This window comes from Nycticebus coucang, chromosome 8 (assembly GCF_027406575.1).
Source record: "Nycticebus coucang isolate mNycCou1 chromosome 8, mNycCou1.pri, whole genome shotgun sequence".
In the NCBI taxonomy this organism is placed as follows: Eukaryota; Metazoa; Chordata; class Mammalia; order Primates; family Lorisidae; genus Nycticebus; species Nycticebus coucang.
In genome coordinates this window covers 11,417,124-11,489,212 of record NC_069787.1, presented here as the reverse complement: position 1 = coordinate 11,489,212, position 72,089 = coordinate 11,417,124, and the positions used below count along the sequence as shown (strand labels likewise).

General features: G+C 44.2%; 1 pseudogene; it reads right to left on the bottom strand.

Annotated features, from left to right (window-relative positions):
• Positions 1-12,794: 12,794 nt before the first annotated feature.
• LOC128591282 (putative neutral ceramidase C) lies at positions 12,795-28,133 on the bottom strand (annotated as a pseudogene).
• Positions 28,134-72,089: the final 43,956 nt, after the last annotated feature.

The window sequence follows — 72,089 nt, the reverse complement described above, 5'->3', positions numbered from 1 at the left end:
CCTGACCACTGCCTCAGGTGTGTGACCTAGTTTGTGGCCTATTTGATGGTAGCGTATATCCCATGAGTTCAATATTGGCAAGATATGTGATGTGATTGTTTCCTTCATCTGAGTTGTAATGGGAATCTTACCTGGGCTTCATTCCTTCTAAGGGTACCCCAGCCTTTACATTCACTTATGAGAACTCCTGAAGGTGACTTTTCAAAGTGAAAGCACAGATTCCTCTTTGACACATCTTACTCCTATATTTGTTTTTCCCTAATCTTCCCACTTAGCCTTTCCTCCATCTTTTACAATGTGGCCTGTCTGTGACCTGTTGTGGAAGTTTCCCCCATGTTATTTTACCAGAGTTTATGTTATCATATTTATAATGCCAAGTCTCTATGAGGGCAGCTTGTTTATTTCCAGTTTTTACTGTGTGTAAAATGTGACTTTTGTGCTCAGTACATCAAGGCACTCTGGGTGCTACTTTAGCATCAGCCACCCCTAAGAGGAGAGTCTTTTAGCTCATCCTGCTGATGGCAGAGAGTTTCGGTTCTGTCACTGTTTTCCTACACTGTGCTGTGCTAGTCAGGTGTGAGCCTAATGCAGCACAGTGGGAGAGGACACGATAGGGGGATTTCCTTTAGCTTGTTCTCATGAAATGTTCATATTCTCCAGAATATACTTCCTAAGAAAATATTAATACAGAAATAGCTGCACACTTACATATTGTATAATGTTTGCATACATTTCAGCCATATGGATTTTATGTGTCTGTTTCAGTTTTGTGTCTCTTTTGGAGACACCTGGGTGACTGAAAAAAATATTTTCTGTGGTCCCACCTAGAATTACATGCAGGAAAGATAAGTTGGTACTTGTGATTTCATTCAACTATGTCATTTTCCTTGATTTATACTTTGGAAAATGAAGATTAATTTTTCCTGCTCCTACTGTGGAATTTCACCTTTAGAAAAATATGACTTTCCAGTGGTTTTAGAACAGTGATCCACTGATGCTATTATTTCTTGACTATTATTGCAAATTCATGTTATCTATATACTCCTGCCTTTCCTAAAAAATTGCAGCCCCCTAAATAATAATAAATAATGCAGAAAGTAATGTAGTCTTATGCCTTCAATTCACAGATGATAAAGAGATGCAACTTGACCACTGTTACAATGCTATACATTTGTATTTTTTTTGTTATTTTATTTTTATTTATTTATCTATTTTTTTATTAAATCATAGGTGTGTACATTAGTGCAATCAAGGGGTACAATGTGCTGGTTTCATACACAATCTGAAATATTTTCATCAAACTGTTTAATATAGTTTTCATGGCATTTTCTTAGTTATTGTATGTAGACATTTGTATTCTGCATTTAGTAAGTTTCACCTAGACCCATTCTAAGATGCACCGTAGGTATGACCCCACCAATTACCCTCCCTCCACTCCAACCTCCCCCCTCCCCTACCCTCCCTTGGCCCTTTCCCCATATTCTTGTGCTATAGTTGGGTTATAGCCTTCATATGAAAGCTATAAATTAGCTTCATAGTAGGGCTGAGTACATTGGATACTTTTTCTTCCATTCTTGAGATATTTCGCTCAGAAGAATATGTTCCAGCTCCATCCATGTAAACATGAAAGAGGTAAAGTCTCTATCTTTCTTTAAGACTGCATAATATTCCATGGTATACATGTACCACAATTTGCTAGTCCATTCGTGGGTCGATGGGCACTTGGGCTTCTTCCATGACTTAGCAATTATGAATTGGGCTGCAATAAACATTCTGGTACAGATGTCTTTGTTATATTGTGATTTTTGGTCTTCTGGCTATATACCTAGTAAAGGAATTATAGGATCGAATGGCAGGTCTATTTTTAGGTCTCTAAGTATTCTCCAAACATCCTTCCACAAGGAACGTATTAGTGTGCATTCCCACCAGCAGTGTAGAAGTGTGCCCTTTTCTCTGCATCCATGCCAACATCTCTGGTTTTGGGATTTTGTTATGTGGGCTACTCTTACTGGAGTTAGGTGATATCTCAAAATAGTTTTGATTTGCATTTCTCTGATGATTAAGGATGATGAAGTTTTTTTCATGTGTCTGTAGATCGTGCACCTGTCTTCTTTAGAGAAGTTTCTCTTCAAGTCTTTTGCCCACCCTTAAATGGGATCACTTGTTCTTTTCTTCCTAATACGTTTGAGTTCTCTGTGGATTCTGGTTATTAAACCTTTGTCAGAGGTATAACCTGCAAATATTTTCTCCCATTCTGAGGGCTGTCTGCTTGCTTTACTTACTATGTTCTTGGCTGTGCAGAAGCTTTATTTTGATTAGGTCCCAGTAGTGTATTTTTGATACTGCTTCAATTGCCTAGGGAGTCCTGCTTATAAAATATTCACCCAGGCCGATTCCTTCAAGATTTTTCCCTGCACTTTCTTCCAGTATTTTTATAGCTTCATGTCTTAAGTTTAAATCTTTTATCCAGTGAGAGTCTATATTAGTTAATGGTAAAAGGCACCATTTGTTAAACAGGGAATATTTTCCCCACTGAATGTTTTTAATTGATTTGTCAAAGATCAGATAACAGTAGGTAGCTGGATTCATCTCTTGGTTCTCTATTCTATTCCATACATCTACCTCTCTGTTTTTGTGCCAGTACCATGCTGTTTTGATAACTATCGATTTATAGTACAGTCTCAGGTCTGGTAGCGTGATTCCTCCTGCTTTGTTTTTATTTCTGAGTAATGTCTTGGCTATTCAAGGTTTTTTCTGATTCCATATAAAATGAAGTATTGTTTTTATGGTATCTTTAAAATATGACAATGGAGCTTTAATAGGAATTGCATTAAAATTATATATTGCTTTGGGTAGTATAGACATTTTAACAATGTTGATTTTTCTCAGCCGTGAGCATGGTATGTTTTTCCATTTGTTAACATCTTCAGCTATTTCTTTTCTTAAAGTTTCATAGTTCTCTTTATAGAGATCTTTCATGTCCTTTGTTAGGTAAACTCCCAAATATTTCATCTTCTTTGGCACTACTGTGAAAGGAATAGAGTCCTTGACTGCTTTTTCAGCTTGGTTATTGTTGGTATATATAAAGGCTACAGATTTATGGGTGTTGATTTTGTAGCCTGAGACATTGCTATATTCCTTGATCACTTCTAAAAGTTTCGTAGTAGAATCCCTGGTGTTTTCCAGATATATGATCATATCATCTGCGAAGAGTGAAAGTTTGATCTCTTCTGACCCTATGTGGATACCCTTGATTGCCTTTTCTTCCCTAAATGCAATGGATACAATGGACAACCTTTCCTGGTTCCTTATCTAAGTGGAAATGATTTCAATTTAACTCCGTTCAATATGATATTGGCTGTGGATTTGCTATAGATGGCCTCTACTAGTTTAAGAAATGTCCCTTCTATACTAATTTTCTTAAGTGTTCTGATCATGAAGGGATGCTGGATATCATCAAAAGCTTTTTCTGCATAAATTGAGAGAATCATATGGTCTTTTTTTTAGTTTTTTTATGCAGTGAATTACATTTATAGATTTACGTATATTGAACCAGCCTTGAGACCCTGGAATAATCATGGTGTATAATTTTTTTTGATGTATTGTTGGATTCTGTCTGTTAGGATCTTATTTAATATTTTTGCATCAATATTCGTTAGTGATATTGGTCCATAATTTTCTTTTCTTGTTGGGTCTTTCCCTGGTTTAGGGATCAAGGTGATGTTTGCTTCATAGAATGTGGTTGGTAGTATTTCTTTTTTTCTATATTTTGGAAGATGTTTAGTAATATAAGCACTAGTTCTTCTTTAATTTGGTAGAATTCTGACGTGAAGCTTTTCTTTTTAGGGAAATTTTGTATCGTTGATGCTATTTTGGAACTTTATTTAGGCCTGTTCAACATTTCCACTTTGTTCTGGTGAAGTCTTGGTAGGTGGTGTGCTTCCAAATATTGGTAAATTTCCTTCAGATTTTTATATTTCTGAGAGTGAAGTTTCTTGTAATATTCATTAAGGATTTTTTGAATTTCTGAGGGGTCTGTTGTTATTTCATCTTTACCATTTCTGATCAATGAAATTAGAGATTTTACTCTTTTTCCTGGTTAGGTTAGCCAAAGGTTTATCTATTTTATTGATCTTTTCAAAAAACCAACTTTTTGATTTATTGATCTGTTGTATAATTATTTTGTTTTCAATTTCATTTAATTATGCTCAAATTTTGGTTATTTCTATTCTTCTGCTGGGTTTAGGGTTGGAATGTTCTTCCCTCTGCAGTTGCTTGAGATGTCCCATTAAGTTGTTAACTTCCTCTCTTTCTGTTTTCTTGAGGAAGGCTTTCAGTGCTGTAAATTTTTTTCTTAGGACTGCCTTTGCATTATCCCAGAGGTTCTGATAATTTCTGTCTTCATTGTCATTTTGTTCCAAAAATTTGGTAATTTCCTTCTTAATCTCATCTATGACCCATCTATCCTTCAGCATAAGGTTATTTAGCTTCCATGGTTTGTATGAGTATGCAGATTCTTGTTGTTATTGACTTCAACTTTTACTCCATGATGGTCTGAGAAGATGCAAGGAATAATTTCTATTTTTTTTTTTAATTTGCTGAGGTTAGATTTGTGGCCTAGGATGTGGTCAGTCTCGGAGTATGTTCCGTGGGCTGATGAGAAGAATGTGTATTCAGTTTTGTTGGGATGAAATGTTCTGTAGATGTCTGTTAAGTCCAGATGTTAAATAGTTAAGTTTAAATCTAAAATTTTCTTTGCTTGGCTTCTTTTTGGAGGATCTATCCAGCTCTGCTAAAGGGGTGTTAAAATCTCCAACTACTATGGAACTGGAGGAGTCAAGTTGCTCATGTCAGTTAGAGTTTCTCTTATAAATTGAGGCACATTCTGGTTGGGTGCATAAATATTAATAATTGAAATCTCAACATATTGAGTATTACCTTTAACAAATATGAAGTGTCCATCCTTATCCTTCCTTATTTTGGTTGGTTTAAAGCCTATTGTATCTGCGAATAGGATTGCAATGCCTGCTTTTTTTTTTTCTGTTTTCCATTTGCCTGGAATATAGATGACCATCCCTTCACCTTGAGTCTATATTTATCTTTTAAGGTAAAATGAGATTCTTGTATGTAGCATATACCTGTCCTGAGTTTTTGTATCCGGTCCAACTAGTGCCTCTTTAGAGGACAATTTAAACCATTCACATTAATTGAGAATATTGATAAGCCTTTTGAAAGTCCGGTGGACATTTTTAATCCTTTTGTGACTGTGAAAGTTGGAATTTGATCAAAAACTTCTGGGTGAGTTTACTTTTGTGGTGGAGGATTATGCTGGTTTTTACAGAGGATAGGTCTGAGAATATCCTGGAAAGCTGGTTTAGTTATGGCAAATTTCTTCAACATGTGAATGTCATTGAAGTATTGAATTTCTCCATCATAAATGAAACTCAGTTTAGCTGGATACAGGATCCTGGGTTGAAAGTTATTTTGTTTTAGGAGATTAAAAGTTGATGACCATCCTCTTCTAGCTTGAGAGGTTTCAGCAGAGAGATCTGCTAATATTCTTCCCCTTATAGGTTATGGTTTTCTTACGTCTGGCTGCTTTCACAATTTTCTCCTTCATATTAACTTTAGTGAAATTGATTATGATGTGTCTGGGGCATGTCTTATTCAGGTTCAGTCATGCTGGAGTTCTGAAACTGTCTGATAACTGAATTTCAGAATCTCTTGTCATGTCTGGAAAGTTCTCTTTCATCATCTCATGAAGAAAAGACTCTGTGCCTTGTGAAGCCACTTCATCGCTTTCGTGAATCCCTATAAGGCGAGTATTGGTTTTTTTCGAATTATCCCAGAGCTCACCAAGAGAGTGATCTGTTTTTGACCTCCATTTCTCTTCCTCTTTGAAAGTTTGGGAGCATTTGAAAGCTTTGTCTTCAATGTCAGAAATCCTTTCTTCTGCTTGCTCCATTCTGTTACTGAGGGATTCTACTATATTTCTCAGATCTTTGAGGGGTGCAACTTCTTGTCTCAATGTGTCAAAATCTTTGGTTATTTGGTCTTTGAATTCGTTTAATTCTTGAGACATCTTTTGGATTGCTGCTTGTAATTCTAATTCGATCTTATTTGCTATCCAGATTCTGAATTCAATTTCTGACATCTCAGCCATTTGTTTATGCATGGGATCTTGTGCTGTGTCTGCCTTGTTGTTCCTTGGGGGAGTGGATCTACTCTGATTATTCATATTGCCGTAGTTTTTTATTAATTCTGCTTCATTATTGTTTTTCACCATTGCCTCTTCTTCCAAATTGGGAGGTGTCTCTCCAACATTAGACCCTGGCAGGATCACTCTATTGTTGCTGGATCTTTGTAGGGAGTGACCCTGTGTAGCCCCTCTGGGAGCCCTAGCCAGGTATTTCTGGCTGTGGGAGCAGCTCTGAAGTGTGGCACACCTGGATCCAGCAACAGGGCAAGGGGTGGTGCACATGGTTCTGGGAGTGCCTGGCGCCCTGTGACTTTGGCACAGAGACTCCAAGGCTCCAGCCATCTCTGGTCAGGAGGAGGGCTCCGTGCAGAGGCAGGAAGGGCTCTGGAGGTCAGGCCGAGTTGCGCAGCTACCTGAGTTCCTGGCCAGATGGGCGACCTGGTGCAGTGGCAGTAAGGGTACAGAAGGGAGGACGGGGGTTATGTGACTCCTGGACTTCCTGGCCAGGGAGGGTGGAGGCCCGGTGGGCACAGGGCATTGGTGCGGGGCCGCGCAGTTGCCAGCGGTTGCCCTGGCCAGGGCAGTCGTGCAGAGGTCCGGTGGGTGCGGGCGTGGGCCCTTGCAGTTGCCGTTGGAGTCCCTGGCCAGGGTGGGCATGCAGAGGCCCTGCAGGCCCGGAGCACAGGGCCATGCAGTTGCTGGTGGAGTCCCTGGTGGGGTGGGCTCGGTGCGGGCCCCCGGAGTCTCTTGCTGTGGGGGCGCTAGGTCTGGCAGACAGGGAGGGGTCACTGCTCAAGAACTTCCTCCCTCAGTCTCAGCAGGGGTTAGGCTTCTGGTTCATCCGGTAAGGGGGGAAGGGTGTGCTGGAAGTTCTGAATGGCAGGGAAGACTTTAGTTCAATTTTTCTGATTAGCAAGAAAGTATTCAGAGTCACAGCTGGGTCCCTCTGAAGAAGTAGTCCTCACTTCCCACAGCACTCACCAGTGGGGTGAGACAAGAGTTCCACATTTCACCATTAGTCTGTAGAAAACCTGCAGGAGCAAACGAAGAGAAAAAAGAAAGGAAACAGAAAAGCAAAAAACCCCCACAGCTTTCTTGTGGGAGGGGATGGACACTTTTCCTTTCAGATGAATTTTGTACCTGAAGCTTGGTTTCTTGGAGTTGCAGCTTGCCTCAGCAGAGGTGACCTGCAGTTATCATTTCTCTCTCGTCTGGGCTCCCAGTCTTCAGCTTAATTGGGCTGTTTCTGGACATTATCATTCCTTTTGGACAGGAGCCTCTTTCGGAAGCTGCGTTCAGTCGGCCATCTTGCCCCTCCCCCCATTTGTATTTTTTAAACTGAATTAAAGTAAAGTGCATACGGATGCTCCTTGACTTATAATGGAGTTTATGTCCTGACAAACCCATCATAAGTCAAAAAGATCATAAGTTTAATATGATTTTAATACCCTGACAAGCCTGCCATAAAGTCAAAAAATTATAAATTATAAGTCCAAATGGTCCTTGATTTACGATGGGGCTGTGTCCCAATAAAACCCACAGTAAAGTTGAAAAATCACAAGTCAAACCATTGTTAAGTTGGGGACAGTATGTTGCTGAAGTAAAATAATGGAAGGCAAATTTAAAATTTTTAATTCATTTTATTCTTTTGATATGTGACCTTTTAAATGTTATTACATATCTATATGAAATATCTTTTGATGTTATTGCTCAAACATTACTGGTATATATTGTGTGAGTCACATGAAATAGGGCAGCACCTGTGGCTCAAAAGAGTAGGGTGCTGGCCCCATATGCCAGAGGTGGCAGATTCAAACCCAGCAAAAAAAAAAAAAAGAGAAAGAAATGTTCAGAACTAGGTATGTGCCATTTACAAGTAAATAGAAGGCACAGAAAAACACTTAGGGCTTGTGTGCTTTGTAAGAATGTGACCCTTGAAGTGTGGGAACAGCTAGACCATTAGATTAGTATTTTCCTGTTGTATCTCCTGAGCTCATCATGAGAGTAAACACAGCTTAGCTGAACATAGAAAAGGAGAACAGGGCGGCGCCTCTGGCTCAGTCGGTAGGGTGCCGGCCCCATTTACCGAGGGTGGCGGGTTCAAACCCAGCCCCGGCCAAAACTGCAACCAAAAAAAATAGCCAGGTGTTGTGGCAGGCGCCTGTAGTCCCCGCTACTTGGGAGGCTGAGGCAAGAGAATCCCTTAAGCCTAGGAGTTGGAGGTTGATGTGAGCTGTGTGAGGCCACGGCACTCTACCAAGGGCCATAGGGTGAAACTCTGTCTTTACAAAAAAAAAAAAAGAAAAAAGAAAAGGAGAACATTGTGTTAACAACTTGATCAATAACTTGGAAAAAGATTAAGTTTCAAATGGAATTTCTATTTTAGACAAAAATTTTCAAAGGTTTTAGACCAATTATCCAGAGAGGTTTGGAATGCTTAAACATTAATGGTGCCTTAACATATCTGTTTCTTCTTAGTACTTAGCTTGTAGAACTACAGTGCTCTAACTAGCTATGAAAACAATTTAGCCTGAAATCCTTGATTTTCAGAGGATAAAACTGAGAATATGTAACTGGAACTATTTGATGATCTTATATACTCCAAGTTTATGAAGCTGAATTAACTGAAGTAAATATTCGTCACAGGAAAATATCCCATGGTTAGGCCCTCAGTGAATTCTTTCTTTCACTTTTCCTTTATTCACACATGGCCCTCATTCTGGAGAAATATATGTTTACTGGAAGGAGACAGAAATCTTGGACTGCTAGAGAGAACTGTGTTTCAGGATTGAATTGGGATACCTGTCTTCAAATTAAACCTTTAAACAGGAATGACTACAAATTAATTAGTCAGCTAGTTAATTAATTATGTAGGCAAGCAACATTTATTTCTCACTATGCTAGAGGCCGAGAGGTCCAAGATCAGGGTGCTGGAAGATCCACTGTCTGGTGAGGGTCAGTCTCTTTGCATGTAGACAGCTACCTTCCAGCTGTGTCCCACATGACAAAGAGAAAGCTCTAGTCCAGTTATTTTTCTTTTTCTTCAAATTCATTTCAATTGTTGTATTTACCATCCTAATTTCTTATTACCAATAATGAAAAGAAAAGAAAAACCTAGAATGTGGTCATACTAATGACTGATTTTTCATTTCTACTAGGTTTTTAAACATGAGAATTAAAAAATATTTAAAATTTTTGGGGATTCAGGGGAAAACTGAACGTTCCATTACAGCCCTATGAAGAGAGGTTGTTAAAAAGAGCCTACTATTTTGGTTGTTATTTATACTGTCTTCTAGATTGTGATACTCTAGCAGATTATTAAGAGACTTGCACTGATTCTCCCAAATCCCATGATGAATATCTATGTAATAATAAAAATAATAAGCAAGATCATTATATGTCATAAACACGCCCATATTTGGTATATATATATATATATGTAATATTTTTACATTCATAGTATCTCTATGATGTAAGCTATATGAATGTATTTTACAGGTGGGATAACTGGTGCCCACATGTGTTAAGTGACTTGTCCTTGTAAATAGCAGAACTTTGATTTAAATTCAAACAGTCTGACTATAGAGCTTATGCTTAACACCATTTTGTGTGTTACTGTATTAAGAATATTTGATCTATGTCTCAGTGGGTAGGGCGCTGGCTCCACACACCAAGGGTGGCGGGTTCAAACCCATCCTTGGCCAAACTGCAAAAAATAAAAAAAATAAAAAGAATATTTGATCTGGAGTTAAATGAATCATAATAAAGATGGAACTGAGATAAGGTGAGCTATCCTGTTGACCCTATCTGTTTGGCAGTATCTGATTTCTACTTTTCTGCAATTCTTACTTTAATTCACCAAAAGTTTTAGAGCTCTCGTTAATCTGCCTGTCGTTTTGTCAGTTTTCTGTAATACAAAGGTTAATAAATCACTGCCCTGCCCTTGAAAAACTAAAAAATGAGACGAAAATAGGATGCTATTTGGTAGTGAAGGGTGAAAAAGAATTAGGATAAAAGCATTCTTTTTTTTTACTTCCGCAAATGTATTTATTGTTAAATATTCTGTTGAATATTAACAATTTTATATTATACTCATCAAAAAATATAGTAGCCCTGGAAGGGGTACCATTCAGTACTTTTCGAAGAAGTTACAGAATACTTAAAACCAGAGTGGGCAGTGTCTAACAAATAAAACACAGACACTTCAACATAAGAAACAAAATCGTCCCCCAAATTGTTCTCCCATCTACCCAACCCACTATTTTCTATGTTTTTCACCTCTTTCAGGAGTTTCCTCCATGTGGTTTGGCTCCAGTGAGCCACACCCAGCAGCAGACACAAATTGAAATATGTGTTTTTACAAACAACTCAGACCAGTCACCTCATAGTGTCCTTTTATGCACAAGTAAATAACTATGAAATCTATAATGCAAAAATTTGGTTTTCGCTGGGTGCCCATAGTTGACTGGTTAGGGCACCTGCCACATGCTCCAGGGCTGGTGGAGCATGCTACAGCAAAACAAAACAAAAATTGGTTTTATTTTTACACGTGAACTATAAACAAGGAACTGCATAGACTGGAAGAGATGATGGCTAGTGGGAAATATGTTTCTGTGGGTTATTTGGGGCTGAGAGTACAGGTTATGTTTCTGTGGGTTATTTGGGGCCGAGAGTACTGGTGGACAGAGGCTGGGTGCAGATGGACTAGTAGGTGGTACAAGGGCCACCTTGGCATGGCTGCCAGTGAGCGACAGGTAATGACAAGCAGATTGAGGACAGCTTCACTGGGGGAATGGAGGTGGTGGAAAATAATTCATAAACTCTTCTGAGTAATGAGAAATACTCTTTAAAAAAAACATACGATAGGTTTGAATATAATTTTTTGTCTGGAATCAACTACTTTCAGAATCACTTTCTTTTTCAGATTCCGAAACTTTTACACTAAAGACTGTGATGTCATTAGGAAAAATGATCACAAACCTTTGGAGATCCTGATTAGCTAATTCTCCAGCAATTATCTTCCATAGAAACAACCTCTACAATACCAATTCTTCAAAAAGTGTTCCAGGTTCATTCTAATGCAATACATTATGTTTAAGATATTAAGCCATATATAAATGGTTGTTAAGATTATCATAATTAGTATTATTCATATTTTCAAACATTAAAGTTTATTTTTGAAATGAAGATTTATTTTTCCCCTAAAATGTCAAAGCTTTTACATATATACAAAGGTATGACTTGGGGTTTGGAAATTTACTTTGCAATCTGGGAGCTCCTACCTAGTGCACGTCAATAATTTTTTGATGCAATTAGTACTTTCAAGCAATTGATGTCAGATTGTCATACCTCATTCTTTGGGACATTAAGCTGGGTATTTCACAGTGCTCAAAAATAACTTTCAAAACAGTATTTACCAAACTATCTGTAGCCTCTTTCCCCCCAAATTAGAGTATCTAACACAAGTGATACCCAAAATGTGACCAAAAGATAGTAATAGAAATAGTTATAACTGATTTTTAAATGCCTCCCCATAATTTCAATATCAAATTGAATATTTTCTCCTTCAGTAACCTTTCAAAACTTACATATCCATCCCAAATTTGATCTCACTACTTGTCAAGGCCCAGGTCCTAATAAAGTACAGGGCATATGAATAAGTATTAATAAACATTCTGTGATTGAAAGGGTTTGTGAATGAATGAGTGATAGAAGAACAAGAAATTAATATACAACCTCCCTTTTAAGGACTGCCTTCCCACCCAGAAACGCTTTTATTTTAATATTTATGCTAATGGCAAAACTTTATGGTTTGGGGTGAACTGGATTAATGAAAACAGTCAAAAATTATTTAGAATAAGTGTTGGGAATAAGAGACACAATCATTGGGATAAGGACACTTAGGAAAACACAAGGCATGATCAAAGCATTATAATTCTGACTTTCTCATAATTGGGCTCTGAAGGCAGTTCTAGAAATGATTTGCGCATCAACTCTGGATGAGGCATGTCAATTCCAGGGTGAATGACTCAACAGGCTATGCTCATTTGAATGTACAGAAATTGACATGCTAATTTTCTGTTTCTCTAATTAGGTTTATACATTCATGCTGGAAGTTTATATGATATTTTGTAAATATGATTGAGGGGGAAGGCTCTGTAACTTATTATAATCTTAAATCCAGGAAATCTCATATTTTCCATCTGTAAGATGAAGAATCAAAGTAGAGTCCTATAAACTCTTCCAGTGCTGACGTTCAGTAATTTTATAAATAAATATGTTGAACATTATTCAGATATCTTCAACCACTTTTACTAATATTTCATAGGTTTTATTTTGAAGAAACTGTCCCTTAAACAACCCCAAGGCCTCATCGGAAATCATGCTTTAAGCTGAAGACCACAAGGTACATGGCTGCTGGAGCAAGATAAATGAGGCAAACCTCTCTCTCTCTCTCCCTCTCCCATTAGCAGTAAACTGTCAGGGACAATTATAGAGGTCAACAAGGATGGCTCACAAGTTCACATTCATGTGAAATCACTTATATAATGCATACAGAGTAAAGCTGCTCTTTGAATGATTTGTCAACTTTTCACTAAGTGGTTACAACTTCAAAAGCAGTAGAAGTGCCTTCAAATGAAAGCATGATAGTGGACTTCAGAATGTCCTGCTTCCGATAGTGTCAAAATATTTTATTCTGTAGATTACAGGTTGGGCAGTGTCTGGAATATGCCATTCTATCATTGCATTTCTCTGACCCAGTAAGCCCTTGTGCCAATAAAAGCATGTCTCCCAGGAGGCATCATTACACACTATCTGCCATGAGGCTGAAGTGGCCTCCCATTTCTCCACAGTGAGGAAGGTCTGCTGAGTCTGGTTTTCTGCTGAATTTTTCGGGTTAGCACCTACAAATGTAACTTCAGCAACTTCTCCCACTTCGTATGTGGGTTTTGCTGGCTGCAGGACATCCCCAAATGTTCTGCCTATTGGTGCTCTATCCACGATATTAGGAATTAATGGAATTATTAGTTGTTTGAAAAATGGAGCTCTTGACCTCTGCTCAGGTTGGCTACTGTGTCTGTAGCAATGGCCTTAGCACAGCCTCTGAAGAGCTGGATGTAAGCTGACAGACGGTTATGGTCCATAAATTATAGATGTGGCCTCGTATCATTGAGCCTGGTATTCTTCATAGATTGTAATATAATGAGTATAGACATTGTATAGACCTGAAATAACTACAGTCATATTCTGCATCCCATAAGATGCAAATTCCTCTTGAACTGCGTGCGTCTCAAAGTCTTCATCCAGACATGGTCATAAGCTCTCCATACATTACAGTTATGGTCAAGGACCCCAGAGTAATGATCTGAACATCAATGATATCTGGATACCATGGGTGAGGTTTCGATAGCTCTCCAGTATGAAGAAGAACTGGCTTTGGCTTATGACATTCTTTGCTTTCTCAAGATACCTTTCCCAGGATCTGGTCCCAAATGGTGTCCCAAAATGGATCCCTTTCTGTTTTCCTATATGTGTGGAATTGAGCCAGATGGTCACATCCATCATATTTACCAGTGTGCTGAAGCCAGGGGTCCAGTCACCTTCTGGGAGGTGGAGGCACACAGAATGTGAGCATATCCTCTGGTGTTTCATGGAGTCTTCTTCTCAGAATCCTTCAGTTCCCCAACCAGGATAAAAGCATGTGTAATGAAAATAGAGTTGGTTGAGATTGGTGAAGTTGGTGATATTTGTTATAAAGGTAATTTTTCTTATTTTTTCTTTAGACACTACGTGTTTCTTTTTCTCACAAGATTAATATAAGCAAACTTTCTAGGTTTATTGTCATGAGATGTCTTTTTCTCAGAAGTTGGCCTGGGGATCTCAGCCAGTGTCCTCCTTCTCTTCCACATCCTCATGTTCCTTCCTCTCAAGCACAGGCCCAAACCTACCGACCTGACCATCAGTCACTTGGCCCTAATCAACACAGTCATGCTGCTGACTTGGGCTTCATAGTTACCGATGTTTTAGGGTCTCAAGAAATTTGGGATGACATCAAACTTAAATCAGTTATCTACTTATACAGCTTCGTGAGGGGCCTGTCCATTAGCACCGCTTGCCTGCTGAGTGTCCTTCAGGCCATCACCCTCAGCCCCAGGAGCTCCTTTTAGGCAAAGTTCAAACGGAAACCCTCACATAACTTGTATGGCTTTATTTTCCTCTTGATCTTCAATGTGACTATTAGTACTCGCTACATAGTCTCAACTATTGCCATCACAGTGTGACGTCAGGCTGTTTTATGTTTTGTCACTGAATCCTGATACCTTTGCCCCACTAGTTACTTGATAAGGTACATATTTTTCTCACTGTTAACCTTCCAGGATGTCTTCCTTTTAGGGCTCATGGTTCTCTCCAGTGGCTACATGGTGATTCTCTTGTACAGGCCTAAGAGGCAGTCTCAGTATCTTCACAACACCAACCTTTCTCCAAAAACATCCCCGAGCAAAGGGCCACCCTTACCCTTCTGCTGCTCATGACTTTCTTTGTGGTCATGTACTTTTGGGACTGCATTTTCTCCTTCTTTTCAGAAATATTATGGAACAATGACCCAGTTCACCTGTGTGTCCAAATGTTAGTGACCAATGGCCATGCTGCCCTCAGACCTCTGGTTCTAATCAGCATTGAACAGTGAATAATCAAGGTCTTGTAGAGGAAGAACAGTAAATGTTTATTCATTGATAGAAAACATTGTTTTTTCTTACATGTTTCATACCCATATTTGTAAACATTTTGTTTTTTGTAAAAATGGTAATTATGAAGCCTGGAACTTTTACATTAGCTTTTTGGGAAAATGTTAAATTACAGTGTTACCATTCTGTTATCGTGGTGATCTGTAAGGATGCTTCTCTTGATTCCTGAAATGTGTTCTCAAACCAAACTAGAGAAAGAATGTTAGGTGTTAACTGGTTTTTGTTTCTTCTTCATTATAAGCTCTCAATAATCCTATGCATCAGAAGATATTGAAATACTCCTTATATAAAGAAAGCAATTCAAATTAGTGCTGAGGGTAAAATATTACCTATCATTTGAGGAATACACTGTAACCAAAACATAACAGGCTATCACTTAATAGGCTGTGGGAGAAACTATGTCAGTTTCTGTATCTTCTGAGAGATACAAAAGCCCAAACATCTGCAGCTAAATCTGTCCTAAGGTGTAACTTGATTTCTCACATTTCTAGAGACTGGAAAGTCCAAGATCAAGGAGCTGGTTGATTCAGTGTCTGGCAAAGGCACTCTTCCTGGTTTGCAGACAGCCACCTTCTTGCTGTATCTTTCATGTGGTAAAGAGAAAGAGAGTTCTAGACTGCTCCTTTTTTTTTTACAAGGACACTAATGCCATCATGGGAGCTCTATCCTCATGACCTCATCTAAACCTAATTACCTCCCAAAGGCCCCACCTCCTAATACTATAACATTGAGGATCAGGGTTCAACATATGGATTTTGGTGGGAGGGACACAACCATTCAGTCTATAACAAAGTATCTTCCAGATAGTCATTTGGAATAGAACCAAATCTGCTCATTCCTTCAATAGTTTACAGAATGGTTCCAAGTTCATCTCAGGCCATATCGGTCCACAGCTGTTTGTCACATGTCTAAGGGAAAAGGGAGGAAGACTGAAATGCCCTGTGACATTTCCTGATGTTCATTGATGAGAAGGTCCTGAGTGGTGTCAAATATCATCAGCCTGTGGTTGGTGCTTTGAGTAAAATACCAGCATGTGATTCTTAAAGCCATGGATTTCAGTGTCCAATAGGCTTTTTTCAGTGTTTGAGAAAATGACCTCTGGATTCTATAAGTTGCTCATAATTAAAGGAACCAAATAGTCCATCCTTCTTCTCTTTGCCTCTTGGTAGCAGTCCACAGGTAGTGCTTTGTGTTTAAGGAGGTCCTGGGTGATTCCCTCAGCTGCCTTGCAGGGCCACCACCACCACTTGTATGGCGATGATTTACGTGAGGTAGTACTATCTTAATCCTACGTAGCTCATGAAAAGTTAGATATGTACATTGTAATACATAGGGGAACCACAAAGAATAATGGAACAAAATATTACCATGTTCCAGTTGAACTTGAACACTAAAATTCTGCAAATAATTCAGAAGAAAGCAAGAGAAGCACACAAAAATAGAAAACCACTGAATATGCTTTCTCTGGTGGTGTAGATATATACTGGGATATTGATTTTCAGGCTGAAGACGTTCTCATCTCAGTCTGATCTGTTGGCCGTCATTTTTAAAAATCATAAATTGGTATTGAGTTGTTTCAACTGCATCAATGCCTCTTCATAAGATCATATACTTTTCCTTACTTATTATGTTTTTGGTAAATTATATTGCTTTTCTAGTGCTAACCCAAAGTTGCATTTCTGAAGTAAATCTCACTTGTTATCCTTTTTATATAATTCTGAAGTAAATCTCCTTTGTTATCCTTTTTATATAATTCTCAATTCTGTTTTTAATGTTTTGTTAATAATTTTTGCTTCTTAGTTAATGAGGATAGAGATCTCTGCTTAACTTGTAATGTCATTGTCAGATTTTCTGTCAAGATTTTATAGGCCTTGTAACAAGAAGTGGAAAGTATCCCTTCCTCCTCTGTTTTCTGAAGGAGTTTGTGTATATTGATAGTATCTAAGAAACATTTGGTTTGTTTCATCTAAATTTGTCAAATTTATTTATAGATTTGTTCCTTACCTTTTTTATATGTCTATACTGTTTTCTCTCTTATTCCTCATATTGGTCATTTGTGATTTCTCTTTATTTTTTGGCCTATTTTTCTAGAGGACTGTCAATTTCATTAATCTTACCACCTTACAAGTTTCCTTTATTGTCTTTATTCCTTTTCTATTTTATTGGTTTCCAATTTTAATCTTCTACATATTTTTATTCATTTTTCTTTTATTTTTATCTCTTTATGTGAAGCATGGATCACTTGCATTATCCTTTTCTCTTTTTTCTGATACAAGCGCTTGAAAGTATTTTAATTTCCACAGGTTTACTGAATAGCTGCATATGTTGCATATTTTCATATTTCTCAGTTTAGAATATTTTCTAATTGTCTTTGTGATTTTTTCTTTGAAAAGCAGTTATTTTGAAGTGTGTTCTTTAGTATTTTAGCATTTGAATGTTTTCCAGACATCTGATGTCACATATTTCTTCTGTAATTCAGTATAGTCATGCACATAATATGGATAATTTGAGTTTTTTGATATTGTGGGCAATGTTTAATAGCCCAGCTTATGGCTGTCTTACCGAATGTTTAATGTGCATTTGAAAAGAATGTTGTTGGCTGGAGTGTCTTATAAATATGAAATAAGTAATGTTGCCTAATGTATTATTCAGAATTTTGTTATCCTTACTGAATTTCGGCCAATTGTTCTATAAATGATCAAGATCAAGAAAGAACTTATAAAATCTGTGATTGTGGATTTGTCATTTCATTCATTTTGTTTATCCTATTCTTCATGTGATTTAGAGTTCTGTCACTAATGATAGATACATTCAGTGCAGTAGTTCCCCGTATCTCTAGGGGATAAATTCTAAGACCCCCCAGGGAAAGACTGAGATTATGGATAATCTCGAACCTGATTGCCACCAACCAGAATTCTTCTGCCCAAAAATGTAATGCCTTTTCCTTCTTAACGAAGAACTTATCATGCACTGTGGCCATAAATTTTACAGTTTGTGGTGCTGTAGCAAAACTAGCATAAATTAACTTTTCCTTCTTTACAAGTTTATGGATAGAAGATTTGTTCTTAGTATTAGTCCTCACCAGATGATTTTCTTTTTTCTTTTTTTTCTTATTAAGACTACAACTTTCACCATTTCACTTAAAGGAAGCACTATATGGCTTCTCTTTGGCATATGGGAATTGCCAGCATCACTATTCTTGAGCTTTGCGGTCATTATTAAGTAAAATAAGAGTTAGTGACCACAAGCAGTGAGATACCATGACAGTTGATCTGTTAACTGAGATGGCTACTAAGTGACTAACAGGTAGTGTAGACAGTGTAGAGATAGTGGACAAAGGGACAGTTCATGTCCTAGGTGGGACAGTACTAGATTTCCTTATACTGCTCAGAATGGCACAATTTAAAATGTATGGACTATTTCTGGATTTATTTTATCCATTTGTTCATAACTGAAACTCAGGAAACCATGGAAAAGGAGAAAACTACTATAATCAAATCCACAACCTCATACTTTTAACTGTTAAAAGACAAAACAGTTAAAAATAAGTATAGCCATAATAATTTTTTAAGGTATACACAAGTTAAAATGTACAAACTGTAACATTAAGAACATAAAATCAGGACGGGAGTAACAATGTAGAGTTTTTACATATAGTCAAAGTTAAGTTGCTGTCAGCTTAAAATAACCTATTATAAATATCAGATGTTGTATATAAGGCCATGGTAAGCACAAAGAAAAGTTTTTAGTAGTGGAAAAAAGAAAAAGAAATCAATGTGTGTCACTATAAAAAGAAACCACAGAGAAAAACAGCAAGAGAAGAAGAAAGGATCTACAAAACAGCCAGAAAACATAGTCAGTCCTTACCTATCAGTCATTACCTTGGATGTAAATGGATTAAATTTTCAAAAGATCTAAAGTGGCTAAATGTAAAGAAAAAAAAAAAAGACCCAACTATTTTATGCCTTCATGAGGTTCACTCCAGGTTTATGGAAACACATAGACTAAAAGTGAAGGGATGGAAAATGATATTCTATGAAAGTAGAACCCAAAAGAAAACAGATAACTAAATTTGAATCAGGCAAATAGACCTTTCCCCAAAAACTGTAAGAAGAAACCAAGAATATCCCTGTAACGGCAGTGGGTCCAATTCATTAAGAGTATATAACAATTGTAAATATACATACTGCTAAATTGAGGGGTATCTGAATATATGTAGCAAATACTGATATCTATGAAGGGAGAAAAACAATGTAATACAATGATAGTGAGGGACTTCAGCACCCATCTTCCATAGTGGAGAAATCATCCAGAAAAATCAGTGAGGAAACATTAGACTGGAGTTGCACTTTACAACAACCAGACCTCACAGGCATACACAGAACATTTTTCTCAGCACACCAGGATGCACATTCTTCTCAAGCACAGATGGAACATTATGCAGGCGATAGCATGCTAAGACACAAAAAAAGCCTTAACAAATTAAAGAAGATGGAAATCATACCAAATGTGTTCTCCAAACATAATGTTATGAAACTAGAAATCAGTGATAGGAGGAGCTCTGGAAGATTTACAAATGTGGGAAAATTAAACAACATACTCCTGAACAACCAGTGGGTCAAAAAGAAATCAAAAGATAAATAAAATTCATTTTAAAACAAATTAAAATATAAACATAATATACCAAAACTTATGGGATACAGCAAAAGCAGTCCTAAGAGGAAAGTTTATAGTAATAAGCACCAACATTAAAAAAGAGCAAGATTTTAAGTCAACAACCAAATGTTACATCTCAAAGGAGGAGAAAAAGAAGAGCAAAGTAAACCCAAAGTAAATGGAAGGAAACAACAAAAACCAGAGCAAAACAGAAGATAAAGGGACAAGAAAGACAACAGAGAAGATGAAATGAAGAGTTGGATTTCTTTAAGGGAACAAACCATTAAGTAGGCAAAAAAGACAGCAAATAAGTGAAAGAGGAGACATTACATTTAATGCCACAGGAATGCAATGGATCCTAAGAGACTACAGGAAATTTTATGCCAATGAACTGGATAGCATAGAAGAAATGGACAAATTTGTAGAAATATGCATTCTACTGAGGCTGAATTATGAGGAAGTAAAAAATCCTTTGAGCACCTGTGGCTCAAAGGAGTAGGGCGCCAGCCTCATGCCGAAGGTGGCGGGTTCAAGCCCATCGCCAGCCAAAAAAAGTTCAAATAGAACAATAATGACTAAGGAGATTGAATCAGAAATAAGAAGTCTCTCATGAAAGAAAGGACCGTGATCTGACGGCTTCAAGACTGAAATCCACCAGCTATTTAAATAACTAATACCTGTCCTTCACAGACTCTTCCCACAATTGGAGCAGAGAAGCGCAACTCTTTTTGTGAAACTAGTACTACCCCATCACCAAACCCAGACAAAGATGGTATAAGAAAATTTATAAGCCAGTATCCCTGATGATCAAGATACAGGGACATTCAACAAAATACTAGAAAATCCAAGCCAGCAGCACCTGAAAAGGATCATTCACCATCGGCAAGTGGGATTTATGCCTGGGATGCAAAGATAGTTCAATATCTGCAGATCAGTCAGTGAGAAACACCACATTTAACAAAATGAAGGACAAAATCCATATGATTATATCAATAGTTGCACGACAATCTGAAAAAATGCAACATCCTTTCATAATAAAACTAAATAAATTAGGTATAGAAGCTTTTGATCTTAATACATCAAAGGTCATATATGAGAAGCCCACAGCTATAGCATACTCAGTAATGAAAAGTTGAAAGCATTTTCTCTAAGAGAGAAGAGAAAGATGCCCTTGCTTTCCACTTCTACTCAACACAGTACTAAAGTCCTAGGCAGAGCAGCTAAGCAAAAAAACAAAAACAAAAAACAAGGCCTCTATACAGAAAAGGAAGAAGTGAAATTGTCTGTTTGCAGATGACTTTATCTTATATATAGAAAACCCGAAACTACACTCAAAACCTGTTAGAATAACAGATGAATCTGGTAAAGTAGCAGGACACAGAATCAACATGCAAAATTCAGTAGTATGTCTGTACCCAAAAATGAACTATTGGAAAAAGAAATCAAGGAAACAATCCATCTTTTCAACATCACCTATAGGGTTTCAGTGGTGACCTCGGTGGTGACTGGGGCAACAACGCTTTATCAAGCGCCAATCCTACGAGGAACAGGGTAAGCACTGCCTGCCTGACTGCAGTTCAACCTACAGCTACCACAGAAGGAGCTGTGGTTGGGCCATGAGTCAGAGGGAGAAACCATGGCTGTGAAGCTGTTCAAGTCACCACAGCCTGGGGCCTGGGGTAGGGACAGGATGCAGATCTCTGTGTGTGTGTGTGTGAGAGAGAGAGAGAGAGAGAAAGAGAGATGGACCAGGGGTATTAGTCACCCTTGAGATGGGCCTTCTAGAAGCCTTGGCCCAGGCAGGGCAGGGATTCCTCTCTGATTTGCAGATAAAGGAAGCCGTAGGGCTGCGCAGGGCATTGGGAATAACAGGGGCAGAATTTGGTGAGCAGGGGCACCTGTGTTAGGGCCCAGATGTGGCGGACCTGGAACACAGCTATTGAAACATGGAAGGCTTTGGAGGGTAGGGCCTGGACCTAGTTTTCAGACTATGGCGGCCAGTGAAGGATTCCGAGCAGAGGAATGAGGTTATCCTGGCAGAATTTAAGAAGGTGATTGGTAGAGGTGTTTGCAGGATTGCCTGCAGTACCCAGTGGCTTCCTGCACTACTGTAACTGAGATCACATATAGGACTGTTGCAATTTGAAGCTGTGTAGGAGACTAGCATTTCTGAGCAAATATATTTAGGAGAAACCAAGCTCAGCAGATCTACAGCGTCCTCTGCAAGGTAACTGTTGAGGATGGAGGAAAAAGCATTGCATGGGGAGAGGGCTCCTGGCAGCAGGAGACCAGCTCCCTACCTCCCATGGTGCCCCCATTCCTGCTGGACGGGGTCTTTAGGCAAACTGGGCTCTGGGGACAGATTTGGTCCCTACATTAAACTAACACACACTCTCTCTGTCTCTTCCTCCCTTTTTCCTCTCTCCCTCCTCCTCTCTCCCCCTCCAACTTTTCTCTCTCTCTGTATCTCCCCCTGTCCCCTTCCCCCTGTCCTTGGGCACTCTCTCAGCACACATGTTAGGACTGTCCTCAGGGCTCTGAGGAAGGGGCTCTACCAGGCTCCCTCTGAGGCCCTGGCCCAGGCCTGCCCCTCCCCTGCAGCACCTTCTGGGGCAGTTGGGGGTCCGCCCTCTTCCTACTGGACTTGGACTCAGGCGTCCCATTTCTGCCTTGTCCTCATGCCTGCCGCCTTCTCAAAAGCTCCTTGGCTGTGGGCACTATAACAACCCCTCCCCACAGAGTCCCCAGCCCCCGTGGCACGTGGCAGAGCCCCCTCCCAGGGGGTGAGGACATCTCTGCGCTCGCTCAGTTCTGGCTGTTAGTCTGCTCAGCAGCTGTGTGGATTGAAGTTCGCTCTCTGCTCTCTGAGCACCTGCTAAGTGCCATGCTCTGGGGGTTTCCAGGTAGATCAGAGTGACAGAGCGAGAGATAGAGAGACGGACATGGTCTCTCCCTTGGTGGCACTTCTGAGCCAGCAAGACCAGGTGTAACAGGCCATGCGGGGCCTGTGATAAAGCACGTGGAGGGCGAGCAGGCGCCGGGCCAGCAGCACTGGCCCACTCCCAGGCACTCACAACAGAAAGGCCTTCGTGTGGTCCCGAGGAGAACCGTACAGAGGATGGTGCTATGACAGTTTGGAGGTGTCTGGAAGGCTGCTTAGGGGAAGCATTACCTCCTCTAAGACCCCAGGGAGCAGGAGGGAGCTCTGGGGTGAAGGCAGCGTTCTGGGTCTCCTCCAGGGTGTGAGTCTCACAGGGGTTTGTGTTCATCAGAGCTGGGGAGTGTTTCTCTTAAGATGTGTGCGTGTCCTGAGTGTAAATTTAAGCTTAGGGAAAAAAACAGTAAATAAATATTGCCCTGTAGATAATTGTCCCATGCCCAAGCATTTAGAATGAAGTGTGCTGATGTCTGAGACTTACCATCAGGCAGAAGAAATAAGATCAGCTGATGGATGAGCAGAGGGATGGAAAGGCAGGAAGAGAAACAGCGAAGGGTCGTTTGTAGCATCTAGGCGACGGGTCAGGGATATTCACAGCATAATTGTCGTAGTTTTTTTGTGTGTTTGAACACTGTCCTAAAAATGCTCTGGGAAAAACAAATCACGCCACTACACAGCAACAGAATGGCATTCCTGTTGATGGACACAGAGCAGCTGCTCAGAGCAGGGTCAATCGATGAAACCTGTTTGGGAAAGATGTGGCAGTAACAACCAGAGCTCGACATGTGCTTGCCCAGTGGCCCAGCCGTCCCACTCCTAGGGACACACCCAATGGAAATGCCCAAGTGTGTTCCCCAGAAGGAAGGTGCACACATCTCCTGAGCAGCCCAGTGGACCAGAGTCCCAGGCAGGAAGGGACCGAGTGCTCTACCTCAGCAGTGGGGGCTCCCACCCAGCTGCAGGAACAGCAAACGCTAAGTTGTGCCTGTTCAGGGCAGTGAAGTTTGGGGTGCTCTGTTGCTCAGCCGCAGACAACTGAGGCTGTAAATATATTTCCCATTCATCCACTTACATTAAAAGGACTGAAAAGTAATACATATGTCTGAGCACACACGCACAGTGTCCTATTGTGTGTGGGTGCCCACCGCAGAAAATGACAAAGCAGTGTGAATTGTGAGCAGCAATTATGTAATGAGAGCTGGGCTTTTCTTTTCTCTCCTAGGGAGCAGGGGACCACTGAGGTCAAGGACATGTGCTCCTAAACCAGAGCTGATCCAAGTCCCAGCTCTGCTGCCTGCCAGCTGTGCTTCCTTAGGTACATGACTGAACCTCTGTAAGTGGGAATAACAACGGTGCCTTTCTGGTAGGATTGTCATGAGAACTGATACATGTAAGGCAGCTCCTGGTAAGTATTCACTCTCAGTACTGTCTGTCCTCAAGCTGTGCATGGTAAATGTGCATTGCTTTTATATTAGAAAGGTTTTATGAGAAGATAATTGAAAAGGTCACCAGGAAAGATCTGGGAAGAGGCAGTAACTGCTCAGGTCTTTGCCTAGGTGGAAGGCAGATGAGTGACAACTAGTGTTGACGGAGAAAATACTCCATGCCAGGCACTGCTGTGACTGACAGGCAGAGCGGGGCTCCCAGGACAACAGGCGAGCCAAGCAGGTTCTGGAGGGGTGATGTTCCTCTTACAGTCTCTTCAGCCCTCTCTATTTGTAGACCAGACAGTCACTACTCAGGTGAGTGGAACAGTCTTTATTTGGGTGTCTTTGGGAACACTTGAGGAGCTGAGAGGAAATTTGCAGTCAGACTGGAGATCTGATGCTTCTGACAGACTTGGGGAAGCCAACATTCCACATTTCCTTTCTTCTGACATCTGTCCCTCGAGTCTACTCCAGTGGTGACCCTCCATCTCCCTCCCAAAATGCCACAGAAGGAGATTTTCTGTAGGGATTCTGCATGCACGAGTTCCCCAGAAGCCAAATTATCTGATAAATTAACAAAGCTGAATGCAGCCTTTACTCTCCTTGAATCTTGGACTAATGAGGGCCATCCCAGACCCTAAAGCACTAACAGAGAGTGAGAAGGTCTCATCAGCAGAAAGTTCAGTCATCAGAGCCCTCCTGGGCGATGGGGAAATGTGCAGGCACAGAGCATAATGCACCCTTGGGAGGTTGTCCCAAGAATGAGGGGGTGGGTCTAAATCCCTAGTCCCCAGGCTTGTTGCCACCTCTGCCCTGGGTGCCGCTGTCATTCTGCTTTCCTTCTGCCCAGAATGCCTACTGGACATCTCCTGTGGTCACACTCAGGCAGTGGAACCCCCAGAGCCACCTCCTTCAAAAGCTGCCCTGATCCCTCAGTAGCAGGTGCCCATGGGCAGGACTGTGCATGCCTATCCTTTGAACCTGTGAACAGGTGGCTGTACTGGAGATTGTCACGTCCCTATCTCACTTTCACAGCTGGGCAGCAGGTGTTCACAGTGTGGACCTCTGTGTCTGATCCATCTCTGGGAGCCCAGATGGCCAGCATGTGGGCTGCCCAGAGAGGAAACCACAGGTGGAGAGGCAGGAGGTTTGATGGCATCTGTGAAAAAATGGACAACTCAGTGTGTAGTAGGATGGCAGGCTAGGGCGGGTAAAAGTCAGCAGGGAATCAGGACATGGAGGGCCTGAAAGCCGACTGAACAACTGTGACTTGTCCTGAAGGAGTGAGAACCACAGTGGATTTAAGGACAGCAGCACTGGCTGACCCACTAATTGGGCTGTGAACCATAAAGAAATTCCACACTGGGGAACAAAGGGGACCCACAAGACTCCCATTTTCACCCCAACCCTTTTTTGCATCCCCAGGTCCTTGTCTCAAGGGGTGCATAAGAGTCTGCTCCAATGGTCAAACTTCAGGACCATTCTGACCACCATTACTAGTGGTCAGGGCCACTGCATGTTAAAGTATATGCACCAGGGCCAAGCCTCCCTGGACTTTCCTTAGGCTCCTAGGAACACACAGGGAAACTCCCTGATGAGCATCTGAAACACAGATCCATGCCTACCGTGGAAATACTGGGGCCCTAGAAAGCTGGAATTGTCATTTGAAAGCTGCCCTTCTCCACACTCTGTCCATTCCTCTGGGCTATGGTCTTTTGGAATACATCTTCCTCTCACCCCCAGGACGTCTGGCTCACCCAGAAGTGCCTCTTCACCCTCTGACTGGCTGAAAGCCCACCCCTCACTCAGGCCTCTTAGAGGGAATCCTTTGTGCTACTCTCCTGAGAAGAAAACATGCTGCACTATACAGCAGGGCAAGCGGCCCCCTAGGGAGCTTTGCAGACCACTCACAGGCCACTGTGGAGACACCTGACATGGTCTGCTACACAGGTCTTGTCCTACTCAGCATAATCCACCCAGGCCAACTAGACCTGAAGTCCGCACTGGTCCCTTTAAACATGTTAGCCAGGTAATGTCAGTGTCGGGAGGCCACCCACAGGTGTGCATCTCTGCCTTGCACACGGCCCAGAACCTCCTATGCTGCTGTTGACGTGACCTTAATAGTTCCCTCCAGGCCCATTTCCATAGAGTGTTTGATTTACTCCAAGTACTACGCTGCTACTGCTGCCTAAACAAGGGTGTGCACGGCCCCAGCTGTGCACAAAGCAGCAAAATACCCAGGACCCAGCTTTCTGGAGTGAGCTTTATTTGTACTGATTTGGAAGAAACAGGAGTTAACTGAGAACCAACTCCCCTCCCCAAAACCATGGAAGAAAAGGCAGAGAAGGGCAGGGAGGGGTCCAGTGGGCAGGGATCACCCCAGGCTCAATGGCTGCCCTGGTGGAGTCTCCAGGGCATGCTTCAACTCAGTCCACTGTGGCTACGAGGCCTCTGCATGCTACAGGCCATTTCATATCCACCTAACAGGTGGAAGCGCATGCCTGGCCCACCCTCCACACTGTGTTTCCTGATACCAGGAGAGCAGGGCGTTCTTGTGCTCCAATCTGAAGGCAAGCAGATGTTGCAAGTGGACTCTCTCAGGTATTTTGAAATGTGTCCTACATTCTCCTTAACTCTGGTCATCCCTGCTGTAGATGTCAGTGCTTCTACCTCTTGTCTGTCTGAAACTTTGTTCTCTAAAAGCAACCCCCATATCCTTCCTCTGCCATCATCTGCCTCCATCACCATCAAACTACTTCTCTAAGGTTAGCTTTTCAGATGCAACAATACATAAGTGACATCACGGTGCATCTGCCTGGGCTCATGGATGTGTTAATGAGCTTTATGTCCCCATTCCACATAGTGTACATATAGCTGAACTTCACATTGTTACCAATACACGGACAAGCTATAGCTTGTCTATTGAGAATAAAATCAGTCGAACCATACGATATAAAATGCAGCACCCATGGCTTGACCACCCCACATGCTTGCCTGCTGTCCCTGCCTCAGGTCTGCTCTGATGGTCACAGGCATGACTTGCTTGATGCCTAGTGTATGACGTATCTCTTGGGCAGGCAAGAGGCACCACATTTTCCAAATGAAGTTCACAAACCTCCCAGGGAGCCCTGCAGACCCTGGCCCTCCTCAGTGGAAGAGGTTAGGTCTCCTTATTTGCCTGCCCAGCCCGGAGTGGTTTAGCTGGGAACTTCTCTGGACATCAGTGTGTCCACGTTGGTCTCCCCTATGTTTCCTGGTGCTGAGGGAGGAAAAGGATACAGGGCCAGGCTCAGGAGCTGCACTGGGACTGGGAATCTTATGCAGGCTGGCTATGGCACAGATAAGCTCAGTAGCAGTCTCTTCCAGGGTGTGGGCCCTCACTTTACTTGCCTGGAAATAATCAAAGGATCTTCCATGTCTTGGGCAGGGTGGGACTCTCCGTGGTGTCCAGGGCCATCAAGTTTTGTAGAAATGTTTTCAGTTCATTTCTGAAGGACACAGGTGCCGCCTATCTCCCATCATTTGTGACTGTGCTTTTGAGGTCCTGCCAAATCTGTGCACGATGGTCCTGGCCATCATGGTGTACAGAATGACCCTGAGGCTCCAGACCCCCTCTCTGGTCCGTCATATTCCTGGCTCAGGAGGTTCCACAAAGGTACTTAGCTTACCTTACCAAAAGGTCATGGCAAGGCCCAAGTTGGCCAGTTTTATGTTGTCATCTGTATCACAGAGGGTGTTGAGGTGCTCCAGGTCCTGGTGTAAGGTGCCTTTTGGATGCAGATACTTGATTGCACTTAAAATCTGAAGGAATTTGACTCAGGTCTCTGCCTCCTGCATCTGGCTGTGTCCTGCTATGCACTGAGCAAGGTCTGTGCCGCCTGGGTGCCCCATTACGAGATACACGTCATCTGCACTCTCTGACTTTCAACAGTTTCAGGATGTTTGGATGGTCCAGATTCTTCTTGGCATTGCCCTGTGAATAGACAAGACAGCCTCGAGGCCAGAAAGATAGTTGTTGGAGATTATTTTGACTACCCTTCAGTCCCAATTAGAAGGTGCTAGGTCAGCATCACCCTGGCAAACCTTCCCTGGCCAATGGTGCTGAACAGCTGGTGGTCCTTGAAAACCTCCTCATTCAGAGACTTGGAGGCCAAGCCTGGCTGCATGGTCAGCCTCAATAATTCTACAAACCACTCCCTCTATAAACCATACTGAGTAACTAATCAACAACTCCAACTGTACTATCTAACCTAAGAACACTAACAAAACCATACTAAGGAGGCTCAGAATACGAAGAACACTTACTAGGCTAAGACACTAACTATACAAACAATGCTAACAATACTAGTGAAGAATTCTAACTAGGCTAAAAATACTATAGGCTAAGAATACTATGTACACTGTGCTAACACTACAGACCAACAGTGCTAACTACACTAACAAGGGAGACACACACTATCTAAGGTCAAAGACACAGGTCACCAAAAGCAGCTTCCTGCGCTAAAACGACCACTGACCTCAGCCCAGAGAGAGGCTGATACAGGTTTTAGCCTCAATGACTCTTTAATGGGTCAGAACAAGAAATGGGCCAGGCATGGCTCAGAGTAACGTAAACAGTGGGTATTTACCCCCCTGTTTTTGGTCACAAGAACATTTTCCTCCTTAAGGGAAAATAAGTGGGTTTTGTTTACACTGGTTATAGAGATTAATGTTTAGTTTATTAGAACTTCAAACCTGTGCTATGCTTCAGTGGCCTTTCATTTAAGGTTTGAATATCTGTAATAACTTTAGGCTTATAAACTACTCATCATGTCTATTAATTTTTTTCCTTAAGTTCTGATTAGTGTCAGAATGATGCTGTAACGTAGCTGCCATTGAGATACTATACAGAACTATTCTCTGGTGTGGGGCAGATAGTCCCCTCCACTGTCTGCACAGCCTGCTCCTCCCCGCACTGTCTTCACAGCTTACTCCCCAAACTGTGTGCACAGCCTGCTCCCCACACTGAACAACTTACTCCCTCCACTGTATGCACAGCTTACGTCCTTCACTGTGTGCATAGCCTGCTCCCTCCACTGTCTGCACACCTTACTTCCCCCACTGTGTGCACAGCTTACTCTCCCTACTATGTGTACAGCATACTCCCGCTACCGTGTGCATAGCCTGCTCCCCACACTGAACAACTTACTCCCTCCATTGTGTGCACAGCTTGCTGCCTTCACTGGGTGCACAGCCTGCTCCCTCCACTGTCTGCACGTTACTCCTCCCACTGTTCACAGCTTACTCTCCCCACTGTGTGCACATATTACTTCCCCTGCTGTGTGCACAGCTTGCTACCCACACCGAACAACTTACTCCCTCCACTGTGTGCACAGCTTACTCTCTCCACTGTGTACACAGCCTGCTCCCTCCACTGTCTGCACTTTGTGCACAAAGCACCAAAATACCCAGGACCCAGCTTTCTGGAGTGAGCTTTATTTGTACTGATTTGGAAGAAACAGGAGTTAACTGAGAACCAACTCCCCTCCCCACAACCATGGAAGAAAAGGCAGAGAAGGGCAGGGAGGGGTCCAGTGGGCAGGGATCACCCCAGGCTCAATGGCTGCCCTGGTGGAGTCTCCAGGGCATGCTTCAACTCAGTCCACTGTGGCTACGAGGCCTCTGCATGCTACAGGCCATTTCATATCCACCTAACAGGTGGAAGCGCATGCCTGGCCCACCCTCCACACTGTGTTTCTGGATACCAGCAGATCCGGCGTACTTGCGTTCCAATCTAAGGGCAAGCAGATGTTGCTAGTGGACTCTCTCAGGTATTTTGAAATGTGTCCTACATTCTCCTTAACTCTGGTCATCCCTGCTGTAGATGTCAGTGCTTCTACCTCTTGTCTGTCTGAAACTTTGTTCTCTAAAAGCAACCCCCATATCCTTCCTCTGCCATCATCTGCCTCCATCACCATCAAACTACTTCTCTAAGGTTAGCTTTTCAGATGCAACAATACATAAGTGACATCACGGTGCATCTGTCTGGGCTCATGGATGTGTTAATGAGCTTTATGTCCCCATTCCACATAGCGTACATATAGCCGAACTTCACATTGTAACCCATACACGTACACAGCTATAGCTTGTCTATTGAGAATAAAATCAGTCGAACCATACGATATAAAATGCAGGACCCATGGCTTGACCACCCCACATGCTTGCCTGCTGTCCCTGCCTCAGGTCTGCTCTGATGTTCACAGGCATGACTTGCTTGATGCCTAGTGTATGACGTTATCTCTTGGGCAGGCAAGAGGCACCACATTTTCCAAATGAAGTTCACAAACCTCCCAGGGAGCCCTGCAGACCCTGGCCCTCCTCAGTGGAAGAGGTTAGGTCTCCTTATTTGCCTGCCCAGCCCGGAGTGGTTTAGCTGGGAACTTCTCTGGACATCAGTGTGTCCACGTTGGTCTCCCCTATGTTTCCTGGTGCTGAGGGAGGAAAAGGATACAGGGCCAGGCTCAGGAGCTGCACTGGGACTGGGAATCTTATGCAGGCTGGCTATGGCACAGATAAGCTCAGTAGCAGTCTCTTCCAGGGTGTGGGCCCTCACTTTACTTGCCTGGAAATAATCAAAGGATCTTCCATGTCTTGGGCAAGGTGGGACTCTCCGTGGTGTCCAGGGTCATCAAGTTTTGTAGAAATGTTTTCAGTTCATTTCTGAAGGACACAGGTGCCGCCTATCTCCCATCATTTGTGACTGTGCTTTTGAGGTCCTGCCAAATCTGTGCACGATGGTCCTGGCCATCATGGTGTACAGAATGACCCTGAGGCTCCAGACCCCCTCCTCTGGTCCCTCATATTCCTGGTTCAGGAGGTTCCACAAAGGTACTTAGCTTACCTTACCAAAAGGTCATGGCAAGGCCCAAGCTGGCCAGTTTTATGTTGTCATCTGTATCACAGAGGGTGTTGAGGTGCTCCAGGTCCTGGTGTAAGGTGCCTTTTAGATGCAGATACTTGATTGCATTTAAAATCTGAAGGAATTTGACTCAGGTCTCTGCCTCCTGCATCTGGCTGTGTCCTGCTATGCACTGAGCAAGGTCTGTAACGCCTGGGTGCCCCATTATGAGATACACGTCATCTGCACTCTCTGACTTTCAACAGTTTCAGGATGTTTGGGTGGTCCAGATTCTTCTTGGTGTTGCCCTGTGAATAGACAAGACAGCCTCGAGGCCAGAAAGACAGTTGTTGGAGATTATTTTGACTACCCTTCAGTCCCAATTAGAAGGTGCTAGGTCAGCATCACCCTGGCAAACCTTCCCTGGCCAATGGTGCTGAACAGCTGGTGGTCCTTGAAAACCTCCTCATTCAGAGACTTGGAGGCCAAGCCTGGCTACATGGTCAGCCTCAATAATTCTACAAACCACTCCCTCTATAAACCATACTGAGTAACTAATCCACAATGCCAACTGTACTATCTAACCTAAGAACACTAACAAAACCATACTAAGGAGGCTCAGAATACGAAGAACACTTACTAGGCTAAGACACTAACTATACAAACAATGCTAACAATACTAGTGAAGAATTCTAACTAGGCTAAAAATACTATAGGCTAAGAATACTATGTACACTGTGCTAACACTACAGACCAACAGTGCTAACTACACTAACAAGGGAGACACACACTATCTAAGGTCAAAGACACAGGTCACCAAAAGCAGCTTCCTGCGCTAAAACGACCACTGACCTCAGCCCAGAGAGAGGCTGATACAGGTTTTAGCCTCAATGACTCTTTAATGGGTCAGAACAAGAAATGGGCCAGGCATGGCTCAGAGTAACGTAAACAGTGGGTATTTACCCCCCTGTTTTTGGTCACAAGAACATTTTCCTCCTTAAGGGAAAATAAGTGGGTTTTGTTTACACTGGTTATAGAGATTAATGTTTAGTTTATTAGAACTTCAAACCTGTGCTATGCTTCAGTGGCCTTTCATTTAAGGTTTGAATATCTGTAATAACTTTAGGCTTATAAACTACTCATCATGTCTATTAATTTTTTTCCTTAAGTTCTGATTAGTGTCAGAATGATGCTGTAACGTAGCTGCCATTGAGATACTATACAGAACTATTCTCTGGTGTGGGGCAGATAGTCCCCTCCACTGTCTGCACAGCCTGCTCCTCCCCGCACTGTCTTCACAGCTTACTCCCCAAACTGTGTGCACAGCCTGCTCCCCACACTGAACAACTTACTCCCTCCACTGTATGCACAGCTTACGTCCTTCACTGTGTGCATAGCCTGCTCCCTCCACTGTCTGCACACCTTACTTCCCCCACTGTGTGCACAGCTTACTCTCCCTACTATGTGTACAGCATACTCCCGCTACCGTGTGCATAGCCTGCTCCCCACACTGAACAACTTACTCCCTCCATTGTGTGCACAGCTTGCTGCCTTCACTGGGTGCACAGCCTGCTCCCTCCACTGTCTGCACGTTACTCCTCCCACTGTGTTCACAGCTTACTCTCCCCACTGTGTGCACATATTACTTCCCCTGCTGTGTGCACAGCTTGCTACCCACACCGAACAACTTACTCCCTCCACTGTGTGCACAGCTTACTCTCTCCACTGTGTACACAGCCTGCTCCCTCCACTGTCTGCACTTTGTGCACAAAGCACCAAAATACCCAGGACCCAGCTTTCTGGAGTGAGCTTTATTTGTACTGATTTGGAAGAAACAGGAGTTAACTGAGAACCAACTCCCCTCCCCAAAACCATGGAAGAAAAGGCAGAGAAGGGCAGGGAGGGGTCCAGTGGGCAGGGATCACCCCAGGCTCAATGGCTGCCCTGGTGGAGTCTCCAGGGCATGCTTCAACTCAGTCCACTGTGGCTACGAGGCCTCTGCATGCTACAGGCCATTTCATATCCACCTAACAGGTGGAAGCGCATGCCTGGCCCACCCTCCACACTGTGTTTCTGGATACCAGCAGATCCGGCGTACTTGCGTTCCAATCTAAGGGCAAGCAGATGTTGCTAGTGGACTCTCTCAGGTATTTTGAAATGTGTCCTACATTCTCCTTAACTCTGGTCATCCCTGCTGTAGATGTCAGTGCTTCTACCTCTTGTCTGTCTGAAACTTTGTTCTCTAAAAGCAACCCCCATATCCTTCCTCTGCCATCATCTGCCTCCATCACCATCAAACTACTTCTCTAAGGTTAGCTTTTCAGATGCAACAATACATAAGTGACATCACGGTGCATCTGTCTGGGCTCATGGATGTGTTAATGAGCTTTATGTCCCCATTCCACATAGCGTACATATAGCCGAACTTCACATTGTAACCCATACACGTACACAGCTATAGCTTGTCTATTGAGAATAAAATCAGTCGAACCATACGATATAAAATGCAGGACCCATGGCTTGACCACCCCACATGCTTGCCTGCTGTCCCTGCCTCAGGTCTGCTCTGATGTTCACAGGCATGACTTGCTTGATGCCTAGTGTATGACGTTATCTCTTGGGCAGGCAAGAGGCACCACATTTTCCAAATGAAGTTCACAAACCTCCCAGGGAGCCCTGCAGACCCTGGCCCTCCTCAGTGGAAGAGGTTAGGTCTCCTTATTTGCCTGCCCAGCCCGGAGTGGTTTAGCTGGGAACTTCTCTGGACATCAGTATGTCCACGTTGGTCTCCCCTGTGTTTCCTGGTGCTGAGGGAGGAAAAGGATACAGGGCCAGGCTCAGGAGCTGCACTGGGACTGGGAATCTTATGCAGGCTGGCTATGGCACAGATAAGCTCAGTAGCAGTCTCTTCCAGGGTGTGGGCCCTCACTTTACTTGCCTGGAAATAATTAAAGGATCTTCCATGTCTTGGGCAAGGTGGGACTCTCCGTGGTGTCCAGGGCCATCAAGTTTTGTAGAAATGTTTTCAGTTCATTTCTGAAGGACACAGGTGCCACCTATCTCCCATCATTTGTGACTGTGCTTTTGAGGTCCTGTCAAATCTGTGCACGATGGTCCTGGCCATCATGGTGTACAGAATGACCCTGAGGCTCCAGACCCCCTCCTCTGGTCTCTCATATTCCTGGTGCAGGAGGTTCCACAAAGGTACTTAGCTTACCTTACCAAAAGGTTATGACAGGACCCAAGTTGGCCAGTTTCATGTTGTCATCTGTATCACAGAGGGTGTTGAGGTGCTCCAGGTCCTGGTGTAAGGTGCCTTTTAGATGCAGATACTTGATTGCATTTAAAATCTGAAGGAATTTGACTCGGGTCTCTGCCTCCTGCATCTGGCTGTGTCCTGCTATGCACTGAGCAAGGTCTGTAACGCCTGTGTGCCCCATTATGAGATACACGTCATCTGCACTCTCTGACTTTCAACAGTTTCAGGATGTTTGGATGGTCCAGATTCTTCTTGGTGTTGCCCTGTGAATAGACAAGACAGCCTCGAGGCCAGAAAGACAGTTGTTGGAGATTATTTTGACTACCCTTCAGTCCCAATTAGAAGGTGCTAGGTCAGCATCACCCTGGCAAACCTTCCCTGGCCAATGGTGCTGAACAGCTGGTGGTCCTTGAAAACCTCCTCATTCAAAGACTTGGAGGCCAAGCCTGGCTGCATGTCAGCCTCCCTAATTCTACAAACCGCTCTCTCTATTAACCATGCTGAGTAACTAATCAACAATGCCAACTGTACTACCTAACCTAAGAACACTAACGAAACCATACTAACGAGGCTCAGAATACGAAGAGCACTTACTAGGCTAAGACACTACCTATACAAACAGTGCTAACAATACTAGTGAAGAATTCTAATTAGGCTAAGAATACTATAGGCTAAGAATACTATGTACACTGTGCTAACACTACAGACCAACCGTGCTAACTACACTAACAAGGGAGACACACACTATCTAAGGTCAAAGACACAGGTCACCAAAAGCAACTTTCTGTGCTACAACGACCACTGACCTCAGCCCAGAGAGGGGCTGATACCGGTTTTAGCCTCAATGACTCTTTAATGGGTCAGAGCAAGAAATGGGCCAGTCATGATTCAGAGTAACATAAATAGTTGGTATTTTCTCCCCTGTTTTTGGTCACAAGAACATTTTCCTCCTTAAGGGAAAATAAGTTGGTTTTGTTTATACTTGTTATAGAGATTAATATTTAGTTTATCAGAAATTCAAACCTGTGCTATGCTTCAGTGGCCTTTTCATTTAAGGTTTGAATATCTGTAATAACTTTAGGCTTATAAACCTCTCATCACATCTATTAATTTTTTTCCTTTAGTTCTGATTAGTGACAGAATGATGCTGTAACGTAGCTGTCATTGAGATACTATACAGAACTATTCTCTGGTGTGGGGCAGATAGTCCCCTCCACTGTCTGCACAGCCTGCTCCCACCCCCCACTGTCTGTACAGCTTATTCCCCCCACTATGTGCACAGCTTACTCCCCTACTAGGTGCACAACCTGCTCACCACACTGAACAACTTACTCCCTCCATTGTATGCACAGCTTATGCCCTTCACTGTGTGCATAGCCTGCTCCCTCCACTGTTTGCACAGCTTATTCTCCCCACTATGTGCATAGCATACTCCCCCTACTGGGTGCATAGCCTGCTCCCCACACTGAACAACATAACTCCCTCCATTGTGTGCACAGCTTACTCCCTCCACTGTGTGCACAGCCTGCTCCCTCCACTGTCTGCACAGCTTACTCCCCTCATTCTGTTCCCAGCCTGCTCCTCCCACTGAACAGCTTACTCCCTCCACTGTGTGCACATCCTCCTCCCTCCACTGTCTGCACAGTGTGCATAAAGCAGCAAAATACCCAGGACCCAGCTTTCAGTGAGCTTTATTTGTACTGATTTGGAAGAAACAGGAGTTAACTGAGAACCAATTCCCCTCCCCCACAACCATGGAAGAAAAGGCAGAGAAGGGCAGGGAGGGGTCCAGTGGGCAGGGATCACCCCAGGCTCAATGGCTGCCCTGGCTGGAGTCTCCAGGGCATGCTTCAACTCAGTCCACTGTGGCTACGAGGCCTCTGCATGCTACAGGCCATTTCTTATCCAGCTAACAGGTGGGAACACACGCCTGGCCCACCTTCCACACTGTGTTTCTGGATACCAGCAGATCCAGCGTTCTTGTGCTCCAATCTGAAGGCAAGCAGATGTTGCAAGTGGACTCTCTCAGGTATTTTGAAATGTGTCCTACATTCTCCTTAACTCTGGTCATCCCTGCTGTAGATGTCAGTGCTTCTACCTCTTGTCTGTCTGAAACTTTGTTCTCTAAAAGCAACCCCCATATCCTTCCTCTGCCATCATCTGCCTCCATCACCATCAAACTACTTCTCTAAGGTTAGCTTTTCAGATGCAACAATACATAAGTGACATCACGGTGCATCTGTCTGGGCTCATGGATGTGTTAATGAGCTTTATGTCCCCATTCCACATAGTGTACATATAGCTGAACTTCACATTGTAACCCATACACGTACACAGCTATAGCTTGTCTATTGAGAACAAAATCAGTAGAACCATACGATATAAAATGCAGGACCCATGGCTTGACCGCCCCACATGCTTGCCTGCTGTCCCTGCCTCAGGTCTGCTCTGATGGTCACAGGCATGACTTGCTTGATGCCTAGTGTATGACGTTATCTCTTGGGCAGGCAAGAGGCACCACATTTTCCAAATGAAGTTCACAAACCTCCCAGGGAGCCCTGCAGACCCTGGCCCTCCTCAGTGGAAGAGGTTAGATCTCCTTATTTGCCTGCCCAGCCCGGAGTGGTTTAGCTGGGAACTTCTCTGGACATCAGTGTGTCCACGTTGGTCTCCCCTATGTTTCCTGGTGCTGAGGGAGGAAAAGGATACAGGGCCAGGCTCAGGAGCTGCACTGGGACTGGGAATTTTATGCAGGCTGGCTATGGCACAGATAAGCTCAGTAGCACTGTCTTCCAGGGTGTGGGCCCTCACTTTACCTTGCCTGGAAATAATCAAAGGATCTTCCATGTCTTGGGCAGGGTGGGTCTCTCCATGGTTTCCAGGGTCATCAAGTTTTGTAGAAATGTTTTCAGTTCATTTGTGAAGAAAACTGGTTCCTCCTATCTCCCATCATTTGTGACTGTGCTTTTGAGGTCCTGCCAAGTCTGTGCACTATGGTCCTGGCCATCATGGTGTACAGAATGACCCTGAGGCTCCAGACCCCCTCCTCTGGTCCCTCATATTCCTGGTGCAGGAGATGCCACGAAAGGTACTTAGCTTACCTTACCCAAAGGTCATGACAAGACCCAAGTTGGCCAGTTTTATGTTGTCATTCGTATCAGATAGGATGTTGTGGAGCTTCAGGTCCTGGTGTACTATGCCTTTTGGATGCAGATACTTAATTGCATTTAAAATCTGAAGGAATTTGATGCAGGCCTTTGCCTCCTGCATCTGGCTGTGTCCTGCTATGCACTGAGCAAGGTCTGTGCCACCTGGGTGCCCCATTATGAGATACACGTCATCTGCACTCTCTGACTTTCAACAGTTTCAGGATGTTTGGATTGTCCAGATTCTTCTTGGTGTTGCCCTGTGAATAGACAAGACAGCCTCGAGGCCAGAAAGACTGTTGTTGGAGATTATTTTGACTACCCTTCAGTCCCAATTAGAAGGTGCTAGGTCAGCATCACCCTGGCAAACCTTCCCTGGCCAATGGTGCTGAACAGCTGGTGGTCCTTGAAAACCTCATTTAAAGACTTGGAGGCCAAGCCTGGCTGCATGTCAGCCTCCCTAATTCTACAAACCGCTCCCTCTATAAACCATACTGAGTAACTAATCAACCATGCCAACTGTACTACCTAACCTAAGAACACTAACGAAACCATACTAATGAGGCTCAGAATACGAAGAACACTTACTAGGTTAAGATACTAACTATACAAACAATGCTAACAATACTAGTGAAGAATTCTAACTAGGCTAAAAATACTGTCTACACTGTGCTAACTCTACGGACCAACAGTGCTAACTACACTAACAAAGGAGACACACACTATCTAAGGTTAAAGACACAGGTCATCAAAAGCAGCTTCCTGTGCTACAAGGACCACAGACCTCAGCCCAGAGAGGGGCTGATACAGGTTTTAGCCTCAATGACTCTTTAATGAGTCAGAGCAAGAAAGGGGCCAGTCATGGCTCAGAATAACAGAATAGTGGGTTTTTTCCCCCATTTGTGGTCACAAGAACATTTTCCAAGAACTCCAAAACGGAAAATAAGTGGGTTTTGTTTACATTGGTTATAGAGATTAATATTTAGTTTATTAGAAATTTAAACCTGTGCTATGCTTCAGTGGCCTTTTCATTTAATGTTTGAACATCTGTAATAACTTTAGGCTTATAAACCACTCATTCATGTCTATACATGAAATACTAAATTTCTTTAAGTTGTTATTAGTGTCAGAATGATGCTGTAACGTAGCTTCCATTGAGATACTATACAGAAGTGTTCTGTCTTGTGTGATACACAGTAAGGTACATTATTAACATGTATAGAGCTTCCCGGAAGATAACCGTCATAATTTTCCCACACAATCGTCATCTGTTAATTTTTGGAGATCAGAAGTCAAAAGGTTGAAATATTGAGTCATACAAGAAAAAAAGAGGAGGTGTCTGTCAACAATGAATTCTTTATCCAACAATCTGTGCTTCATAAATTATTGAGAAATTAAGATATTACAGCTCATCGCTTGTAGCACAGTGGTTACAGCACCGGCCACATACATTAAAGCTGGAGGGTTCAAATACAGCCAGGCCAGCTAAACCAACAATGACAACTGCAACAAAAACATAGCTGGGCATTGTGGAGGGTGCCAGTAGTACCAGCTACTTGGGAGGCTGAGGCAAGAGGATTGCTTAAGCCCAAGAGTTTGAAGTTGCTGTGAGCTGTGATGGCAGAGTACTCTACCGAGAGCAACATAGTGAGACTCTGTCTCAAAAAAAAAAAAATTAAGATATTGCCAGATAAGCAGAAGCTGACTACCACCAGACCTTCCTTGCAATGAAAGTAGTCTCCTCTGGTTGAAAAGAAAAGACAGTAGACAGGAACTCAAAGCTTTATAAACAAATGAAGATGTCTGGTAAAGGTAAATGCATGGACAAGTATAAAAATTATTATTTTTGCTTTGTACATAATTTAAGTGACTAATGTATCAAAAAGCCTATTTGATGTTTTGGGACACACAGTGCATAGAGAAAGAAATACAAGGCACTCAATTGAAAAGGAAGTGGAAATTTATTGGTTTTCAATGACATGATCTCATATGTAGAAAACACTTAAGATTCCACAAAAGAACTACAAGAACTGTAGCCACTTTAGGGAAGAATCAAGCATATGGAATCTCAGGGGATTCCAAATAAACAAAACAGCCTTGAAAAGGGACAAACTTGGAGGTTATACACTTTTTGTTTTCAAAACTCATCGTGAGCTTCAGTAATGAAAACGGTTATATGGGCGTAGACTTCCAGAGCAATGGAAGAGAAGTCTGAGCCCAAACTTAAACCTGCTAATGGATGGTTAAATGATTTTACAAGAGTACCATTACCCCATTACAGTGGGGAAAGGACAGTTTCTTCAGCACATGGTACTGGGTCAACCAGACATCCCTATGAAGAGAAAGAAAGTGGACCCTGACATAACATCATATGCCAAAATTAACTCATAGTGAATTAAAGACTTGAATGTTAAGGGTAAACTATAAAACTCCTGGAAGAAACCATTGGAAGAAAGTTTCAAGACAGTGGATTTGTCATTGATTGGGGGGATGATATAACTCCAAAAGCACAGGCTACAAATTAAAAGTAGGCAAACTGGACCACATCAAAATCTAAAAGTTTTGTGTTATCAGAGGACACACAGTCAAAGGCAGCCTATCGAGTGGGAGAAAATACCTGCACATCAAATTCCTGATGAGGGATTCACATCTAGAATATATAGAGAACTCTTATATGTTGACAACAATAAAAAAAACAATGGATAAAAGACTTCAATATATATTTCTCTAAAGGTGTTATACAAATGTGTTCATGGAAACATACTCAAACACTAATCATCAGAGTAATGCAAAGCAAATCTGCAGTGAAAAATCACGTTACAGTCCTTAGGATGGCTATTATCCAAACAAGAACGGACAACCATAGTGTTGGTGAAGATGTGGACAAACTGGAGCTCTTGTGCACTGGTGGAGGGAATTTATAAAGGTGTCACCAGTATTGAAAATAGTATGGTGGTTCCACAAAGAGTTAAACGGGATTACCAAGTGATCCAGCAATCTCGTATGTGGGTATATACCCAAAGGTATTGAAAGCCCTATCTCAAAGAGGTTATTAGTCCACTTGCATTCATAGCAGCATTATTCACAAAAGCCCAAAGGCGGAAGTAACCCAAGTTTTCATCAATGATGAGTGAGTAGACCAAACATGTGGTCTATACATACGATGGAATGTTATTCAACCTTAAAAAGGAAGGAGATTCTGATGCATGCTACCACATAGATGAACAATTCCGAGTTCCGAATTCTCGGGGACATTGTGCTGAGCCAGTCTCAAAAGGTAAATATTATCTAATTGCACATATATGAGCTGCCCAGAGTAGTCAAATACATGGAGACAAAAAGTAAAAGGGTGGTTGCCAGGAGGAGGGGTGGTAATTAAAGAGTTATTTATTTGGTACAGAGTTTCAGATTTAGGAGTTACATACATAAATGATGGTAACAGTTGCACCACAGTGTGAATAATTTATCAGAATCAATAAATGAGGTTTTAAAATTTAATTAAAATATTCATGGGGGAAAAAAGGATGTAGGGCAACTGTTAGTAGATGGAACCACTTTGAGAAATGTTTTTAGCAATAACAACCAAAAATCTTGAAATATCTATTCAAGTCTTTTATCCATTGTTTGTTTTATTGTTGTCATCATACGCCCCATGGCCTAGGAGTCTCACTTTTCAGGACACACCCAATAGAAACTCCTAAGGGTCCCCCCAGAAACGAAGGTGCCCTGATGTTCTTAGCAGCCCTGTGGATCAGAGCCCCAGACTGGAAGAAACAGAAATGTGCAGTAGCAGGGTCAGTCTACTGCCCTGTATCCACATAATGATGTAATATATGGAAATGTGCATGGGGACGTGCAATTTTTGACAGACAAGGAAGCTCGTGAATGATATGGAGCTGAGGAACCAGATACGGAAGAATTTAACTACAGCATCAAGCAAAATTAGGCTTGTGCTGGTAGAAGTCAGGGTAGGGGTTTCCTTTGGGGGAGAGGCTAGACATCAGATGTGTCTCCAGGAGAATTTGGGGTGCTGAGAATCTGTTTCCTGATCTGGGTGCTGGATACAGTATGTGTTTACTATGTGGCCAAAAGAATGTAAGTTGTATATTCATGTGAAGTGTACTTAAATTAAAAACTTTTAAGTTAAAATCATCAGACTGCCTATGGAGCCTAGGATGAAAGAGGGACCGTCACCCTGTCATGCCTTGTTCAGCAAGGGCAAGTTTGGGGTGACCATGTGGTTCTCTTCTTGGTGCAGGGAGGCTGCCATCAGGCTCTAATCACTGCAGCGGCAATCAGAGTGAGAGCCAAGGCCCAGGGCTCCAGCATGCTCCTGGTGAGCTACAACACAGCCACCGTCACCTGAGTGCCAGGATCACCATCACTGCCTACCTGCCCCTCAAGGTGAGCCAGTGCCCTGCCTCTCCCCCACCTACCCTGCCCACTCCTTCCCTCACGTGAACTATTCATTTGTTCTGATGAATTTCTAAGAAAACCCCAATTGTTCATAATAGTTTTTGGCATGCCCCCCTCTGCCCGTGACTTTCTGGCTGAAAGCACGAACTGATGTTGAGGAGCAGAGCCTCCGCCGCAGAGACAGTGGGTGCTGACATCCATGTGTTCACATCGAACAGTGTTTGGCAGGCTTGGCAGGTGGTAACCTGCCCAGCTGTCCTGACCAAAACAAGAGTGTGGGCTCTGAACACTTTGAAATGTTTTTGACAGGTGTCAGGACAGAGCGGTGCTTCTGGCTCACTCCAGTCCCTTCAGAATCCCCACTGAGTCCCAGAACTGGGACAGCGTGGCCTTTGATGTGCTAGATTCCAGGCCCCCGAGACCTAGGTCCAGACTGGATTCTGCCCCTTGCCTGATATCTGTGAATCCCTCTTCCCATGTGAGGAGGGAGATGGCCGTGGCCTGTGCAATGTGGAGCACATGGGCTCAGCTCCATGCCAGCCCCGAGGCTGCGTCCAGGTCTGACACACAGCAGCTCTGTGCTCTGGCTCATTTAACTTCTCTGAGCCTCAAGGTCCCCACCTGTAAAATAGGGCTCAGACGGCAGCTACCTAATAGGCTGTGGTGAGGATTACTGAGCCAATACATGGAGTTGGTGTAGAAAACAGCCTGGGAGGTAGTGAGTGCTCAGTGAAGGTCAGTCAGTAACACATGAGGACAAAGACCTGGGCATCCCCCCAAGTGGTGGTTGTGGAGGCTTTGTACAAGGGCTGCCACATAGCAGGCTGGTGAATGGACCTGCTCTTCTTGTGTCTGAACCCTGCCTGGTCCACAAGAAGCCAAGAATGGGTGAGCTGGTGGGAGTTCCTGCTCCTGGGGGAGCCCCCAAGTTCCTGGCTGGGCCAGGCAGCCCTCATATTTCCTGCCACCCAGAGTCACGCAGTGCTGGTCCCCATGGTATGTGATGTTTGTTTCTCCCCCTGTCCCATCAGAGGCCAACTCAGAGACCTTAGGACCTTTCGTCTCTGCTCCTGTATCCATGGGCCCAGTGCCTGATACAGAGCAGAGACCAACCAAGGGTAGTTTTGTTCAGGGTGAATGAGTGAGGAAATGTGTCCAGGGTCACCCAGCAGGGATGAAACCAAGGCCTCCTGACCCCCAGAGCAAACTCAGCAGCCCCTTGCAGGTGTCTGCTGTGAGCAGAGGCCCCTCCCTGCTCCTCCTGCCCAGACATCCAGTTATGTAGCACATGTCTGTGAGACCTCCCTGTCTCTGCTCTAGGCCAGAAGATGCCCAAGACTAGAAAACACAGAAACCTTTGTTCTATGACTTAACCCTTAAGGACAGAGAGAGAGAGGGAAGGAGACAGGCCTCAAATAAGCAAAGAAGTAATGCATTTTGACTCTGCATGCCATGAACAGAGTAAAGCATGAAAGGATGCTGGGCTGCCAGTTCAACATGAGGGGGTCAAGCTCCTTGCCTAAGCTCAGCACCAGAGCAGATATGAGTTCTGAGGGAAGAGTGGAGGTGATAGATACCCCAGTGAGGACAGCAGCCATTCTTGGAGAAGCCTTGCTACATCTTCAGAGAGATGGAGCTTTTCAGCAGGACCCTGGGAGGAGGATCTTCAGGGCCCTTCCTGGCTGCTTGGCTGGAGCAGCAGAGGCCAATGTTTGAGCTCACTGTTGCAATCAGGAATGTAAGGGTGAAGAAAAGATAAATGTGACCTGAGACGCTGCTGTATTCCTTGATCACTTCTAGGAGTTTTGTAGTAGAGTCCCTAGTGTTTTCCAGATACACAATCATATCATCTGCGAAGAGCGAGAGTTTGATCTCTTCTGACCCTATATGGATACCCTTGATCGCCTTTTCTTCCCTAATTGCGGTGGCTAAAACTTCCATTACAATGTTGAAAAGCAATGGAGACAATGGGCAGCCTTGTCTGGTTCCTGATCTGAGTGGAAATGATTCCAATTTAACTCCATTCAATATGATATTGGCTGTGGGTTTGCTGTAGATAGCCTCTATCAGTTTAAGAAAAGTCCCTTCTAGACCAATTTTCTTGAGTGTTCTGATCATGAAGGGATGCTGGATATTATCAAAAGCTTTTTCTGCATCAATTGAGAGAATCATATGGTCTTTGTTTTTTAATTTGTTTATGTGCTGAATTACATTTATAGATTTACGTATATTGAACCAGCCTTGAGACCCTGGGATAAAACCAACTTGGTCATGATATATAATTTGTTTGATGTGTTGCTGGATTCTGTTTGTTAGGATCTTGTTGAATATTTTTGCATCTATATTCATTAGTGATATTGGTCTATAATTTTCTTTTCTTGTTGGGTCTTTTCCTGGTTTGGGGATCAGGGTGATATTTGCTTCATAGAACGTGTTGGGTAGTCTTCCTTCTTTTTCTACATTTTGGAACAGGTTGAGTAGTATAGGTACTAATTCCTCTTTAAAGGTTTGGTAGAATTCTGACGTGAAACCATCTGGTCCCGGGCTTTTCTTTTTAGGGAGGTTTTGTATAGTTGATGCTATTTCTGAACTTGATATGGGTCTGTTCAACATTTCCACTTGATTCTGGTTAAGTCTTGGAAGGTGGCGTGCTTCCAAGTATTGGTCTATTTCCTTCAGATTTTCATATTTCTGAGAATAAAGTTTCTTGTAATATTCATTAAGGATTTTTTGGATTTCTGATGAGTCTGTGGTTATTTCGTCTTTGTTGCAAAATCAACATTCATAAATTGGTAGCCTTTATATACACCAACAACAGTCAAATTGAAAAAACAGTTAAGGACTCTATCCCATTCACAGTAGTGCCAAAGAAGATGAAATATTTGGGAATTTACCTAACAAAAGACGTGAAAGATCTCTATAAAGAGAACTATGAAACTCTAAGAAAAGAAATAGCTGAAAATGTTAACAAATGGAAAAACATACCATGCTCATGGCTAGGAAGAATCAACATTATCAAAATGTCCATACTACCCAAAGCAATATATAATTTCAACGCACTCCCCATTAAAGCTCCATTGTCATATTTTAAAGATGTTGAAAAAACATTACTTTGTTTTATATGGAATCAGAAAAAACCTCGAATAGCCAAGACATTACTCAGAAACAAAAACAAAACAGGAGGAATCACACTACCAGACCTCAGACTTTACTACAAATCGATAGTGATCAAAACAGCATGGTATTGGCACAAAAACAGAGAAGTAGATATCTGGAACAGAATAGAGAACCAAGAGATGAATCCAGCTACTTACCGCTATTTGATTTTTGACAAGCCAATTAAAAACATTCAGTGGGGAAAAGATTCCCTATTTAACAAATGGTGCTGGGTGAACTGGCTGGCAACCTGCAGAAGACTAAAATTGGACCCACACCTTTCACCATTAACTAAGATAGACTCTCATTGGATTAAAGATTTAAACTTAAAACATGAAACTATAAAAATACTAGAGGAGAATGCAGGGAAAACCCTTGAAGAAATTGGTCTGGGTGAGTATTTCATGAGGAGAACCCCCCGGGCAATTGAAGCAGCTTCAAAAATACACTACTGGGACTTGATCAAACTAAAAAGCTTCTGCACAGCTAAGAACACAGTAAGCAGAGCAAGCAGACAGCCCTCAGAATGGGAGAAGATATTTGCAGGGTATATCTCTGACAAAGGTTTAATAACCAGAATCCACAGAGAACTCAAACGCATCAGCAAGAAAAAAACAAGGGATCCCATCGCAGGCTGGGCAAGGGATTTGAAGAGAAACTTCTCTGAAGAAGACAGGCGCAAGGCCTTCAGACATATGAAAAAATGCTCATCATCTTTAATCATCAGAGAAATGCAAATCAAAACTACTTTGAGATATCATCTAACTCCAATGAGACTAGCCTATATCACAAAATCTCAAGACCAGAGATGTTGGCGTGGATGCGGAGAAAAGGGAACACTTCTGCACTGCTGGTGGGAATGCAAATTAATACATTCCTTTTGGAAAGAGATATGGAGAATACTCAGAGATCTAAAAATAGATCTGCCATTCAATCCTGTAATTCCTCTGCTGGGCATATACCCAGAAGACCAAAAATCACAACATAACAAAGATATTTGTACCAGAATGTTTATTGCAGCCCAATTCATAATAGCTAAGTCATGGAAAAAGCCCAAGTGCCCATCGATCCACGAATGGATTAATAAATTGTGGTATATGTATACCATGGAATACTATGCAGCCTTAAAGAAAGATGGAGACTTTACCTCTTTCATGTTTACATGGATGGAGCTGGAACATATTCTTCTTAGTAAAGTATCCCAAGAATGGAAGAAAAAATACCCAATGTACACAGCCCTACTATGAAACTAATTTGGGACTCTCACATGAAAGCTATAACCCAGCTACAACTTAACAATAGGGGGAAGAGGGAAAGGGGGGGTAGGTAGAGGGAGGGGAATTGGTGGGATCACACCTGTGGTGCATCTTACAGGGGTATTTGCGAAACTTGGTAAATGTAGAATGTAAATGTTTTGGCACAGTAACTGAGATAACGCCGGAAAGGCTATGTTAACCACTGTGATAAAAATGTGTCAAATGGTTTATGAAGTGAGTGTATGATGCCCCATAATCATATCATTGTATAGTTATGATTTAATAAAAAAATTAAAAAAAAAAAAGATAAATGTGTCTCTTAGCAGGGTGGTTTTCTGATTGGAGAAATTGTAAACATGAGTTAAGTTAATTAACAGGGAACAAAACCTAAGAGGCTTACCCAATAGAGAATTTTATTTCTCTGTCCCACATACAGGAGTGGTTTGGCATTTCATTTTATTTGAAATATTTTATTGATTTTTATGATTTTTTCTTTGAAGCACAGTTATTTAGAAGATATTTAGAATTGTGTTTCTTAAGCTTTAAATATTTGAAAATTTTCTGCATGTCATATAGTTATTTTTTCAGTATAATTCTATACAGTTAAAGAATAGAATCTGTATAATTTTGTGGAAAATTAAATTTGAGCTTGTAGCTATTGTGGTGAATGTTTTATGTGCACTTTAAAAATGTATATTTTGGCAGTTGTTGTGTAGCATATATTTTTTATGTGTGAGTCTTAACTCTATTGCCCAGGCCAGAGTGCCTGGCTTCAACCTAGCTCACAGCAACCTCAAACTCCTGGGCTCAGGTGATCTTCCTGCCTTGGCCTCCTGAGTAGCTGGGACTACAGGCTGCTGCCACAATGCCTGGCTAAATTTTCCATGTTAGTAGAGAAGGAGTCTTTTCTTGCTCAGGCTGGTGTAGAACTCCTGAATTCAAGGGATCCTCCCACCTTGACCTCCCAGAGTGCTGGGATTACAGGCATGAGCCACTATGCCTGGCCACTGTGGACTATTTTTGTGTGCAGTTTTTGTGTTTTTTTTGATATAAATTATCAAGTAAAGACTTCTAAAAACTATAGTGAAGGATTTGTCAATTGTTTTCTGTTGTGACTTTTCCCCCTAATGTCTGAGTTCTCTAAATAGTTGTACCTGCAGTATTCCAATGTCTGCTTGATTTAGCCTGATATCAGAATAAACATGCCAGCTCTATTATGTTTACTGTTTTGTGGTGTCTCTTTTCCATCTAGTGAAGGACTACCACTAATTGATTTTCAGTGGAGCATATAAAACAATGTACACTGTATCCGAAAAGGCAATGCATATCAATATGAGATTTTACTTTTACCTTATACTTCAAGCATGATAGTATTTCATAAAAGAATGCAGACAAATAGTAGGAATACAGATCTCTTAAGCCAGACATGAAGGAGATTGGCAAAAATGTAAAACAATGTCACTTTCTATAATTTGTTTTCTTTTTCATTTTTTTATTATTAAATCATAGCTGTGTACATTAGTGCAATCAAGGGGTACAATGTGCTGGTTTCATATACAATCTGAAATATTCTCATCAAACTGTTCAACGTAGCCTTCATGGCATTTTCTTAGTTATTGTTTGTAGACATTTGTATTCTGCTTTGATAAACATACAGGTTCAGGTGTCTTTTTTATAAATGACTTTCTTTCCTTTGGGTAGATCTCTAGTAGTAGGATTGCTGGATTGAATGGTAAACCTGGCTTTAGTTCTTTGAGAATCTCTATAGTAGGGGTTTTCCATAGAGGCTGTATTAAATGACATTCTCTCCAGGAGTATATGAGCATTTGTTTCACTGCATCCATACCAACACAGATTGTTTTTTGACTTTTTAATAATGCCTATTCTGGCAGAAGGGAAGTGGTATCATTGTGTCCATGAACCCACAGGAAAGTTTATGTTGCTTCCCACACAAAAAGACAATTATCGAGACAACAAGCATTGTTAAAGAAGAAAGGATTTATTTCGGAAGACACATCAACTAGGATGAAGAGGCACACACTATCTCAAATCTGCCTCCCCAATCAACAGGGTCAAGGGGCTTTTTATGAAGGCGAAAATGAATAATGCATAAGAGGAGTGAACATCAGTACATGTTTGAAGTGCAGAACACACAGTACAGTGAGGCATCAAGCTAGTACATACGTCCACCTAAAAAATGGTGAATAAGTCCCTCCTAGGGTGGGAATTTTAGTATTATAATGTGCTAGGGTTTCTTAACGTTCCTTGTTTTGGGCTAGTATGCCAGCTTAGTAGATCCTTGGGCACAATCTGGGGTGACATTTAACTCACCTTATCTTTTTCCAGACAAGCAGGTGGTATAAGGCACTGTAGTTATTTGTCTCAAGACTGTAAGGAGATTCCATTGTTCCTGGGGAAAAGCTCAAAAGGGAATGCATCCATGCACCAGAAAATTACAGAGTTTTGGTCAGCAATTCATGCCAAGAGCCCTCTGTCTGCTTACTCTGAGATTGCAGCTGCTAGGCCACTGTTGCTGAGATAACACTCACTGTGACAGCCCTGTCAATTCAAGACAAGTAGTTGCCTGCTCTAGTCCTAGCGTGAACACCGAAAACTCACTTGAAATATGAGGAAAGGCATTGTTGAGAACCATTAATTTTTGTTTATGGAGCTGGTTGCAATTTTTGTTTAAATTTGCATGTCCCTGATGATTAGTGATGTTCAGCATTCTTTTATGTGTTTTTTGGCCATTTGCTTCTCTCTAAAAAATGTCTGTTCATGTCTTTTGCCTGATTTTTAATAGGATTTTTTTTCTTACTGATTTGTTTCAGTTCCTTATAGATTCTAAATATTCCTCTTTTATCATATATAGTATAGGTTGCAAATATTTTCTCTTGTTCTATAGGTTGTCTGTTTATTGATTATTTATTTTGCTCTTCAGAAGTTTCTAGTTTTATTAAGTTTTGTTGTATTGACTTTGGGGTCTTAGTCATAAATTCTCTGCCTAGGCCAAGGGTGAGGATAGTTATTCCTAGGTTTTCTTCAGATAGTTTCATGGTTTCAGATCTTTCATATAAGTCTTTATTCCATCTTGAGTTAATATTGAAAACAGTGTCCTTTTCTCAGTATGTTTTTTTGTCTGCTTTGTTGAGGAGCTATGGGTTGTGGGTATTTGGCTTTATTTCTAGATTCTCTGTTTTGTTCCATTGGTCCATGTTTCTGATAATATTTTTGTACTACTACCATGCTGTTTTGGTTCCTATCACCTTGAACATGGAATAGGTGACACCTCCATATTAGCTCTTTTTGCTTGTGATTGATTTGCTATTCATGCTCTTATGAGGTTCCATATGAATTTTAGGATCACCTTTTCTAATTTAGTTAAAAATTATGTTGTGTATTTTGAAGGGTATTGCATTGTATCTGTAGATTACTTTGAGCAATATGGACATTTTAATAACATTGAATCTTCTGATCCATGAACATGAGATGCTTTTTCATATGTTTTTGTCATTTATAATTTCTTTCATTAGTGTTTTGTAGCTCTCCTTGTAGACATCTTCTTCTGGGTTAAGCATATTCCAAGGTATTTTTTTTTTTACAACTATTTGTAAGTAAAATTGAGTTCTTGATTTGATTCTCAGCTTGCCTTTTTTAGTGTATACAAATGCTACTGATTTGTGAACCTTGGTTTTGAAACTTAAGATTTTACTGAATTCAGTTGTCAATTCTAGGAGTCCTTTAGCAGAGTCTTTAGTGGTTTCTAGGTATAAATCATATTCTTGGCAAACAGACAGTATGACTTCCTCCTTTCCAATTTGGATGTCTTTTATTTCTTTCTTTTTCCTAATTATTCTAACTAGAGCTGCCAGTACTACATTGAATAGAAGTGGAGAAAGTGGGCATCCTTGTTTTGTTCTAGTTTTTAAAGGGAATGCTTTCACCTTTTCCCCATTTAGCATGTTGTTGCCATGGGTTTGTTTTATACGGCTTTTACTATTTTGAGGTATGTTCTTTCTATACCAAGGTAATTGAAGCCTTTTTACCATAAAAGGATGTTGGATTTTATTAAATGAATTTTCTACATCTATCAAGATGATCATATGTTTTTGTTTTTAATTCTATTTATGTGGTGAATTACATTTATTGATTCACGAATGTTGAACCATGCTTGCATCCCTGCTTTAAAACCTATTTGATTAAGGTGAATTATCTCCTTCATATGTTTTTGGAATTGGTTAGGTAGTATTTTGTTCAGGAATTTTGCGTCTATGTTCATCAAAGATACTGATCTGTAGTTTGCTTTTCTTGTTGTGTCCATTCCTAACATTGGTATAAGGGTGATACTGGCTTTGTAGAATAAATTAGGGAGGATTCCGTCCTTCTCAATCTTTTGGAACAGGTTCAGTAGGATGGGTTCCAGTTTTTCTTTGTAGACTTGGTAGAATTCAGCTGCAAATCCTTCTAGTCCTTGGCTCTATTTAAAATTGGAAGGGTTTTTTTGGTTTGTTTGTTTTGAGGTAGGGTCTCACTGTGTTGTCTAGGCTAGAGTGCAGTGGCTCATCATAGCTCACTACAACCTCAAATTCTTTAGCTCAAGTGATCATCCTGCTTCCGTGTCACAAATGGCTATGAATACAGGTACATGCCATCAGCCCGCCTAGTTCTTCTCGAACCTGTGAGCGCAGGCGATCCACCTGCCTTGGCCTCTCAGAGTACTGGGATTACAAGCATGAGCCACTTCACCCAGCCTCCTTTTCCATTTCTGATTAAGCTTATTGAACATTATATCTTCTTTTATTGGTTAGTCTAGCTAGTTGTCTATTGATTTTGTTTATCTTCTCAAGGAAACAACTCTTCATTGATCCTTTTCATTGTTTTTTGGTTCAAATTCATTTAGTTCTGCTTTATTCTTTGGTATTTCTTATTTTCTACATGCATTGGGTTTGGTTTGTTCTTGTTTTTCTAGGTCCTGGGGGAATTAAGAACTTGTAATGTTAACAAAGTTGTTAACTTCTGATGTTTCTTTCTGATGTAAGCATTTAATGCTATCAACATTCCCCTATGCATTGATTTTCCTGTGCCCCAGATGTTTTGATAGCTTATATCATTTTTTACCCTATTCTTCTCTCCCGCTCCCCTGCTTGATTTCCAATCACTTTTACTTCTCCCTGTGCCCATGTGTTCCAAATTATTAGGGAGTACATGTAGTTGTTTTCCATTCTTGTGATAATTCATTTAGAATAATGGTCTCCAGTTCCATTAAAATTGCTGCTAAAAAACATTAATTTCTTTCTTTTTGTGGCTGAGTAGTAGTAGTACTCTGATAGATATGTCACATTGTGTTAATCCATTCATGAGTTGATGAACACTTAAGCTTGATTCCACATCTTTGAGATTGTGAATTATACTGTAATAAATATTTGAATGCAGGTTTCTTTTGGATAAAAAGACTTTTCTTCCTTTGTGTAGATATTTAATAGTGGGATGGTGGGATCGAATGGCAGGTCTACTTTTAGCTCTTTGCGGCATCTTTATACTGTTTTCCGTGGAGGTTGTCTCATCCGTAGCCCCACCAGTAGTGCATGTCTGCTGCTTTCTCTCAGCATTCACGCCAGGATCCATTCTCACAGGGCAAAGTGACACTTAATTTGCATTTTCCTGATGATTAGTGATGTTGAGCATTTTTTCATATCTTCGTTGGTCATCTGTCTATCTTCTTTTGAAAAGCTTCTGTTCATGTCTTTTACCCAGTTTTTAATGGAGTTGTTTATTTGCTTCTTATTTGTTTGAGTTCTTTGTAAATTATGAATGTTAGCCCTTTATCAGATATGCAGTTTGGGAATACATTCTCCTATTCTGTAGGTTTTCTGTTTGCTTTCTTAGATAGTCTTCCATAAATTATGTTGATTGTTACTTAGTTGCTTTGTATTCTCCCTTGTGTTCTAAGATTTTTTTTTTGAAGTGTTTTTATATTGATGAGTATCAACCTTTCATTTTAATGTTTAAAAGTCCTTTGAGCTTTTCTTGTAGGACCTGTCTGGTGGTGAAAAACTCCTTTAGCATTGCTTGTCTGGGAAAGAATTTATTTCTTTCTTCATTTATGAAACTTAGTAATACAGGATACAAAATTCTGGGTGACAATTATTCTGATTAAGAAAACTAAAGACAGGAATCCAATACCTTCTGCCTTGTAAGGTTTCGGCTAGTCTGATGGTTTTCCTTTGTAGATTACTTGATACTTAAGTCACATAGCTTGTAGGATTTTCTCCTTTGTGTTCACTTTCACCAGTCTGATGACTGGGTGCCTTTTTGGTCTGATGACTGGGATGTCCTTTTTTCAGTAAATCATCCAGTCACTCATTGAGCTCTTTGTATCTAAACGTGTTAAATCACTAGCAAGACCAGGTAACTTTCCCTTAACTGTTTCCTCAAACAGGTTTCCCTTGTTTCTTGCTTTGTCATCTTCTCTCTCAGGGATACCTATGATTCTTATGTTTGGGTATTTTACATAATCCTATATTTCTCAAAGATTTTATTCCTTTCTTTTGATTCTGTGTTCCTTATTTTTGATGGACAGAGTTAATTCAGAAGCGTGAGGTCACCATCCCCCTGCATGCAGCTGCTTGCCTCAGGCTTCCAGTACTGCAGCTGCAGCACAGCCACTGCTTCCCACACCCAGGCCTTCTGCTGAGGGCCTGGAACCATCCCACCCGTGCCTGCCATAGTCGGTACCTGCATGCACTACTGGGGTGCCTAGAATGGGTCTTCGCCCCCAGAGCCTGAGCACACCCTCTCAGGGCCAGGGGACTACCTGGATCAGGTCATCACTTAATGGCACCAGGTTCTGGTTTGCGGTCTGTCAGATGACTGCAGTGAGTCAGTGGCTGAGCTGGGGCAGTGGGGTGCTTCTTGTTACTCAGTTTCCTGCGTGATGGAGACTGTCACAGCACCTACCCTGCAAAGTTGTGCTGAGGATTAGCCAGCTAAGCCATGAAAAGTGTTCAGCCAGGGCCCGGCCTCTAGTGGCACGTCAGTGACCTTGAGCAGGTGTCATCACTGAGGCCTGGAGGGTGTCATTGGCTACAGCACCGAAAGCCCCATGGGTGTGGCAGGAAGAGTCCAGCCAGTCCCGCTGCTAGCTGTGTGACTTGTACGGTCACTTCTTTTATTCATTTGCCCATCTCTCCATCCCAAGTTACTTCTTGAGTGTTTCTCTGCCTGGACGTGATGCAATGCTGGGGGCTGTCAGTGGATGAGACGATCCCTGTTCCTTCCAGCATGGGGCTTGGAGTCTATCAGGGAAGACAGATGCAGGACCCTTAGGTGGAGGAACAAGGTGCCCACCCAGAGGGCATCTGTTAGTGTTTGGAGGCATTTTTGGATGTACCACCTTGGGGGAACTCCTGGCATCTAGATGGTAGAGGCCAGGATGCTGCTAAATATCCTATAATGTGCAAGGCAGCCCCACAATTAAGGACCATCCCGGTGAGACGGAGAATGGGAAGCACAAGCCGCAGGGAACAGTGGCCACTCCTGACACTCAGTGGCCAGGCCCAAGCCCTGGACACACATTAGCTTGTTGAATCCTCACCATAACTCTCTAAATTACATGTGGTCATTTTTCCCTTTACACAGATGGTTCAGACAAGATCGTGATGCTTTTGCTAGCACACAGCCTGGCGCATAGAAGGCACCAACACTTGTTAGGACAGGCACAGAGGAAGGGCTCTGGCCGTGTTTGTTGGTGAACGAGTGAGCAGAGGAAGAAAGGCTAAATCAAGGACAGACCTGAGAGTCCTACAGCAGAGCTGGGTTAGACAGAAATGACTGTCCCATGAGGCCTGCAGAATTGCAACAGTGCCATACCTGCCATTTAAACAAGGTGAGGTGGTCAGGCCATGTTGCTGCACAGCCCTTTGATGGACAGCCCACACCACAATACCCTTACCAAGTGTCGCCTGCATACTGGCTCCCTGTCCTATCACCTCAGCAAGGAAGGACACGGAACTGGCCACACCATGAGGATGTACCCAGTGACCTACACTGTGCCTTCTCATAGCGCAGTCTTTGAGACCCAGAGCAACGCCAGAGGAGTTTAAAAGTACAGGTTCCTGGCCAGGCACAGTGGCTCACACCTACAATGTCAGCACTTCAAGAGACACGGACAGGAAAATGGCTTGAAGTCAGGAGTTTAAGACCAGCCTGAGCAAGAGTAAGATCCCATCTTTACTAAAAATAGAAAAATCAGCCAGACTCAGTAGTATGCACTTGTGGTCCCAGCTACTTGATAGACTGAAGCAGGAGGATAACTTGAACCCAGGAGTTGGAGGCTGCAGTGAGCTCTGATGGCTCCACTGCTCTCCAACCTTGGTGACAGAGTGAGACACTGTCAGGAAGGGAAGGGAAAGGAAGAAGGGGAAGGGCCGGGGATGGGATAGTGGAGGGAAGGCAAAGGAAGGGGAGAGAAGGAGGAAAGGGAAGGGGAAATGAGGGAGAATGGAAGAGAAGTCAAGGAGAGTAGGGGGGAAAGGAAAATGTCTGGCTGAAGGGGACAGGGAGGCTGAGGCAGGACTGGCTTTCTTTCTGGCTCTCTGCCCATTACAAGCTTCCTGACTCTGAGCATGGAGGCTGAAAACATAACACATCATGGAATATAAAGAGAGACCCGAGAGTGATTTCTCACTTTCTGTGATTCTTGGAGCTTAGGCAGCAGCTATCTTGTGACCAGCAGACAAGAGAACCAGAGGCTGACAGGTTGACGACAGCAGACAAGAAGAATGAAAACAACCTGTGTCCACAAAGAGATTGTTGAGCCTCTGAAAGAAACTACATCCAGACCTTTATTTTGCAAGAAAAACCAAACTTCTATCGTCAAAGCCATTTCTGGAAGGGCATTCTGTTACCTGCAAGCAAAGGTATCCTAAGTGATCTGTTCCTCACTGTAAAGTAGGGGCAAGTCCTCCCTCAGAAGGAATGGCGGGGATTAAATGAGCACAGACCTAGTGCAGGCAGCTCACAGAATGGACGCCCAGCCTATGGGAGATTTCCTCATTCTGTTTAGGGGATGCAAGGATGAGCAAGCACAGGGCTGGAAGGGTGGCACTGAGCGGTGGAAGGAGTCGTCGGATGGAGTCCTCCTTCCATCTCACCACCACTGTGTGGCTGCAAGCAAGTCCCTTTCCCTCTCTGGGCCTCAGTTTTCTCTAACATATGCTGCAGGCACTAGATGGTGACCTCTGAGAGAGAAGACAGGGATAAAGCAGGGCAGCGGGGCAGGGGCAAGGGGGGAATCGGGCTGAGGCCGGCCACCTCCCAGGTGCTCCTGGGGTAGGAGTCAATTTCTGGATGGTGAATTGGCTACGGAGACATGAGGAAATGCCTGTTTCCCCCAGAGGTGGTTAGGAGTGCCCACTGAGCCCAGCCTGTCCCCCTCCTTCCTGGCCTCTCCCACACCAAGGCCCACTCACCCCAGCTCCTGACGCTTATCTTTTCTGCCGTCTCCTGACACAGGAGCTCAGGGCACTTGTAGGAAGTAAGATGGCCACTGTCGTTTCTCCTCCACCCCCAACCTGCTCCTGGTCCCCTCAGGGTCTCCCTTCCGTGCTGCCCGCAGTGTGTCTCCCACTCTCAGACCCCACCACCTTCTCCCCCACAGGAGGCTGGTTCCCGAACCTTCTCCAGAAAGCAGTCACGTCAGCCAGGCCCCTGGTAAAGGACGCACCGTCAAGGACACACTCAGAAAGCAGACAGAAGGTGTGCTGGGCATGGTGGCCTCCTCCTCTGAGGACTAATGGTTTGGTTTTCACAGGAGGCCCTGCCTAGATTGAGCTCGGAGGGACTTGAGGCGGGAGATGGTCACCACATTCTACTGGCTCCATGGCCTCACTGCCCACATTTCTTATCTGCAAACACCAGCCACGTGAAGCACGTGCCTGCCCTCTTTGTGTGTGACTGCTGCTCAGCCCTTCCCACCCAGCCAGGCTGCCCCACATCACTCCGTCCACGGGGTCCTTGCTCTCCAGCTTCTGGTCAGGTCCAGCTCATGGGAGACCCCGAGGGACTGGATGGCAGGAGGGGAGAGGCTGGGATTTATATTCCTGGACTCCCTGGCTGTGGTCCATGTGGTGGCTGTGACCACCTCCTCCCACCTGTGACCACAGCACCTGCTAAGCGGTTCCTCTGTGCATCCATGCTCTCCCCACTAACACTGCTCCTCTGAGATCCAGGCTGACCCCGTCTGGGACACTGGTACATGAGACACCTACTTGAACCTCAGTTTTGTCTCCTTGTTAAATGGGTCCAATGGAACACACCCAGTGATGGCAGCGTTAGGAATACGTGCCAGGGCAATGGAGGTTCTCAGGCAGTGTGGCTGTTGTGACTGTGACTGATGAATTACTAAAGGCTCTGCATGAAGGAGAAAGTACAGGATAGGTACTTCCAACCCCACTGCCTGCCATCCTCTGACGGCTGCTTTTAGACATTAGCCTTGCATTTGCACCATTCTGTCACCAAGGGTATGCCAGGCTCTAGGCAATGCCAAGGTGACTGTCTAGAAGGATGAGAAAAATTCTTCAGGGGGAGAGGGTATGGCTCCCATCATCAGGCAAAGAAGTCCAGAAACTTCATCACAACAGGACATGAGCCCAGCAAGGTGGCTCAGACCTGTCATCCCAGAACTTTGGGAGGCTGAGGTGGAAGGATTGCTTGAACCCAGGAGTTTGAGGCTGTAGCGAGGTGTGAGGATGCTACTGCACTCTTGCCCAGATAATAGAGCAAAGCCCTGTATCAAAAAAACAAAAATGCCCCAGGTCCCTGCCCCAAGTATGAACACTCCAGGGCATGCCCCCATGTGAATATCTCCTCATCCAGTCTCACCCTGAACCCCCATGGCAGCCTAGGGCCCCCCATCCCCCAGCTGGGAATGGGCAACACATGCCTTCCCCGTCTCTACACACCCAAGTTCCTTCCTGACCCTGGAGTGTCCTCTCCCAGGCAGCAGGTACTGGCTCAAAGGCACAGTGACCAGGGTGGAAGAGGACACACAGTGCCTGGATAATCCACAATCCTGGAGTGACCAAGAATGTGGCCTTTGGGGGTTGAGAACGACAGTCTCCAAGTTCCTCAAATCAGAAGACCCAAGAATCTTAGCATAACATCTTGGAATCACAGAAAGTCAGGGAGACTGTGGGGATAGAAGTACATGAGTCCAAGACTCCTGGGGCTGGTAGGATGATCAGTGTCTAAGTATTGAGTCTGGAGCCAAGTTCAGATTCCAGGACAGCACCTGCCTGCTGGGTGGTCTTTTCTTAACCACTCTGTGCCTCCATTTTCCCACATATAAAATGAAGAGAAACAGAGAATGCTAACCTGGTAGAAATCCCGGGGAGACTGAATTAGTACATGCATTTCCAGTGCTAATATTAGAACCACGTCTCTGTTCCCCCAGCAAATAAGCACCTGGCCGTGTCTGCACCACCTCCTCTGACAGGGACCTGATCCTTCCTCATAGGAGTGAGCTCTTTTTCACCTGGAAGAAACCCATATCCCCATGTTTTTCTTTCCCATGGTTCCCTGTCCAGCCTACTCCCTTCCCAACCAGAGCCCCACCCCAAATCCTTAGGGCCTGGGGATAGAGATAGCTCCCTGAGGTTGTCCCATGCCAGGCTGAGCCACCTGAGCTCCTCCCAGACCTATGTACCTGGGCACCTCCTTCTGTGCCTGCCTGTCTACAGACAGGCTACTCATGTCTGTATTGGTTTGGGGGTGGGGCGGGGGGGGGAATCTCAGCTACCCAGAGCAAAGCTGGGCTATAGAGGCCAGTCCCCATGGAACTGGGGCCACAGACATTTCTCCATGAGAAGAGCTGCCCTACCCTGCCCTGCCTCTGTTCATACCCTGAGGCCTCTCTTACCTTGTCCCTTCCCTTCCCACACATGGTCCACTGCTATCACTGTGGCATCAGTGACAGGACATAGCTAGGCCATGCCCTTGCTGTGTCACTGGAGAAACCTGGAAAATCCTTGGGCCTCACTGGTGTCTTCTGCTCCAGCCAGGGCCAGACACCCTCTGACCCATCCTCAGTGGCTTCTAATCTTTGTTCTGGAGCCATACACCCTAGACTGGTAATCCCATGGGGCTTCCCCAAGCTACTCCATGGACCTCCTGGCCCCCACCTCAGCCCCTCATCCAGTCCAGCTCCGCTGGCCTCAGCAGCCTCAGGGAACTGGAGGGAAATCTGAACTGGGAGTTGGGCCCAGGGTAGAATCTGCTTCTCCACCCTCTTGGTGAGTGGCCTGGGTTAGGCCCTCTGAGTCCAGAATTAAGGCTCCCATTGATGAACTGGACCCAAGCAGGGAGGGGGAGCCTCAGCACCACCCGAGGCCACTCTCCCTGACAGTGCAGCACAGGCTGGGGCAGTGGGGTGCCAGGTTTAGAAGATAAATAGGTCAAAAAATGAACCTCAACTTAAGTTCAAGCCTTATTCAAGTGTCAATTCAAAATTCACCACAGAACCTTTGAAAAATGGTGCCAACTGAAGTAAGCCAGACACAAAAGAACCAATACTGTATGGTCCCCTTACATGGGGTCCCCAGAGTAGTTAAATTCATAGAAACAGGTAATAGAATGGTAGTGCCAGGAGCTCAGGGAAGGGAACGGGGAGAATTAGTGTTTAATGGGGATAGAGTTTTAGTTTGGGAACATGGAAAAGGTTCTAGAGATGGTGATGGTTGTATAACAATGTGAATATTAATACCAAAAACCCTATGACTAGAAATAGTTAAAATGTTGAAGTGTTAAATTTCATGTTAAGTTTGTTTTATCGCAATTAAAAATAAATATATAGAATTTTGAAAAAGAAACTTCTGTTAATATTTAAAATAATTTAAAAACAGGTCATAGACTTAAATGGAAAAACATAAAACTTGCACAAGAAAACAAAGGGGAAATCTTTGGAATCTAGGGCTGAGCAGAGAGTTCTCAGGCAACAGCAAAAGCACTACCCATAGAAGTAAAAATATAAATTGTTATCAAATTTAAAAGCTTGTGCTCTGCAAAAGAGGAAACAAGCAACACACTGGGAAAAATACTTGCAAACCACACATCTGAGAAAAGACTAGCACCTAGAATATATACACTAATGCCAAAACTCAACAGTAGAAGAAAAAATCTTTAGAAAAGGGGCATAATTCATATGAATTATGAATTCATATGTACACTGAAGAGGATGTACAGATGGCAAATCAGCAGAAGAAAAGATGTTTGACATCCTCAGCCCTTCAGGACGTGCTAAACAAAACCTCAGTGAGGTAAAAAACACACCTGTCAGAATGGCAAACATTTTCTTCAGATGATGACATCATCAAATGCTGATGAGGACACGGAGAGACTGGATCACTCACACATCAGTGGTGGGAATGCAAAATGGCACAGCCACTCTGGGACACGGTTTGTCACATTCTTTTTTTTTTTTTTTTTTCATTCTTGGGGATTCATTGAGGGTACAAAGAGCCAGGTTACACTGATTCCATTTGTTAGGTAAATTTCCTCATAATTGTGTCCCACCCCCAAGAAGTGTATCATGACTCCCCACTCCACTCTTCCTTCCCTCTCCTCAGTCCCCCATACCTCTAGGCCCCAACAGATACTAGGTCATTGATTGTCCTCATTTCAGAACTGAGTACATTGGATTCTTCTCCATTCTTGTGATGCTTTACTAAGAAGAATGTGTTCCACCTTCATCCAGGTTAATACAAAAGATGTAGAGGCTCCATCTCTTTTAATGGCTGAATAGTATTCCATGGTATATATATATATACCACAGCTTGTTAATCCATTCCTGGATTGGTGGGCATTTAGGTTGTTTGGCAATTATAAATTGAGCTGTGATGAACAGTCTAGTACAAATGTCCTTATGATAAAATGATTTTTTTTTCTTCTGGATAGATGCCCAGTAATGGGATTACAGGATCAAATGGGAGGCCTAATTTGAATTTTTTGAGGATTCTTCATACTTTCTTCCGAAAAGGTTGTATTAGTTTATAGTCCCACCAACAGTGTAAAAGTGTTCCCTTCTCTCCACATCCACACCAGCATCTGCAGCTTTGAGATTTTTGTGATGTGGGCTGTTCTCATTGGGGTTAGGTGATACCACAGGGTGGTTGTGATTTGCATTTCTCTGATAATTAGGGACAGTGAGCATTTTTTCATATGTTTGTTAGTCATTTGTGTGTCTTCTTTAGAGAAGGTTCTATTTATCTCTCTTGCCCAGTGATATAAGGGATTGTTGGGTCATTTTTTGTTGATTAATTCAAGATCTCTGTCGATTCTAGTTATCGAGCCTTTGTCCCATTCTGATGGTTGTCTATTTGCTTTGGTTTTTGTCTCCTTAGCTGTACAGAAGCTGTTCATTTAATTAAGACCCATGCCATGGCCAAAAACTGCAAAAAAAAAAAAAAAATTAAAATTAAAATTAAAAAAAAAAATTCTCTGTTTAAAAAAAGACCCATATGTTTATTTTTGTTGTTGTCGCAATTGCCACCGAAGTCTTCTTCCTAAAGTCTTTCCCAAGTTCAGTAGCTTCAAGTGTTTTCCCCACAGTTTCTTCAAGGATTTTTATTGTTTCATGCCTTAGATTTAAATCTTTTATCCATCTTGAATCAATTTTTGTGAGGGGAGAAAGTGCTTGTCCAGTTTCAGTCTTTTAGATGTGGTTATCCAGTTCTCCCAGCACTTTTTACTGAATAGGGGTTCTTTTTCCCAGTGCACGCTCTTGTTTGGTTTATCAAAGATTAGGTGTCTGTAAGATGTTAGTTTCATTTCATGGTTTTCTATTCAGTTCCCGATGTCTCTATTTTTGTGCCAATACCATGCTGTTTTGATCACTGTGGCTTTATAGTATTGCCTAAAGTCTGATAGACTGATGCCCCTGGCTTACAGGGTTTTCTAGTTCCATACAAAACAAAGAATTATTTTTTCCCAATCTTGAAGTATGATGTTGGTATTTTAATGGGGATTGCGTTGAATCTGTAGATTGCTTTGGGAAGTATAGACATGTTAACAATGTTGATTCTTCCTAGCCATGAACATGGTATGTTCTTCCATTTATTAATATCTTCTTCCATTTCTTTTCTTAGGGTTTCATAATTTAATTTTCTTTATAGAGGTCCTTCACCTGTTTTGTTATATGTATTCCATATAATACTTTTTCTTTTTCTTTGAAGCTGCTGTGAAGGGAAGTGTGCCTTTGTTTAGCTTCTTATCTTGGCTGTTATTGGAATATACAAAGGCTACTGACTTGTGGACATTGATTTTATTTTTATTTATTTTTTTAATTTATTTATTTTTATTGTTAAATAATAGCTGTGTACATTAGTGCAATCAAGGGATACAATGTGTGGGTTTCATATGCAATCTGAAATATTCTCATCAAACTGTTCAACGTAGCCTTCATGGTGTTTTCTTAGTTACTGCATGTAGGCATTTGTATTCAGCATTTAGTAAGTTTCACCTGTCCTGAGAAATTACTGCATTTTTTATCACATTCTTAAGACCCTAAACATACAGCCACCATATACATTGGCACTGTTGGGCATTTATCCTATAAAAAGGGAATCTTATGTTCATGAAAATCCTGTACACACACGCTCACAGCAGCTGTACTGGCCAAAGCCTGCAAACCGTCCAAACATCCCTCAGCAGGAAAAAAGCTAAACACGGTGGTACATCTACACCACAGAAAGCTACGCAGTGACAAGGAGCACGCTATCAATACACACGACCACCTGAATTAAGCCGAGTGAGAAGCAGCTCCAGTGATTCTCAACCTGTGGGTCGCGACCCCTTCGTAACAATGAAAATACATCGTGGCATTAGGAAGGTTGAGAACCACTGAGCTAATCTCAAAAGGCTACATACTGTATGATTCTGTGTATGTACCATTCTCAAAGTGATGAAATGATAAAAATGGAGAGAAGATTGGTGGTTGCTGAGTTTAGGAGGGACAGGAAGGGGCGAGGGTGGGGGTGGCTGTGGAAGTGTAATGTGGCCATCTTTGTGGGATCTGTATCTGTACTGTACCAGCATCAGCATGTACTTTGCAAGAACTGAAGAAAACTGAGTGAAGGCTGCATGGGGACTTTCTGTAGTCTTCACACTGCGTGTGAATCTGTAATTATCTCAATGTAAGTTTAATTAAAAATACAAGAAACCTGGTTAAACAGAACGCAAGAAACCTGAGATAAAAACAATGTTTTAGTGTAAGTATGTCCTGTGCACTATTTGGGACACACTTACATTGTGCAGGAGGCTGATACCAAGGAGGTTCTCACCAGAGCCAAGGGCAGGTATGACATGCCGTTCGCTCACAGCAGCCAGTGAGCGTGCACGGGAGGTTTGCGCAGGTGGAGGGTCTCGTACACTTACATGTCCAAGGGGAGTAGTAGTGACAGAATGCCAGACAGGTCATACGATGGTCATATAGTGGTCATATAAAGATGACATCATTGTGCACAGTGCTGGCTATATAAGGGAAACAGTGCCTTCCAGCGGGACCTCAGGTGTGGAAGCCCAAGGACGCTATCTTGCCCTACAACTTACAATAACAATTATAATTAATTTTTGTTTATCTCAGAGTCATATTTACCTGGGAGTTCTGTATTCCATCTGGCAACCCTGTTCCTAGAAAAAGACCCCAAGAAAGAGCAGGTACTCATCATGTCACTCATTCACTAAACAAATATTCCTTGAGCATTTATTTGCTGGCCACTGTTCTAGGCACAGGATGCAGCTGGGCAGGGGCCACCTCTATTCTCGGGGTGCTGACTTTGTAGTGGGGATTGACAAGCAATAGAGACAAAGAGCTGGGCAAATAAGATTATTTCATGCAGTGGTTTCACATGGAAAGTAAAGCAGATGGTGGGGAGGGAAGTTAGGGAGCGCCTGAGAAGACATCTGAGTTCAGACTTGGAGGTAGAGAAGGGGCTTGCTATGCAGAGATTTGAGGGAACATCATTCCAGGCAGACAATGGCACTTGCAAAAGCCCTGTGGTGGAACGAGCTTGGCTAACTCCAGGAGTATGGCGGGTGGTGAGCAAGGGAGAGTAGCTAGAGGCAAGCTCAATGTCCAGCAGCCCTATGGACCTTGTGTCACCCCCCCCCCTCCACACATATCAGGGAGACTCAGGAAGACTCTTCTGAGACCAAAAGAAACCCCCACCATAGAAGAAATCAGGGTCCTGAACATTTGCCCAAGGCTACCCCTGGCCCAAGTGCCCCAGGGCTCGGCTGCAGGCCTTTGCATTTGCCATGGTGAGAACTCAGACCTGTGTCTGGATGTAGGGCAGATGTGGGGAGCATAGCAGCCCAAAGATGACCCCCTAATACCAGCCAGGCCTGGGCAGTGGCTTCAGGCCAGCAGGACCTTGGTCCTTGGGCCCTTAACATGCCACTCTATCTGGTCAAATATACAAGTGGCACTCAGGACAGCAGAGAGGAGCATGGCTGAGCAGGCCTTTATCTAGGCCCTGCCCCAGCTGCCCAGGGGCTGGTTCCTGCTGTCCCCTGACTCATAGGCCTGCCTGTGGCCAGGGCAGGGGTGGGAATCCAGCTCCCAGGAGCACCTGGACCAGATGGGGCAGGGCAGGAAGGGACAAGACCAACACCCCTCAGTGCACAAGAGGCTGGGCAGGCACTGGGAGGTGACTATTAGGTGGAATTCTATCCCCCTAAGCTCACTTCCCTCCGACGGAGCAAGTGATGCATTCCAACAGGGGCCAGCCCCATCCCAGCTGGGCCGCCATCCCCAGGGCCACCTCTTCTGGGCTTGGTCACCACATTCTCGGCAAGCGCCTGCTGAGGGCCCTCCCCACCATCAAGGTCCCTGAGTCCCTGGTGCACTTCACGTTCAGTGTACAACAAGGCCTCAATAGCCCACATGGCCAGGTACAATGTCACCATGCAGGCATAGATGCCTCTCCCTTGCCCAAGGGACCAGAGCTAGGAAAAAGCATAGGCTGACTCTAGGCACAGCCTGGGTTCCTCTGAGCCCTTCAGGGGGACATTTCTCACACGCTCACACAGGCACCTAGAAGGCCTGGGTTCTCCTGGTTCTTCTCCCTCTCCCTGATGGCTCCTCCCTTCCCATGGCCCTCCTGCCATAGTGCCTGTTGTCCAGGTTGTGGCTCAGGCTCTCCCACTCTCCCACTTTAAACCTCCCACCCTGCAATCCTACAAATGCCAGGGCTTCCATTACTCCTCCTGTGGGTGGCCACCAGGAAGCAGCTCTGGCAAAACCTTTTCCTGAGTTAGGATCCAGGTGTCCATGGTTTTGGACATCCCTACCTGTGGCCTGCAGGATATCCCACTCCCATGTCCCAAAATATCCTAATCATATCCCCTGAAACTAATCTCCTAGTGTTGTGCCCAGGAGTTCCCCAGAGACCACACAACCAGACAAGCCGAATTTGCAAGGGAGTCTCTTTATTTAGGAGCTAGCCGGCGACTGCCTCAGTGTCCTACCAAGGGGTTTCTGAAAGCAGCCTCGAATGCTTAAGAGGTTGAGTTTTTAAAGCTTGGTCTGCATCCTGGTTGGCACACAGGCTGTCCAGATGCATCCAGGCAAGGTAGCAAGCAAGCATTGTACAAAAGCAGAATGTAGCTGTTAGTCATATGTCATACATCTTTGTTTTAATACCCCCCCCACCATACATCTTAGTTTCAGTACTTTCCCCATACAACTTAGCTTCAGTACTTTCCACACCTGGTATTGTTTAAAGGTCAGTCTGGGGACAGTTGGTGCCTCCCAGTTCATTTCCCAGGGAGTTAGCCAAGCAAGAAACTGGGAGTGAACTAGAAGCGAGATATCAATTAGTAATTTCTATTTATCTTGAGGATGAACTAGACTTTTTTCATATACATACATACATATATATATATATATATTTTTTTTTTTTTTTTTGAAAGCTTGCAGTCCAGAAATTTGCCAGGAGTTAACTGGTATCTTTCCATTATAGTCTGGGCCTGACACCTTTCTGCCTTAGCCTAGGCGCACTAGGCCTAACTATAGGCCCCAGGTCCTATCCCAGTGAGGGGTGGGGCCCCCTGGCCTCCCTTTCACCCCAAACATGCCCCAAGGCAGGGCCTGCCTGCTCTGCTGTGTAAACTTTCTTCCCCACTACACACACCCCCAGGTCCTTTCAGGGTTTAGGGACTAATCATGGCCATGGCTCCTCCACTCTGTCCCAGTGAGCCCCAGAAACCTGCCTGCACACGCTTCACTAAAGCCCCTTCTGGAACCTCAGCAACAGAGGAAGTCTTGCTCCTTGGCCTGGCACTCCAGGCCTCGCCCTCCCTGCAGCCTCGTTGCCCTCATCTCCCACCCTCAGCCACATGGAGACCCCTCACATCCTGCCTCCTGGTTGCCTTGTTAGGACATCTGCCAGAACTGCCTTCTTCCCTCTTGCTGCCTTGGCCATCTGAAGGACTCCTACTTAGTCTTCAAAGCCCTGCTAAGAGGTCCCTTTCCCCCCCCGAATGGTCTTTAGACTCCTCCAAGAAGAAACCACTCCCCCTCTGACCTCTCTACTGTACCTCCTGGATGGCGTTTCTCCTGTGCTCTGTCACCCTGAATCATTTTTGCTGGGTCCCAGCAATGGGGTGTGTGTGTGTGTGTGTGTGTGTGTGTGTGTGTGTGTGTGTAAGAGAGAATTTGAGTAGGAGAGAGCAGAAAAACCATAGGCAACAAGCAGGGAGAGGCTCGCAAGACAGATTTTAGCACCCTAAATCAGAGTGCCAGTGACAATGCCATCTCACTGCGGGTCTCAGTTTTCCACCTGACAAGCCTTGGAGTAGGGAAGGGGAGAAGAAGGGCAGGTGGTACAAGGCAAACTTCACACCTAAGACCCTGGAACAGGCAGGCCTGTGGAAAGAGGCTCTGTAAGAAGGGGACACTGCTCTCTCTGCCAGCTTCACCCTGAACCAGGGTCCTGCTCTGCAGGGCTCAGGTGAGAGTAAGCAGGTGCCTACAGAATATAGTGATGGACCAGGCCTGCTGCAGAGCTAGGATGAGGCTGTCCTTCCCTCTGAAAGGAAAGAGGGACAAAAGCACCCTGTGGTGAGCTCGGGAGTGGAGCTCCTGCCTGAGTGAAGCTGATGCTCCAAACTACTCAGGAACAGATTCAAAGAGTGTTCAGATTTTGGCTGATGAGATACAGCTCAGAGGTGAGAGAGGACTTTCCCTGGGGTGATCAAATAGGCCTCAGGAGACCTGTGCAGGGCCAGAGGGCAGGCTGTGGAAAGCAGCTAAGGCCGAAGGAGTTTGTGGTGCTGAGGCCCCAAAGCAGGGCCTAGTGTGGTGTGTTTGGGTTGAGGACTAGGCTGAATGAGCAAGAGGAAGGCAGCAGAGGGGGGCAGAGGTCAGCCTCAGCCAGCGAGCGCTGCAGTGGGGTTTCTTTCTGATGGAAGGGCACCTCCAGAGGGGTTTACAGGTAATGACATGATTTTATTTCCATTTTAAAAGGATGATCCTGTTTGTTGGGTGCAGAAGTATCTGAAGACGGCTGGAGTGGAGGGAGGTGGCAAGGAGATGAGGTGGTGGGAGCATGGGACAGTCTAAGAGCCCAAATGTGACAACAGTATGACCGAGGGAGAGGCAGTGGGCATAGGGAAAAGTGGCTGGATGAGGGGGGGTTCTTTTTATTTTTATTATTATTTTTTTTTATTGTTGGGGATTAATTGAGGGTACAAGAAACCAGGTTACACTGATCGCATTGTTATGCAAAGTCCCTCTTGCAATCATGTCTTGCCCCCCAAAAGGTGTGGCACACACCAAGGCCCCACCCCCTCCCTCCTTCCCTCTCTCTACTCTTCCTTTCCCCACCCCTCACTCCTTCTTTCTCTCTCTACTGGGAGGGGGGTCTTTTTAATTCCCACCGAATGTCCTGATGTTGGGGCTGAAGGAGAGAACACAGGTGCAGCCAGGCGGGATGGGGAACCACCAGCCCACAGAGACCTGAGTCTGACCTGACTTTCAGGGAAGCCCCGGGTACAGACATGAGCCTGCGGGGCTCCTGGACCCAGTCTGAAGCACACAGTAATACGCGGCATGGCCTTGCCCTCGCTGACCAGGGTGTCTCGGTGACCAACACCACTCTCCCCACCCCTCCCCCAGGCTTTAAAAGTCAAATATGTGGCTCGACGCTGAGTGCGCTTGTGTGTGTCTGGGGCTTCCACATGTGTCACGTTCATACAGCTCTTCCGATGCTTCAATGTCAAAAGCCACAAGGGTCAGGCGGGTAACAGGACAGGACTTTGCAGGCTGGGCAGCAGTAGGGAGCGGTAGGCACTATGGCAGGGTGTGGGCCACCCAGGCTCCACCTAAAGGAAGCTGTACGTTTGGTCCCCACCCATTCCAACCCTGTGGGCACATGCGTAAACTATTGGTAGATCTGCCAACTTTTCAAAGGAAGCCAGAAATCTGTAATTTTAGGTGAACAGCTAAGTTTTTAATTTGGGCTTCAATTTAAGAGACAACATCTGCACCGTATCAGCAGGTTAGCAGTGGGGCCCTTGGGGGCTGTTTTGTGACTCTCCCCCTGGAGTGGTGTGGACTCAAACTAGAGACCTGAGCCTCATCAAGAGACCTGAATTCAAGTTGTGACACCTGCAGGGTCCCATATAGAGGGACATTCTTACAGGTGGGCAAGTGAGGGGTTCCCAGAGAGTTCCCAAGGGTATTCTGGTTTCCTACAGCCTATAAGCCCTGCTCGGGGTGTTAGGGTGAGCACATATCCACTTTGAGCTCCTTCCCGAAGACAGTGCGCTCCCCCAGTGCAGAGCAGTTCCAGCAGCCATGGCGGAACTGAAAGTGACCCTCGTCCAGGCCCATTTAGGAGCCTTCTCCTGTGATGGTGATGCCTGGGATCATGTTACAGGTGATGCTTGTTCCCAGAGCTATCACTGAGGAGACGCCACTGGAGGAGGAGACACAGAAGGAGTGTTAGGCCAGCAAGAGAAGGGCCTCAGCCTAGAGAGCCTATCTAGGTGTACATCCCTGGTGACTCCACTTCCCCAGCAAGGATCTCCCAACTGTTCTGATTCTGTATCCCTACCCCATGGCAGACAATGCCCCTCAGGGTGCTAGGGAGGGAGAGAGACAATGCAGGTATCACGAATGAATAAAACAGGACATTTCAGACAGTGACTTGCACTATGTTGAAAGTAAATATGCTGTGCTGGCCACTGAGAGTAGGAGGAGCCACTTTAGCTGGGATGTCCCAGGAGGACTCCCTGAGGCAGTGACACTGCAGCGGGGACCTGAATGGCCAGGAGGCAGCAAGGGAACATCTGGGGAAAGGTATTCTGAGCAGAGGGAACAGAACACTGAACACGCAAAGTTCTAGGAGAAGGACAAGCTTGAAGTCTCCAAGAACACAATGGACCCTGGAAGTTGATATGAAACCTGGGCTTGAGGAGGAGCCCAGAGGGAAGGTCCAGGTCAGGGCTGGAATGTTCTCAAGGGCATCCAGCAGCATCACTGAAGGGCTGTCAGCAGGACACTGCCACGACGCAGTGCACCTTGCTCCACGTAGAAAAGGACTAGGGGGTGCCAGAGAAGTCGCAGGAGTAGTGGTGGCAATGGCCGCAGGCAGAGCTGATGGCCTGATGGCCAGGGAGGGATCAAGGGAAGGATTCAGAAGGTACAAGGGAAAGAGAAACCTTAGTGTGACTGCTGGCATCTGGCCTGCTGGTGGTGTCATTTCTAGTTATCAGGATGACCCCAAAAGTTTATCAAGAGAACTTTCAAGGAGAAGACCTCTCCCCTGATGCCTCGCTTTGGTTATTATAATAGGAGCTTCCATTTACTGAGGGCCACTGCCAGCCACAAGGCAAACATCTCATCCTGGGGCTCTGCTGTGGGAAGCTGTTCTGGAATTGAGTTTGTCAGGGCAAGGCTCCCTTGTACCAATGACACACAATCTCTGTCCTCTTTACCTGATCCTATTCGTTATTCCATGGTCTTCTAAAATGTTTTAATGCATGTGTTCGTTTCTAACTTGAGCGCTCGCCTGTTTATCACCTGTCTTCCTCATCAAACCATGAGCTCTTTGAGGGCAGGGAGACTGTCTGCTTGTCACTGAAAGGCTACTGAATTAATAGGTTATGCCACTTCGAAGATGTCACTCTGACTGAGTTCCTGTCACATGACAGGTGCCCCCAAATATGTATAAAATGCACCAATGGATGAAATTTGGGGGCATCCCTACCATGTGCCAAGGGAGCATGGTGGCTGTTGTCACGAACCTCAGCTCATGTGAACTTTCTGAACAGCCCTGTGGGGGCAGGAATCAATGTCACTTTCACGTATTTGGAAACTGAGACTCAACAAAGGTTGAGACTTGGTGGCAGGAGCAGGTGTTACAGTGGGAGAGCCTGGCTCTGCCACATGTATGTCTGCCACTAAAATCGCTTCTACCACATAGCCAGAATGCTGGAGAGGTTTGAGAAAGGGGTCGCGTGGGAAAATGAAGTGAGATGTTTGGCCACCAGTCAGGAAGAACCTCTGAACACCTCGCTGACCAGCAGGAAATTTTTACACCAGCACAGAGTGTAATGGGCCATGGGGCCAAAAATTCCTGGAAAGGATAGTCTAGCACCGGTTGCCATCTAAGCTGCCTTCTCTTAAAAGCTGTGTGACCCTAGGCAAGTTACATTCCCTCTCTGTTCTTCAGCTTTCCTCTTGCTAACTTGAGGGTATTGATTACTGGTCCCTATTCCATAGGGATGCTGTGAAACTTAATGTGTTAAAATAGGGAAAGTGCTTAGAAAGTGCCAAGAACATATTGAATACTCAATAAACGTGGTGGTGTTGTAATGATTATTGGATCAAATTGTTACAAGGGTCCAGAGTGAGAGTCACCTGAACTATCCAAATAAAGTAAGAATAGTACAGATGTCACACCATCCATGGAAGAGCCCGTCACATCTGGAGAACTGGAAGACCTCTTAGGGATGTCCTGATTTCGCCCTTACGCCAGTTTTGCAGATGAATAACTAGAGATTCAGGGAGCAGAGGACCTGGCCCTAAGTCACCACGCAAATGCCATCTCCCCATTGGGACCCCTTCTGCACCTCCGAGCGCAGCCTGGGGCGGAAGGCCAGAGCCCTGCGGCTCTCCCTCCCTCCCTCCCCAGGCAGCGGGGGCCCCGCAGGCTCAATCCAGAGAGGCCTTGGCGCCCAGGAGGTCGGCCCACGGCCGGCGGGCGGCCAGGGGAGGCTATTTTCTGCAGTTTTCCCTTTCCCTCTCCCCTCCTGGGCCCCCCTGCGCCGTTTCTAATTCAAAAGAAGATAAAGCCGCACGTGGCCAGAGCCAATCGCCCAGGCCGGCTTCCTGGATGCTGGATGTACTGGGCGCCCGGGGCGTGGGCCAAGATGAAGATTAAAGCAGGGGAAAGAAGAAAAGCCACCCAGACGCGGGCGAATCAGTAACACTTAAACACACGGGCAGGCAGCTCCGGAGCCCCACAGCCGCCTCTGCTCGCGACCGCGGTCGGGCTGGCGGCCCCTAGTCGGCTCTGGGCGCACCTGCCGGGGCCGCCAGGCTCCTCTGCCTAAGCAGCCCCCGCTGCAGAGACGCGGGATGGGGAAGCCGGGGCGCTGGGGGCAGCAGTGGGGACAGTGGTGGCGAAACACAAATGATCTGCCAGATACGCCCCCTCGTGCAGCCCCCAAGTTCCGGCCCTCCCCAAGAGGGGGTAGGGGGTCACTGCTGGAGAGCGGAGGGGCAGGTTGTGTGAAACCTGCAAGGGTGGCTCTTCAGCGCCAGAACCTCTGTCAATCCCTGGAGACCCCTCGGTGCCTCACACGTGTCATCTAAATACAAATACAATAGTAACTGGCTATGCGAATGCAGCTCTGAGACGTGTCCAGAGCCACTGCCTCCCACTTCCCCGCCAGAGCGCCGGCCCAGGCCCCACTTCCACAGAAATGCTGGGTGACTCCTGACGGCTGCTAACAGGACACCTCGGCTGCCTGCGGTGCCCGGGGCCAGGGTGGGTGTCGTATCCTACCTCCCTCTGGCGCTTGCTTTGAGAGCTTGTCTTACCTTTGTGTGTGTGTGTTGGAGATGGTAGGCGCTGTCCCCTTCGCCCTTGGAGTCTGAAAGTCCCTGTAAATTGGGTGGTGCTAGGGCTCTGAGTGCCGCTTATGCTTTTGCTAGAGAACATCCTTGGTCCCAGGTACCGGCCCGGCCCGCCTGCTACCAGGAGACTTCCTCTTCCCTAGGAGCGGCCGTGTCTGCGCTTCGGTGTGCAGAGCTCCTCTCTGGATCTCGGAACTGAGCGCCCTGGGAGCGGCTGTGGTCCTGGCTTGGTGTTCCCGCGGGACCTGCTGTCCCTATACCTGGTCTGAAGGGTCCTTGAGATAAGCTGACCCTTTCCAGCACCTGGTCCTCTCCAGAGTCCCTCAGACTGGAGCTTCCCATCCCTGCTGGCTGGCCCTGGTTCTGGAGCTGGTCCCACCGTCTGAGTCTCCTGGGGTGTCTGCCTGCGGGACCCCACTGTACACCCACACCCCGCCCACCTGCCTCTCGGAGAGGCTGAGCAAGCTTGCAGCCCACAGCAGCTCCCAAGCCCTGCCAACTTTGCAGAGACACACGCGGAGGGGGCACAGGCAGTCTTTACCAGATCTGGTGGCAGACAATGTCCAGGCTGATGAAGTGGTGGCCCAGGGCAGTGCTGGGCTTTCGTAGTCCCCGCGGGCCGCTGGTGCTGATCCGGCTGGAGGCTGGGGTGCAGAACCGGGGTGGGTAAGTGGGATCCCGGCCAGCGGCTGCAGGGATCATGGGGAAACTTTCCCTTTCCCCCCACAAAGTTTGCTAAAAGATCGACTCACAATTAAGACAGATTAATAAGAAAAATGTTTATTTCCAAACACCACGTGCATGGGTGAACCACAAGAATGATCACCCAAAGTCTGGATCAGGGTCAGATGCCTTTATAGATGACTTTGAG